Source organism: Rhinolophus sinicus, chromosome 18 (assembly GCF_057876585.1).
Source record: "Rhinolophus sinicus isolate RSI-liver-muscle chromosome 18, RSI-T2T, whole genome shotgun sequence".
Classification (NCBI taxonomy): Eukaryota; Metazoa; Chordata; class Mammalia; order Chiroptera; family Rhinolophidae; genus Rhinolophus; species Rhinolophus sinicus.
In genome coordinates this window covers 92,087,527-92,152,173 of record NC_142518.1, presented here as the reverse complement: position 1 = coordinate 92,152,173, position 64,647 = coordinate 92,087,527, and the positions used below count along the sequence as shown (strand labels likewise).

The 64,647-nt window shown below is 38.3% G+C and overlaps 2 protein-coding genes across 5 annotated transcripts; one reads left to right on the top strand and one right to left on the bottom strand.

Annotated features, from left to right (window-relative positions):
• The first annotated feature begins 16,909 nt into the window (after positions 1–16,909).
• GPR119 (G protein-coupled receptor 119) lies at positions 16,910–17,917 on the top strand. The gene has a single exon (XM_019716996.3). The coding sequence runs from the start codon at positions 16,910–16,912 to the stop codon at positions 17,915–17,917; it is 1,008 nt and encodes a 335-aa protein (XP_019572555.2).
• A 12,746-nt stretch (positions 17,918–30,663) lies between these two features.
• On the bottom strand, positions 30,664–64,398 carry SLC25A14 (solute carrier family 25 member 14). 4 transcript variants are annotated; one of them, XM_019717016.3, is made up of 11 exons: positions 64,245–64,362; positions 63,876–64,085; positions 58,949–59,042; positions 55,702–55,849; positions 51,134–51,228; positions 49,347–49,432; positions 45,899–45,994; positions 40,305–40,429; positions 39,363–39,498; positions 32,075–32,155; positions 30,664–31,114 (listed from the first exon to the last, which is right to left on the bottom strand). In XM_019717016.3, exons 2-11 carry the CDS (start codon positions 63,948–63,950, stop codon positions 31,073–31,075), a joined length of 978 nt encoding a protein of 325 aa, XP_019572575.1. In that variant the 5' UTR covers positions 63,951–64,085; positions 64,245–64,362; the 3' UTR covers positions 30,664–31,072. The 4 variants fall into 4 exon arrangements, with proteins under 4 accessions (XP_019572575.1, XP_019572576.1, XP_019572574.2 ...); XM_019717017.3 differs by having other exon boundaries at positions 63,885–64,085; XM_019717015.3 differs by lacking the exon at positions 63,876–64,085 and having other exon boundaries at positions 64,245–64,398.
• Positions 64,399–64,647: the final 249 nt, after the last annotated feature.

Sequence of the window (64,647 nt, the reverse complement as noted above, 5' to 3'; positions counted from 1 at the left end):
GACCTTTTCAGACATACAGAGGCTGAAGGAATTTTCTAACACACTACCTGCACTACAAGAAACATTGAAAGAGGCTATTCGATCAGCATCAATAGGGATAATTTGTGGCAAAATAATATAAAAGTGGGGAGAGTAAAGCCCTGAACTGCAATATGGGAACGGAAAAAGAAAGCATGCTGAAGAAAATGGAATACTCTAAACATCAAACTGTCTTTTACATAAACATAATGGTAACCACTCAAAAAAAATATAGAACTGAAAAATATAACGTAATAAAAGAAGAAACAGAGGGAAACATCATAGAATACCACCACACAGAAATAATAGACAACAACAAAAAGGCAAAGAAACAGTGGAGACACAGCCTTACCAGAAAACTAAAGATAGAATGACAGGAAATCCTCACATATCAATAATCACCCTAAATGTAAATGGCCTGAACTCACCAAAAAAAGGCAAGAGTAGCAGATTGGATAAAAAAACTAAACCCAACCATATGCTGCCTCCAAGAGACACATCTCAGCTACAAGGACAAACACAGACTCAAAGTGAAAGGGTGGAAAGTGACACTCCAAGCAAATGGTATCCAGAGAAAACAGGTGTAGTCATACTGATATCAGATGAAACAGACTTCAGGATAAAAATGTAACAAGAGACAAAGATGCACATTTCATAATGATAAAGGTGACTATACAACAAGAAGACATAACAATCATCAATATTTATGCCCCCAATCAGGGAGCACCAAAGTATACCAAGAAACTACTAACAGAACTAAAGGGAGAAATTGACCAAAACACAATTATACTAGGAGACCTAAATACATCATTGACAGCTATGGATAGATGATCCAAACAGAAAATAAATAATGAAATAGCAGCCCTAAATGACACAATAGATGAAATGGACATAATTGTCATTTATAGAGCACTCCATCCTAAAACATTAGACTATACATTTTTTTCTAGTGTACATGGAACATTCTCAAGGATAAACCATATGTTGGGACATAAAACTAGCCTCAGCAAATTTAAGAAGATTGAAATCATACCAAGCATATTCTCTGATGACAAGGCTTTGAAATTGGATACCAACTGCAAAAAGAAAGCAGGAAAAAACACAAAAACATGGATATTAAACAATATATTTTAGAGAATGTCCGGGTCAAAGAAGAAATTAGAGGAGAGATCAAAAGATACATAGAAACAAATCACAATGAAAATACATCCTACCAAAATTTTGGAGATGCAGCAAAATCAGTTTTAAGAGGGAAATTTATATCATTACAGGCCTATCTCAAGAAACAAGAAAACTCCCAAATAAATAATCTCACATTATACCTTAAAGAACTAGAAAAAGTAGAACAAATGAAACCTAAGTTCAGGAGCAGAAGAAAGGAAATAATAAAAATCAGAGCAGAACTAAATGAAATAGAGAACAACAAGGCAATGGAAAATATTAATGTGAGAAAGAGCTGGTTCTTTGAAAAGATGAACACAATTGACAAAACCTTGGCTAGACTTACTAAGATAAAAAGAAAGAAGACACTAATAAACAAAATCAGAAATGAAAAAGAGGAAGTTATCACAGATGTCACAGAAGTACAAAGGATCATACAAGAATACTATGAAGGACTATATGCCACCAAATTCAGTAACCTGGAAGAAATCGACTTGTTAGAAACATATAGCCTTCCAAGGTTGAACCATGAAGAACTGGAAAATCTAAACAGACCGATCACCAGTGACGAAATTGAATCAGTCATCGAAAACCTTCCCAAAAGCAAAAGTCTGGGACCAGGTGGCTTCACTAGTGAATTCTACCAAACCTTCAAAGAGGATCTAATACCAATCCTGCTCAAACTCTTCAAAAAATTGAAGAAAAGATAGTACTTCCTAACTCACTTTATTAGGCCAACATTACCCTGATACCAAAACCTGGCAAGGACAACACAAAAAAAGAGAACTACAGACCAATATCTCTGATGAATACAGATGCAAAAATCCTAAACAAAATTCTAGAGAACTGAATGCAAGAATGTATTCAAAAGATTATTCATGTCGACCAAGTGGGGTTCATCCCAGGGGCACAAGGATGGTTCAACATACTCAAATCCATCAATGTGATACATCACATAAACAAAATAAAGGACAAAAATCATATGATTCTATCAATTGATGCAGAAAAAGCATTTGACAAGATACAACGTCCACTGATGATTAAAATACTTAATAAAATAGGTCTAGAAGGAAAATAGCTTAACATAATAAAGGCCATATATGACAAACCCTCAGCTAATCTCATAATTAATGGTGAAAAACTGAAGCCCTTTGCTCTACGTTAGGGAACACGACAGGGCTGTCCCCTATTACATCTGCTTTTCATAATAGTGTTGGAAGTCCTCGCCAGAGCAATCAGACAAGGGAAAGACATATAAGGCATCCAAATTGGGCATGAAGAAGTTAAACTGTCACTCTTTGCAGACGGCATGATGCTGTATATAGAAAACTGTAAAGACTCCACCAAAAAGCTATTGGAAACGATCAATGAATACAGTAAAGCTGCCAGCTACAAAATCAACGTAAAAAAGTCCATTGCCTTCCTATGTACTAATTATGAAATCTCAGAAAAAGAAATAAAAAATACAATTCCTTTTGCAATTGCAGCAAAAAGAATAATACCAAGGAATAAACCTAACCAAGGATGTGAAAGATCTATATGCTGATAACTACAAGACATTTTTAAATGAAATTGTAGAAGACACAAAGAAATGGAAACATATACTGTGCTCATGGATTGGAAGAATGAACATAGTTAAAATGGCCATATTACACAAAGCAATATTCAGATTTAATGCAATCTGCAACAAAATCCCAATGGCATTTTTTAAAGAAATAGAATAAAATATCATCAGATTTGTTTGGAATCACAAAAGACCCCGAGGAGCCAAAGCAATCTTAAGGAAAAAGAACAATGCTGGAGGTATCACGCTCCCTGACTTTAGCTTGTATTAAAGGGCAACAGTAATCAAAACAGCATGGTATTGGCAGAAATACAGACATATAGACCAATGAAATAGAATGAAGAACCCAGAAATAAACCCCCATAAATATGGACAGATAATTTTTCACAAAGAAGCAAAACACATACAATGGAGAAATGACAGCCTCTTCAAAAAATGGTGCTGGGAGAATTGGAAAGCCACGTATAAAAGAATGAAACTGGACTGCTATCTGTCACCATGTACCAAAATTAATTCAAAATGGATCAAAGACTTAAGCATAAGACCTGAAACTATAGACTGCATAGAAGAAAACATAGGTACTAAACTTATGGAACTTGGGTTCAAAGAACATTTTATGAATTTGACTCCAAAGGCAAGGGAAGTAAAAGCTAAAATAAATGAATGGGACTATATCAAACTTAAAAGCTTCTGCACAGCAAAAGAAACCATCGACAACCAAAGAGGCAACCAAGTGAATGGGAGACGATTTTTGCAAACATTGCCTCTGATAAGGGATTAATATTCAAAATATACAAGGAACTCATGCAACTCAACAACAAAAAACAAACAAACAACACAATTGAAAAATTGGCAGAGGACCTGAAGAGACATTTCTCCAAAGAGAACATACAAATCGCAAATAGAGATATGAAAAATTGCTCAACATCACTCATCATCAGAGAAATGCAAATCAAAACCACAATGAGGTATCACCTCACCCCAGTCAGAATGGCTATCATCAAGACAAATAGTAACAAGTGTTGGAGAGGCTGTGGAGAAAAAGGAACCCTTATACACTGTTGGTGGGAATGCAGACTGGTGCAGCCATTATGGAAGGCAGTGTGGAGGTTCCTCAAAGAATTACGAATAGAATTGCCATATGACCCAGCAATCCCTCTCCTGGGTATCTACCAAAAACTCTGAAAACATTTAGAGATAAAGACACGTGTGCCCCAATGTTCATTGCAGCTTTGTTTACGGTGGCCAAGACATGGAAACAACCAAAATGTCCTTCGATAGATGAATGGATAAAGAAGTTGTGGTATATATACACAATGGAATACTATTCGGGGGTAAGAAAAGATGATATAGGAACATTTGTGACAACATGGATGGATCTTGAGAGAGTAATGCTGAGCGAAATAAGTCAGACAGAAAAAGCAGAGAACCATGTGATTTCACTGATATGTGGTATATAAACCAAAAACAACAAAAGAACAAGACAAACAAATATGAAACAAAAACTCATAGACACAGACAATAGTTTAGTGGTTACCAGAGGGTAAGAGGGGTGGGGGGTGGGAGATGAGGGTAAGGGGGATCAAATATATGGTGATGGAAGGAGAACTGACTCTGGGTGGTGAACACACAATGGGATTTATAGATGATGTGATACAGAATTGTACACCTGAAATCTACGTAATTTTACTAACAATTGTCACCCCAATAAATTAAAAAAAAAAAAAGAAATATACCAAGCAACTACTAACAGAACTAAAGGGAGAAATGGACCAAAACACAATTATACTAGGTTACTTAAATACATCATTGACAGCTATAGATAGATCATCCAAACAGAAAATGAATAACGAAATACCAGCCTTAAATGACACATTAAATGAAATGGACATAATTGACATTTACAGAGCACTTCATCCTAGAACATCAGACTACATTTTTTTTTCTAGTGTAAATGGAACATTCTCAAGGATAGACCATATATTGGGACATAAAACTCACCTCAAAAAATTTAAGAAGATTGAAATTATACCAAGCATATTCTCTGATCACAAAGGTTTGGAATTGGATCTCAAGTGCAAAAAGAAAGTAGGAAAAACAACAAATATGTGGAGATTAAACAACATACTTTTAAAGATCCACCGGGTCAAAGAAAAAATTAGAGGAGAGATCAAAAGATACATAGAAACAAATGGGAATAAAACCATATCCTATCAAAATTTTGGGGATGCAGCGAAAACAGTTTTAAGAGGGAAATTTATCTCATTACAGGCCTATCTCAAGAAACAAGAAAAATCCCCAATAAATAACCTCACATTACACCTTAAAGAACTAGAAAAAGCTGAACAAATGAAACCCAAGGTCAGCAGAAGAAAGGAAATAATAAAAATCTGAGCAGAACTAAATGAAAAAGAGAACAAAAGGACAACAGAATAAATTAATGTGACAAAGAGCTCGTTCTTTGAAAACATTAATAAAATTGGCAAAACCTTGGCTAGCCTCACTAAGATAAAAAAAAGGACACTATAAACAAAATCAGAAAGGAAACAGGGATGGATCTTGAGAGAGTAATGCTGAGCGAAATAAGTCAGACAGAAAAAGCAGAGAACCATGGGATTTCACTGATATGTGGTATATAAACCAAAAACAACACAAGAACAAGACAAACAAATGAGAAACAGAAACTCATAGACACAGACAATAGTTTAGTGGTTGCCAGAGGGTAAGAGGGGTGGGGGGTGGGGGGTGGGAAATGAGGGTAAGGGGGATCGAATATATGGTGATGGAAGGAGAACTGACTCTGGGTGATGAACACACAATGGGATTTACAGATGATGTAATACAGAATTGTGCACCTGAAATCTATGTAATTTTACTAACAATTGTCACCCCAATAAATTTAATAAAATAAAATTTAAAAAAAAAGAAAGGAAACAGGGGAAGTTATCACAGATGCCACAGAAATACAAAGGATCATCCAAGAATACTATGAATGACTATATGTCACCAAATTCAATAACCTAGAAGAAATGGACAAGTTCTTAGAAACATACAGCCTTCCTAGGCTGAATCATGAAGAACTGAATAATCTAAATAGACTGATCACCAGTAAGGAAATCGAATCAGTCATCCAAAACCTACCCAAAAGCAAAAGTCCAGGACCGGATGGCTTCACTAGTGAATTCTACCAAACATTCAAAGAGGATCTAAAGCTGTCCTACTCAAGCTCTTCCAAAAATTTGAAGAAGCGACAATACTCCCTAACTCATTTTATGAGGCCAACATTACCCTGACACCAAAACCTAGTAAGGACAGCACAAAAAAAGAAAACTACAGACCAATATCTCTCATGAATACAGATGCAAAAATCATAACCAAAATTCTAGGAAATTGAATGCAACAATGCATTAAAAAGATTATTCATCACGACCAAGTGGGGTTCATCACAGGAGCACAAGGATGGTTCCACATATGCAAATCCACCAATGTGACACATCACATAAACAAAATAAAGGACAAAAATCAAATGTTTATATCAATTAATGCAGAAAAAGCGTTTGACAAGATACAACATCCATTTATGATTCAAACACTTAATAAAACAGGTATAGAAGGAAAATACCTTAACATAATAAAGGCCATATATGACAAGCCCTCTGCTAATCTCATAATTAATGCTGAAAAACTGAAGCCCTTTGCTCTACGTTCAGGAACACGACAGGGCTGTCCCCTATCACCTCTGCTTTTCAACATAGTGTTGTAAGTCATCGCCAGAGCAATCAGGCAAGACAAAGAAACAAAGGCATCCAAATTGGGAATGAAGAAGTTAAATTATCACTCTTTGCAGATGACATGATGCTATATATAGAAAATCCTAAAGACTCCACCAAAAAGCTACTACGAACAATAAACAAATATACTAAAATTGCTGGCTACAAAATCAACGTACAAAAGTCCATTGTATTCCTATATACTAAAAATGAAATCTCAGCAAAAGGAATTTTAAAAAAAGCACAATTCCTTTTGCAATTGCAACGAAAATAAAATAACTAGGAATAAACTTAACCTAGGATGTGAAAGACCTATATGCTAAAAACTACAAGACATTTTTAAAAGAAATTGAAGAAGACACAAAGACATGGAAAGACATTCCACATTCATGGATTGGAAGAATCAACTTAGTTAAAATGGCCATATTACTCAAAGCAATATACAGATTCAATGCAATCCCCATCAAAATACCAATGGCATGTTTTAAAGAAATAGAAGAAAACATCATCTGATTTGTATGGAACCATAAAAGACACAGAGTAGCCAAAGCAATCCTAAGAAAAAAGAACAATGCTGGAGATCTCACACTCCCTGATTTCAGCTTGTACTACAGGGAAACAATAATCAAAACAGAGAGGTATGGCAGACTAATGGAATAGAATTGAGAACCCAGAAATAAACCCACATAAATATGGACAGATAATTTTGGACAAAGAAGCAAAAAACATTCAATGGAGAAAAGACAGCCTCTTTAATAAATTGTGCTAGGAGAATTGGATAGCCACGCGCAAAAGAATGAAACTGGACTGCTATCTGTCACCATGTACCAAAATTAATTCAAAATGGATCAAAGACTTAAGCATAAGACCTGACACAATAAACTGCATAGAAGAAAACATAGGTACTAAACTTATGGACCTTGGGTTCAAAGAGCATTTTATGAATTTGACTCCAAAGGCAATGGAAGTAAAAGCTAAAATAAACAAATGGGACTATATGAAACTTAAAAGCTTCTGCACAGCAAAAGAAACCATCGACAGAATAAAGAGGCCACCAACTGAATGGGAGAAGATTTTTGCAAACAGTGTCTCTGATAAGGGGCTAATATCCAGAATGTACAAGGAACTCATGCAACTCAACAACAAAAAAACAAACAATCCAATTGAAAAATGGGCAGAGGACCTGGAGAGACATTTCTCCAAAGAGGACATACAAATGGCAAATAGACATATGAAAAAAATGCTCAACATCACTAATCATCAGAGAAATGCAAATCAAAACCACAATGAGATATCACCTCACCCCAGTCAGAATGGCTATCATCATCAAGACAAATAGTAACAAGTGTTGGAGAGGCTGTGGAGAAAAAGGAACCCTCATCCACTATTGGTGGGAATGCAGATTGGTGCAGCCACTATGGAAGTCAGTGTAGAGGTTCCTGAAAAAATTACAAATAGAATTACCATATGACCCAGCAATCCCTCTCCTGGGTATCTACCCAAAAAATCTGAAAACATTTATCCATAAAGACACGTGTGCTCCAATGTTCATTGCAGCTTTATTTATGGTGGCCAAGATATGGAAACAACCAAATGTTTGTTAAACTTGGCAAGAGTGGAAGTGAAATCAGGGACATGTGGGTCAAAGTTTATGGGGATAATGCCATGAAGAAAATAGCAGTGTACAATTGGAGTAAACGTTTTTCTGAGGGGAAAGAACACGTCACTGATGAAGAGAGGTTAGGGTGGCCAGTAACGAGCAGAACTGACGAAAACATTGCAAAAATTCATTGAATTGGGCATCCAAATTGTCAGCTGACTGTGAGAAGCATAGCAGACCAAGAAAACATTGATAGAGAAACAGTTAGGAAAATCTTAACTGAAAAATCTTGGCATGAGAAAATTGTGTGCAAAAATGGTCCCGAAGGAGCTTTTACATCAGGACAATGCATCATCTCACATTGCACTGTCTGTGTGGGAATTTTTAGCCAGTAAACAAATAACTGTATTGGAACACCCTCCCTACTCATGTAATCTGGCCCCCAGTTACTTCTTTCTTTCCCCAAAGATAAAGGAAATAACACTAGCACAGATGGAAGAAAATAAAGTGCTAAACAAGAGAGGCAATAGCAAGAATGGAAAAGCAGGACCAGTAACATAAATGGAGAGGTATACGTGAGTACAGATTTATATATTTCCTTGGGCTTGGGGTAAAAATGACCCTAATTTTCCACAATCACTAGGCTTTAGCAACAAGAAGAAAAAAGGAGGGGGGGGCCCTTCTACTTAATCTCAGCTCAAGCACCTTAAGAAAAGGAAACATGTAGTCTCTATGGTTAATATGAGACAGGACAAACTCTTGCTGTCTGTCCCATACAAGGTGCTGTTTCCAACATCTACAGCTTACAAGCTATGTGGCCTTGGGCAAATAAGTCACCCACTCTGTGCACCTTGGTTTCCTCATCTGTGAAATTGAGGTATTAATAGCACCTACTTTATAGAAATGTAAGGATGAAATGAGAATCCATATTATATATTTAGCACAGTACTCAGCACTTAAGGGCCCCATAAATATATCATTGGTGCAAGAAGGCTCGGATGCTCCCAGAAAGCTAAGGCTATTTCTCAAAGTGCCTCCCACTTCAAAAAGAGACTAAAGCCTCAAATACTGATTCTCCTACACTGTCTTGCCCCACCATTTCTCCCACTCCACACACACAGGTAAAAACAATATGAGCAAAACCATATATATATAATATATATTTACATACATAAATTTACACATATAAATTTACATAGTGTATTTAAAATATATATATATATAAATATATATACATAAATATATATACACATACAAATGCATATTAATACATACAAATACATATACAAATACATATATAAATATAAATACACACTGCATTTTTGTGTGGTCTGAAAAAAGCCTTTGCGAAATGGTGTCTGAGTTGGAACAAGGAGGGGGAGTTTTGAGGTTACTTTCTTTTGAAATTCTCCCTGTGAAAATATGTAAAGTCAGAAGTAGTCAAAGTAAATTGTGAAAGTGTCTCTTCTCCCCCCCACCAATCCTACCCCCTCCTCAAAGTTATTCACTTTCTGTTAACAATCTCCTTTCTATGCATTTATATACACATATAGATGTGGTTTGGGGTTTTATTTTCATAAGTGAGCCCAGACTGTACATATTGATGTGTGACTTGATTTATCAATCAACAATATGGCTTGAGGTCTCTCTGTGTCAAGACATATAAACCTTATCCCATTTTTTTCACATGGCTGCATAATATTTTATGGTAATGGATGTACCAGTCTAGTCATTCAGGAGCAGATAGGAAATATCACTGCCGCCTCTGTCCTTGAGCAAGATGCAGCTAAACCATCACAGGCAGGTGGCTGGTCTAGGCACCGCAAGAAATCAGACACAACTTGTCTTGGACATCTTTCTAAAGGTCCTCTGCCAAGGGCCTAGTTCCAAAATTGAGCTGTGTTGAAGCCTAGTACCTCCACTCCCATTCCAGCTGAAACTTCTGGTCCCAGGTCGCATGCCCTCAGGGTGGATGAAGTGCCCTTTTGCATCCTTGGTGACAGCCCAGTATGTCCAGCCTTTAATGTGTTCATTATGGGATAGTTTAACCAGAGAATAAGCCCTCTTGTCCTTTCCTTTCCTTCTTGCCTTGTGGATACTTCACTACAGAGACTCTGAGAGCCCTCAGCCCACTCCAGTGGGGCAGGAATGTAAGGACTAGCAACCACCCTCCCAGAAAGGAACCATGTTCTCTGTGGCCTTGACCTCCTGGCATAGGTACACCCTTAGGGTGCACAGCTGAGACCATGTGGTGGTGTGGGAAAGGGGGTAGAAAAGACCAAAGTTGGACACAGAGGTGGAGGTAGCTAAGCAAGAAGGGAGGGAGCTGAGGAGGGAAAAAGACTATGGGTGCCCGTCAAAAACAGATTATGTAGGGACTGAAAGACAAATCGGGAATAAGTTTTACACCACTGTAGGAATTCCTTCTGAGGCCCTCCTGACAGTTGGGCATTTGGCCTCTGCTTGCATATGAGGTCTGACAATTAAGTTCGCGAACTCGTCCTAGAAAAAGTGCCACATACCTCATTGCTGAATATCACTTACCTTCGAAGTACTCCCCTTGGGAAGCTATGCACTGATGCCAGTGCCTAGTCCACCCTTCAAAGCAATTTTGGAATTCTTTTTCTGGAATGGTCATCAGAGCTGTCGTCATATTACCCTTGATGTCCTGATCAAAATGCCTTCCTTTCAATATTTCCTTTATCTTTGGGGAAAGAAAGAAGTCATTGGGGGCCAGATTACATGAGTAGGGAGGGTGTTCCAATACAGTTATTTATTTACTGGCTAAAAATTCCCTCACAGACAGTGCAATGTGAAATTATGCATTGTCCTGATGTAAAACCTCCTTCAGGACCATTTTTGCACACACCTTTCTCATGCCAAGATTTTCAGTTAAGATTTTCCTAACTGTTTCTCTATCAGTGTTTACTTGGTCTGCTATGCTTCTCACAGTCAGCTGACGATTTGGACGCACAATTCAGTGAATTTTTGCAATGTTTTCGTCAGTTCTGCTCGTTACTGGCCACCCTGACCTCTCTTCATCAGTGACGTGTTCTCTCCCCTCAGAAAAACGTTTACTCCAATTGTACACTGCTATTTTCTTCATGGCATTATCCCCATAAACTTTGACCCACATGTCCCTGATTTCACTTCCACTCTTGCCAAGTTTAACAAGAAATTTAATGTTTGTTCGTTGCTCTAATTCAAGCTCAGACATTCTTGCGATGGCACACAAAAACATGCAACAATGAACGCCACTCAGCAAGACACCTCCACATGTCAACACGAACACAGCTGTGAGACACTGATATACCAAGGTTATGAAACCTTACCAAGCTGTTTGTACATTGCTGACAATGTACGTGCATGATGGCAAGTTCGTGAACATAATTGTCATATCTTGTACTTCCAATGACAGGGAGCTCACTATTTTCCAAGGGTGCCTAGATTAGTTTAAATCAGCTCGTGAGTTCATGAGAGGACAAAACAGAAAGAGGAAAGTGAAAAAGGGAAAGGAAGGAAGGAAGGAAGGAAGGAAGGAAGGAAGGAAGGAAGGAAGGAAGGAGAGAGAGAGAGAGAGAGAGAGAGAGAGAGAGAGAGAGAGAGAAAGAGAGAAAGAAAGAAAGAAAGAAAGAAAGAAAGAAAGAAAGAAAGAAAGAAAGAAAGAAAGAAAGAAAGAAAGAAAGAAAGAAAGAGTCTAGGGCATGCATAAAGGAAGAACAGAGTGAGAAGAGCACCTGTCGGAGGATGGAGGAAGAGACCTGGGCAGGAAAGAATACTGATGTGGTGGGCAGCATAATCCTCCCCCAAAGATGTGCGTGTCTTAATCTCCAGAACCTGTGATTATTTTACTTTACATGGCAAAAAGGACTTTGCAGATGTGATTAGGTTAAGGATGTTGCAATGGAGAAGATATCGTGGATTATCTAGGTAGACTTGATGTAATCACATGGGTCCTTAAAGAGAGAGGCAGGAGGGTCAGAGTCAGAGAAAGAGATATGATTATGGAAGGAGAGGTCACAGTGATGTGCCATGGGCCAAATAATGTGGGTAGCCCCTAAAAGCTGATAAAGGCAAGGAAGTTGTCCTCCCCTAGAGCCTCTCGAAGGAATGCAGCCCTGCCAACACCCTGATTTGAGCCCTGTAAGACCTGGTTCAGACTTCTGACCTCGAGAACTGTAAGATAATAAATTTGTGTTATTTAAGCTACTAAGTTTGTAGTAGTTCGTTCAAACAGGGAAAAAACCAAAAACACAAACAAAAACCTAATACAACCAGGCACCAGAGAGAGAGAGAGAGAGAGAGAGAGAGAGAGAGAGAGAGAGAGAGAGAGAAAAGGAGAACTTCAATGTACATACATACAGATCACCTGAAAATCTTGTTCAAATGCAAGCTCTTCTTCAGTAGGTCTTGGGCAGGGCCTGACATTCTGTATTTCTACCAAGCTCTCATATTAATGCTCCTGATCCGACACACAGACTAGAAGACACACAATAAAAATACCTGTGTAACATTTTACAGTTCATGAAGCCCTTTCACATCCATACCTCATTTTATCATCCCTCCAACCCTGTGAGGTAGGTATTATAGTCCCTATGTTACACATGAGGAAGCCAAAGCTAAGTCAGAGAGGTGAAGTCATTTGTCCAAGCAAAATCACAGACATATTGTCAGGCCAGCACACAGGTGTCCTGACTTCAGTCTCTTTTCCCATTGGACAGTGGTTCTCACCCCTTGCTGAATATTTGAATCATCTGAGGAACTTTTTAAACTCCAGATGCATAGATCACAGCCCATACTAATGACAGCAGAATCTCTTGGTGTGTGACCCAAATGTAAGTATTTTTGGAATCCCCAATTGATGCAAAGCTAAGGTGAAGAATCATTTCACTAGAGCAGTGGTTTTCAAAGTGTGGTCCCCAAACCAGCAGCATCAGCATCACCAGGGAACTTGTTGGAAATGCAGATTCTCTAGCCCACTGCAGACCTAATGTCGTGCGAGAGACCCTGTTCGCTGCGCCATTTGTCGTGCGGGGCGGCCTGTGGGGTCTCTGCTCCCACTCCCCATACAAGAACGCAGGATATGGTGAGGCCAAAAAGGAACACCCATGGAGCCATAGGTAGGGGAGTCATACCGCTATATTCTCTCTGGCGGCACTATACTCTCAATGGAGGCTGGATTCACACTGTCTGCAAACCGCCATCCACACTTGCCAGCCCAGCCACCATCTTCTTGCTAGCCCCCATTCTTTCTCTCTCTTCCCTCTCCCTTAGCGTAGCCACAGCAGTTATATTAGTGGTCAATGGCTCACTGGTTACAGCTGACGGCCAACTAGCCACAGCTGATGGCCATGCAATCACAGTTGGCCATTTACTACCTGAGCCAGCACCTGTCTATGTGAGGCCAAGAGCCTGGAAACTACTTTCTGGGGCTCTGCCCCCACACTCCACCCCTACAGGCTCTCGCCTCATAATCTACGCAACAAGCGTCTTCTGCGAGGGGCCCTGTGCGAGGAGCCTGGGGGTGAATGCAATATCCTGGACACAGCCAGGCTCTCTGGGCACAGCCAGGCTCTCTGGGCACAGCCAGGGTTTCTCAGGGCACCACCAGTGCTTCTGGGCACGGCCAGACTTCCTGGACTTCTTAGGGTACCACCTGTCTTCCCGGACACAGCCAGGGTTTCTCAGGGCACCACCAGTACTTCTGGGCACGGCCAGACTTCCTGGACTTCCTAGGGTACCACTAGTTTCCCCGGGCACAGCTAGGATTTCTCAGGGCACTGCCACTCTCTCTGGGAACAGCCCGACTTCCTGGGCACAGCCAGGATATCTTTAGGGCTCAGCCAGACTTCCTGGACTCAGCCAGGGCTCTCAGGGCACTGCCACTCTCTCTCTGCCTCCCAGGGTACCCTGCTGGAACAACAGCGACTCACAACCAAGGTGCTTACATATTCTCAATGGCGGCCAGTCAAGAGACAAAAGCAAATATCCCCCAGTTCCACTAACAACAGTTCCCAAACAAACAGTCAAGCGGTCCATTAAATTAGGGATGGAAGGCAATTCCCCATAGTCCATAGTCATTCACCAGGGCTGTCCTGGGGGTGAGGGATGACCTTGACCTCACCCTATCTCCCACGGAGGACTCAGCAAGCGTTACCTCCTGGGACTATAAGTCCTGCATCCGGGCTGCCTGAGCAGGAACTTCCCCGGCCCACAGGGCCGCAACGACCTTTGCTTTCTCCGGCCTGTGCTGGTTGGGGAACCGTCCACATCTTTCCACCTCTCCACGGGGCTCCATCTCTCCAGCAGCTGCATGGCTTTTCCTGTGCTGGTGGGAGAACCGTCCACATCTTCCCACCCCTCCATGGCGGTCCAGCTCTCCGGCAGCTGCTCCTCCTGGTCTTCCTCAGACTGAGTGTTCACACACACAAACTGCTCCACCACTCTTTGGAGAGCTTTGGCTGGCACCATACCCTGCTCGCTGCGCCATTTGTCATGCGGGAGACCCTGCTCGCTGCGCCATTTGTCGTGCGGGGCGGCCTGTGGGGTCTCTGCTCCCACTCCCCATACCAGAACGCAGGATATGGTGAGGCCAAAAAGGAACACCCACGGAGCCATAGGTAGGGGAGTCATACCACTATATTCTCTCTGGCGGCACTATACTCTCAATGGAGGCTGGATCCACACTGTCCGCAAACCGCCATCCACGCTTGCCAGCCCAGCCGCCATCTTCTTGCTAGCCCCCATTCTTTCTCTCTCTTCCCTCTCCCTTAGCGTAGCCACAGCAGTTATATTGTGGTCAATGGCTCACTGGTTACAGCTGACGGCCAACTAGCCACAGCTGATGGCCATGCAATCACAGTTGGCCATTTACTACCTGAGCCAGCACCTGTCTATGTGAGGCCGAGAGCCTGGAAACTACTTTCTGGGGCTCTGCCCCCACACCTTATGAATTCAAAATTACTGGGGTGAGGCCCAAGAATCTGGGTGTTAACAAACCCTCTAGGGCAGGGGTGTCCAAACTTTTTTCAACGGTTTTCACCAAGTGCCATGTGCAGTAAAATACACAAACAGCCGGGCCACCCACTCGAAGCGAAGTACGTATTGCCTCACCTGGTTTATTTAAGTAAACTAAATATATTTTTGGAATTTGCTGCGGGCCAATTAACAATGTATTGCGACTGCAGTTGGCCCACGGGCCGCAGTTTTGACACCCCTGCTCTAGGGGATTCTGATGTACTCTCACTTTAGCACAGACTTGAAAAGGGCCATCTTGACTTCATGCGTGGAGTCTAGGACTGGGGAAACAAAAGCATACCTTAGATCCAAGTATCAAATTAGGCCAGGTTCTAAGCAACTGAAATCAGCCTCCTAATAGACGTGCCAAAGAATAAGAACTGTTCTCAGACTGGCAATTGGAATACCAAGTCCCCACACCATAGCCTTTCTGATCATTTGTAGGAGAGGCATCTGCCAAAGGCCCTCTCAGACTGTCAAAACATCCTGGAATATATTTGCCTCCAGCTTTGCACCTTGCTCCACTCCCTTACTTAAAACACTAACCTTTCCCATTTGTGCTCTCAGCTGAAATGAGTAAATAAGCTTCTAACGCTCTTCTCCCCACCCTTCTCTTCTTGGTATCCAAGATGAGAGTAGCAAGCAAAAGGTTAGTTCTAATGTACCTGAGCAAACCTACAATCGGAGTGACTTACACAGCCACCCTCCCTGAGCTCATCTCATCTGCCTCAGCAACACTGCCACCCTTTGGCCTAACCCTATCCCTGGGAAATGTTAAATTCTACAACAAACATTACAGCAGACACTTTCAAGGATGCAGCACACCTCCTTTTCTGTCCGGTCTACAGGTTCAAGAAAGGCAAGGCTGGCAGGCACTACTCATGACCAGAAACATGGACCAACGTGGTGCAAAAAAGGGTCTCAATGAGTATACCCTACAAGCACAGCTTTAGACAGGGATGGGCTCTAAACAGAATGAAGGCTATTAACAATTATTGGCTTTGTTTTTCCTGCCCTTCTGAATCCTCAACTAATTGAGTTCCAAGGGATAAGAAACAGGGGAACAGCATGCCCTATTTAAGAGAATTAGAATCTGAGGTGTTAGGAAGCAAAAGATAAGAAACAGCTTAAATGTGTGGTAACGCCTGAAAGTATGCCGGGCCCTGAAATAGTTTGCCTTCCCTCACTTCCCACTTCAACTGATTATGATCATCTTGCTTAAAAGTAGTCATAATAGCAACTGATAATTAGTTATTAAGCAAATGCTTGATTAAATTGAGATTAGTTAAGCTAGTGCTTGGGCTAAGGAAGAAGTGGAAATTTAATATCAAGCTATGGAGGAAGAAAAAGTGTGATTAGAGTCAATTATATCTTCTGCCAGACAGGAGACCTGCTGAATGCTCCAGTTCCTCCAAGTCCGTGAAGCATCAGTGAAAAGGAGAGCACCTGGCGAGACAGTGTGCACCAGGTACTTGGAAGTTGTCTAGTAACTTGGCTGTTGGAGGGGGAGGGACTAACTCAGGGCTCAGGGGGAGGTCTGCACTGGGATTGCTGCTTTCAGAGAGCTCAGAGGCAAGAGACCGAGGACTGAAAAAGAGGGTGAGTGATTCTTAATAACCAGCAGGATCCCAAAGATGCCAAGCTGCCAGCCTAGACTGCCAGTGATGGCCAGAACTGTGCTGCAGCTCTGAATCCATGGCTCCTTCTCCCCCAGCCACTGAGAATTTGAGCTGGAGAGCCAGTATGGCCTGGTAAGTGGAAATCCTGCCACTTCAAGACATGGAATCATCTTTCCCATTTGGAGTGATACTTGCCATCCTGGCCTCCCTCATTATTGCTGCTAATGTAGTCGTGGCTATGGCTGTGCTGTTGTTAATCCACAAGAATGATGGTGTCAGTCTCTGTTTCACCTTGAATCTGGCTGTGGCTGACACCTTGCTCGGCGTGGCCATTTCCGGCCTAGTCACAGACCAGCTCTCCAGCCCGGCTCGGCCCACACAGAAGACGCTGTGTACTCTTAGGATGGCATTTGTGACTTCCTCTGCAGCTGCCTCTGTCCTCACAGTCATGCTGATTGCCTTTGACAGATACCTTGCCATCAAGCAGCCCCTCCGCTACTTCCAGATCATGAATGGGCTTGTGGCTGGGGCCTGCATTGCCGGACTATGGTTGGTGTCTTATCTCATTGGCTTCCTCCCTCTTGGAGTCCCCATATTCCAGCAGACCACCTACCAGGGGCCCTGCAGCTTCTTCGCTGTGTTTCATCCACACTTCGTGCTGACGCTCTCCTGCGTTGGCTTCTTCCCAGCTCTGCTCCTCTTTGTTTTCTTCTACTGTGACATGCTCAAGATTGCTTCCATGCACAGCCAGCAGATCCGAAAGATGGAACACACAGGAGCCATGGCTGGAGCTTACCGGCCCCCACGGACTCCCAGTGATTTTAAGGCTGTCTGCACTGTGGCTATTCTCATTGGGAGCTTCACTCTGTCCTGGACCCCATTCCTTATCACTGGCATTGTGCAGGTGGCCTGTCAGAAGTGCCACCTCTACCTAGTGCTAGAACGGTACCTATGGCTTCTCGGTGTGGGCAACTCCCTGCTCAACCCACTCATCTATGCCTATTGGCAGAAGGAGGTGCGGCAGCAGCTCTACCAGATGACCTTGGAAGTGAAGAAAGGGCTCTCCTCATTCCTCCTCCTCCTCTTTGCCAGGGATGGTGGCCTAGAGGAGTCAATGGGAACTTCCTGTCACATCGCCACTATCTCCCACCCACAGCTTGATGACTGAGATGGTAAGGGCAAAGAAATTTTAAAGTGCCTTCTCCCTCCCCTCTCTGGGTCCCAACTAGATCAGAAGGAACTAGGGGAATGAGAGCACTTGATTCAGGCAAGTGACCACCTCCCACACTCCCTCATCCAAGATTGAGAGGTAACTGAGGCAGGGTGCTGACTTTCTTCTGTAGTAATCATTTTCCCAATTTGCCAATCTCCATTCCTCCTTGTCCTTCTCTTGCAATGAGTCTGTTTCTCCTGTATAAGTATACTTGAAACAAGAAATATACTACTGTAAAGACGCTTAAAGGTTACACCCTGTTTTTGAATACACTAGAGCAGCACTGTCCAATAGAAATATAATGAAAGCCACATATACAATTTAAAATGTTCCAGTAGCCACATTTTTAAAAGGAAAAAAAAAACGGGAAATTAATGTTAATGTTTCATTTAACCCAATATATTCAAAACATTATTTCAATGTAATCAATATAAAAATTATTACACTATATTTTTCATGTTGTCTTTGAAGTCTGGTGTGTATTTTACTATTACAGAACATCTCAATTCAAACTAGCCACATTTCAAATGTTTAATAGCCACATGTGGCTAGTGGCTACCATATTGGACAGTACAGCACTAGAGAAATGAGGTTCTATTCTTTGTAACTGTTTACTAGAGTGACTGCTTTGGTAAAGTGAGGAGTCCCGCCTGCCCCCATGTAAGTCAGACATTTTAAGTAATAAGTTTGCATAAAATGTAGGAACTTGTATTAGGTTGTAAAGGTTGCATTTTCCCAAACTTCATGGTATTCAAAGCAGTGTTTCTTTGGGAAATGGCCTATCATGTGATTATTTCTGTTACCCTTCCCAATCCCTACATTTCTAACTTAGTGGTCCCCTTCCCTCAGTTGGCTTCTGACTTCATTTGTAGCTACTTGCTGATGACAATGCTGAACCACAAATTCTGAGACACGGGGAGGGAAGGAAGAGGGAAAAGGGGTAGGTATCAAGAAAAGCACTGCCAAGCTCTCCACATTGGACCCACTTTGGTCCTGAGGTTGACCTTCTTCCATTTACTGCCAAACTTTCATTTTCCTAATAAACTCAGTTGCCTAAAAGGATATCTCCAAAATGGCTCAGGAGAGCAGCTGAGGAGCATGTGCCTCTTCCTGCTTTCTTGTTTATAGAAAATCGCTGTTGGCAACTGGCAATTATGCTCAGGATCCCTCTGGAAATCCTCGCAGCAGAAAGTCAAGAACAGAGTGGGGAAGAAACCCAGGAACCACCCTCAGCCTTCCTGAGTTTCCCTGTAATCCTTTCCTCAACCCCCTGGTCTCCACAGTAGATTCCTAGAAAGCTTGTCTCTTAAGGCCCTAAACTAGATTATCTCCCTAGAAAGCTGCTGAATGGACAAGAGACCCAGAAGAAACCTCAACAGTATGGATTAATTTGTCTGGGATTTGGTGTCAAAACAACCTTGGAAGGTGAACCCCTCCATATCTCTAAAATGATGGCCTGAGGATGCATTTGAGTCCAATGTGTAAAGGCTAATTCCAAGAGGCCTGTGAACATTTTCATTCAAATCTCAAACTGTAATGTTCAGAACCTGGATGGAATCTGGTCGTCTTCCTCTCAGAAGGATGGCACACCATCATGTTTTGCATTTGGGTTTTAATTATGCTTCAGTCTTAGATTACTCCCAGCTTGACTTCCCTCAGTTGTTCAGAGGTTAATGATCCTCCCTTTCAATTTCTGTACTCTTGAAAATACCCTTCTCCCTCTACCTTCAACACAAATGGCCCGTTTCTCACGAATCTATTCTAATACACATCAACCCTGCTTTGGGTTGATCTTTTTGCAGTTGCCCTACTTACCACTCTGGCCCAGAGGAGGACCGTTGCTTGCCTTCGCCACAGTAGGCTTTATGTTCATACAACTGAAGAACTTTTTGTCTCTTGAGTGGATGATGGAAGCTAATATGTTTTGAAGTGCTGAACACCCAGCAAGTAGCAGTTACACCAGCAATAAGGAACACTCTTGGATTGGGTTATGTGTTACTGGGAACTAGCTAAAACACAAACAGTAACTGGCTTTTTGGAAAAAAAAATTTGAAAGCAGGTTAAAATAAATGCCCTCATTATTGGTGGTTCAAAGCTTAATTTCCTGGCCTTGATGAAAAGGACTGATCTTGCTAAGGTAACGCAAACAAAGTAGAATGCAAATTTAGTTACAGGAGAAAGGCAGGAGCTGAGGGAAGCTAGGTGATTGTAGTGTTATTAGGTTCAGTCTAAGAAACACTGCTATACCTGGGAGTCAGTATGTGCAGTGGAAAAATCACAGGCTTTGAAGTCCAACAGACCAGAGTTCAAATTATGATTCAGTCATTTAAATTCTCAAAGTTTCCTCATTTGTAAAATTGGGGTAATAATGCCTACCTTATAAGGTTATACTGAGGATTAACTCTGATAATGTATGTGAAACATGTCTAGTAAACTACAGCACATTGTTAGTGCTCAGAAAATGTTCTTTCTCTTCCTTAAAAATCCTGAAGAATAGGGACGGCTGGATGGCTCCGTGGTTAGAGCACGATCTCTGGAACAACAGGGTTGCCAGTTCAATTGCCACATGGGCCAGTGAGCTGCACCCTCCACAACTATATTAAAGACAATGATCTGCCGTTGAGACCCCGGAGGGGCGGCGAGATGGCTCAGTTGGTTGGAGCGCAAGTCCTCAACAACAAGGTTGCCAGTTCAATTCCCACATGGGATGGTGGGCTGTGCCCTCCACAACTGGATTGAAGACAACGAGCTGCTGCTGAGCTTCTGGAGGGGTGGCTGGATGGCTCAGTTGGTTAGAGTGCAAGCTCTTAACAACAAGGTTGCCGGTTCAATTCCCGCATGGGATGGTGGGCTGCGCCCCCTGCAACTAATGATTGAAAACGGTGACTGGACTTGGAGCTGAGCTGCGCCCTCCACAACTAGATTGAAGGACGACTTAGGCTCTGGAGAAACACACTGTTCCCCAATATTCCGCAATAAAATAAAAATCCTGAAGAATAAAACTTCCAGCTGACCAATTTATGGGAGTCCATCATATCTGCAGATGTTGTGACCTCCATGGCAAGGACAATTAGTCTCTGAACTGTGAATTCCTCAACCCCTAAATAAGGTTTTTGAACATGAGTGATGAGAGATGACTCAGGTTGAAAAACACAAACATAAATCTAATACCTTAGCAGGATCAAGGTAGAGCGGATACATATAAGGCTCTATTATCATATACTTGGGTTTACGAGTAACTGCAATTAAAAACACTATGCTTAAAAGAGCAGAGATACAGAATGCTATGCAAAAGCCTAATAGCTTCCCTTGACGCAGGCTCCCTCACAGATAAGGGAATGCACTGGAGAAGAAACATTTAATTTCATTCACATATCCAATGTTGTCTCCAGATGAACCTGCAAAAAAAGCCAGATCCTGTTCAGTAATCTGATCAAAATAGCTGAAAGATATTAAGACCTTGTAGGACAAAATGTAGGTCAATTGGTCCCATTTATAATTTCCAGGAACAGCTTATTGTGAATTTGTTACAAAAACTGTGATATAGCTAAGTTTTATACTGATTCTTCGGGTAGCTAACGTTATGCATAGCAAATCTCAGTTTGAAGATTAATCTCAAGAATGTAAGAATACACAGCACTCTGTCTATGGGCATTTTGAGTGGTCTCACAAGTGTTAGAGGCAGGTTTCCCTAATCTACCTACACTCTCCTGCTTGTCCACATGACCAATAAACCCATCTCTTGGCTAGCTAGAGTTAGCTTTGGGTTATCTTTTCACTATATGGAGAACTGTTCACTGGTTTAAATGGGAAATGAACTCATGGCTTTGATTTCATTCTCATGTAGTCACTGGCCAAACTGAATAGAGACCAGTGAAAGCAGCAGGCATGAGTGATACTTCAAAGACACAGACAGAACAAGAGGAAACATGGTGTTGATAGCTGGGCAACAAGAGCTGCAACAGACCTAAGGCCAGACCACAACTCGCTGCTGTCAGCTACTCACTTATTTTGTGACTCCTTCCTTCAGTACCCTCAATGTCATCCTTCAAACTGCTGACTGATCTGGAACCTTCTCCTTTTAATTAAAAAAACCTACATTTGTTATTTCTGCAGTCATATAAACTCCATGATGGTGCCTACAGGTGTGAACTATCAATCAATCATTCATTCATTAATTCATTCATCTGTATCCATCTGTCTTACCTACCCCACAAACATTTATTCAGTGCTAGGTATTAAAATTGCCCCAGCTTTGCTGGGATTTCTGTTAGAGATATATATTGATGTATACATAATTTTCATTATTCTTTTCTGATTACAAAAGCAATTTTTTTCACTTGAGAAATTTCTGAAAATACATAAAGGTACCCATAAGTGTACCACCCAGAGTCACTGTTATTCTTCATCCATTTTCTTCACTTAACATTCTATTGTGCATTTTTTCTGTCATTAAGTTTTCTTAAAAAAAAATGACTTGTAATGGTTGCATGTTTCAACATGAGTATATAATATTTTAACCATTTCCCTATAGTTGTACATTTACGTTATTTCCAATTTCTCAGTGTTATCATACCACTATAAATACCCTTGTGTATAAATCTTTGGCACGTCTGTTTAAGTCCTTAGTATAAATTCTCGAAAGCAGTATTACTAGGTCAAGGAGCATTAAACATTTATAAGAATTCTGATTCATATTTTTGCTGGCATTTCTTGAAGTGTAATGTTTCCCTAGGATATCTGATAAGAGAGTCAAAAACAAGCCATAAATTAACAGGCCACACTGATATATCTCAAAGAAATAAAAGTACATGGCTTCCCAAAAGGATAAAATACACCGAGAGGGTATATCCAGTTGTTTTTTATTGATATGTCCTACTGCTAAACTTAAGCTGCAAATTTACCAATAAGACACAGAATAGTACAACTACATCATCAATATAGCACTGTGTGATATCCAGATACTGATTTCAATGTGTTTCACTCTTAAATTTTTATGAGGTAGTTGCTTTGTGCAATGCCAAAAAATGCTAAGGCACGAGAATATGAAAACTTCATCACATGGAGCCAGGAGATAGGTCTTGTTTCAGTTGAGCCTTGAAGCCATAGTGTCGCAGCCTTGCTGAAAGGAAAAGATGAGCTCCACCTAATGGATCAACTATGGCCAAGTAAAGTGCATGAGAGCTGAAAATGCTCCTACCCAGCCATATGTTCACTGGATTTATAAGCTGTTGGGACCATAATCAGCCACTGGGCACAAAGAGCCCTCTTATAAGCAGTCTTAGAAACGATTAATGCAGCTGCTAAGGGTCTCAGAGTGTTTTAATGCACAAAGCAGTTCCTGGTTTTTTTTTAAATGCCTTCTATACAACTGGGCAGGCAAGATTCATTTGGCCCAGAGCACTGGAGAGACTAAAACCATGTAAGACCAAAAGCCTGGGGGGTGTCCCTTTTATTTGTTTAGATTTTATTTTATTTGGTGTATGTTGCCCAACAATCCTGTGACTGAATTATATTTCCCATTTACCATAATAAAGCCACATCAGTTCCAGTTCTGTCTCAATTGTGTTGACACTAAGGCACTAAAAAGCTTATAAACATGCTGAGATAACAGTTATTGGTGCAGTAAAATGCCACACTGTCTTACAAAACTGTTCACTGTGCTTTTACCACTCATAGTATTTTTACAGATTTGCCCACTGAGCCATTTAACAAATACTAAAGCACTTCCTATAGAAAAGCAAACTGGTGTCACAGCATCCCAGAGGTGGTTTAAAAAGTGAGAAAACTAAACTGATAGCTGAATGGTTAGAGGTTACTTCAAATGTGAAAACAGACTCTTAATCCAAAATTCCAACTAGTACTTTAAGATTACCAAGTCCCTTAGTAATCTTATACAATGATGTGTTTAATTGTTTTTTTCTTATTTACTAAACAAATGGGGCAGACAAAAATTCATGAAGAGTGTTTATAGTGAGTTACGCAGAGCCCAAAATACAATTGAATTCTGATGCTGTAACACTGAATAAAGAAATACCCTTTAATGAAACCTCAGGAATTAAGATTAATGTGGAGTGGACATCCTAAATGAGAAGATATCAATATATTTATTCTTTGAAAAAAGCAATTTTATTACTCTAACTTACATGTAAAATCTTAACTGGGCTAGGCTAACAAAAAATATTATCCCTTACATGATATGCGTTAGTGAATAGAAAAGAAGTATTTATAATCAGGTTCTTAGTATTAATAGTTTTATCATTCCTTCCATAAATTTGTTTATAAGACTAACAACATACTTCTTTGCACTAGAGGAGAGAGGGCGAGAAGTCTAGCCCCATGTCCACATTATTCAATTTCAAACTAGTGGCATCCATATCAATAATTCCAGGTTCTTCAATAAATAGTATAACACACAACAAAAACAAGCTCCTCTGTGTGTGGTGGGCCAGTGATGAAGGAGGTTGTGGAGAAAAAAAAAGGCCATCAAAAGAAAGAGAAGGGAAGTAGTAGAAAGTGGAGAATAAGAGAAAAATGATACATTTGCAGTCAGATGTCTCCAGGAGAATAACTTAAATCCAGTATTGCAGTTACCTGTCAAAGAGTGACCAACCACAACAACTATTGACCTTCTTTCTCCAAGGGTGCTATAAAGATAAGGAAATTAATGAAATCAATATTCTTTACTGCTCACCTGCCATAAACTTTAAGGGACCCTGGACAAGGCTGAGTCAGTATACCTCTAGCGTAGTGATTACAAGCATGGGCTCATAAGCCAGACTGCCTAGGTTAGAAACCTGGCTCTACCATTTCCCAGGAACAAATTATTTTACCTTTCCGTGCCTCAATTTCTCATCTGGAAAAGAATAGTACCTACCTCACAGGATGCTTGGAAGTGTGTAAACAGAGTTTTATAAACACAATACATTTACAACAGTAGCTGTCACATAAAAGCCATATAAGTGGATTTTTAGTCTTCTCCCTATTATTATTATATTATCTGAGTTGTCTCATGCTCTAGCCTCTCAAGTTAAAAGAAAATAATGAAAACTAAAAATGCTGAAAGCTTTTTCATTGTACAGCCTACAGAATGTGATCATTTTATCCCTTCAAATTGGGGTTTCCAGATCAGAAATGTAAGTTGTTTGATCTACAGTTTGCTGGTAACATGGGGAACTTGCTTATTCAAATGGAAAATAGCCATGTGATCATCTTGAATTAATATGAATCAACCTGTATTTTGTTACCAAGCAGCTTCACTGAAATCCTTCACTAGCCATCCCAATCAAGCTAAACCACATGCTGGGCTTAAAAAAAAAAAAAAAAAACTTGAGATATAATTTACATACCATAAAAATCACCTGTGTAAAGCATATAATTCAGTGTTTCATAGTATATTTACAGAGTTGTGCAACTATGGTCATAATCTAATTTTAGGGCATTTTCATCACAAAATGAAACTTTATACCCATTAGCAATCCCTCCCCATCCTACCCCACAGCCATAGGCAACCACTAATTTACTTTCTGTCTTTATGAATTTTCCTATTTTGGATATTTAATTGAACTGGGATCATATAATATGTGGCCTTTTGTGTCTGACTTCTTACATTTATCATAACATCTTCAATGTTATTCTATGTTGTAGCATGTATCAACACTTCATAAATCTTTATGGCTGCATAATATTCCATTGTATGAATACACCACTATTTGTTTATCCATTCATCAGTTGATGGATATCTGGGTTGTTTCCATCTTTTAGTTATTGTGAATAATGCTGCAAGGGTCATATGGCAATTCTCTGTTTTGCTTTTCAGGAACTGCCCAACTGTCTTCCAGAGGAGCCCATACCATTTTACAGCCTCTCCAGCAATGTACGAGAGTTCCAATTTCTTCACATCCTCTCCAACTCTTGCTATTGTCTGTCTTTTTGATATACTGAGCTTTTTGTATATCAAAAAGGGAAAATAATTATTTCTCTTTTGAATCAGTGGTGCCTGCTCATGTTGTGTTACCCTTTCATTCTAAGCAGGTTTTTAAATTACTAGACTACTTTTTAGAAAAGTTTACAGATAAACTGAGCAAAAGAGTTGCCTTGTTTTGTTTTTGACAAACAAGATTTCAGTCAAAGTCCTTAGTCCCTTTAAAGATCTCTTCCTTGTTCTTATTGACTGAAAGATTTCCCTTCTCAGTCTACCTTCAAAAGACATTGGTGGATCTATTCATATCTGATGTGCCCTTAAAAAGTTATTTTTTCAATCAAAAATTGCACTTCAAATATACAATGGGGAGCTGTTACTTAAGGGAACTCTATGGTGAATATCTTTGTGAAACACTGAATTCTTCATACATGTGAAATAATCCCCTTCGAATGTTATGTGGCATCCTTACAGTAGGCTACTTTACTATGAAAACGGGTTAACCCTTAGTGTTCAATCAAAATATTCTATTCATCATATCAGTTACCGGGGCAGGCGGTGGTGGGAAGAATACTGTATTAATCCATGACAAAGAATAAGATAGGATACTATATGAAAAATAAAAATAGCAAGTCAAGTTCTTTAAACTAATTGCCCATGATTATGGCTACTATAAAGGCAAGCAATTGTTAAAGCTTTGGTAATTTGGCTAGCGAGCTCATCAGCTTCAAATTCTTTTTCTCCATATTTTATATTGAAAATAAGTGACCCTCTCTGCCTCTTTTACTCTTTATCATTCACCAAAATATTAGTCATTTTTAGACAACTTCAGGCTGGGTATTTAGTCATAACCAGTGTCCTCTGTATTTTTCTTCCCCAACTGTTTTATGTTAGACTGCCCCAGGCTCAGTACTTGGACTTCTTCTCTTGTGTACTGACACTCGCTTGGTGATCTCATTCAGTATTATGACTTTAAGCATCATCCATATGCTGATGATTTCCAAATGTACATCCCCAGTTACCTCTCCCCTGAACTCCACACTTCCATGTCTCATTGCTTACTACACATCTCTATTAAAGTCTAATAGACACTTCAAACTTAACATGTACGAAACAAAATTATTGCTTTCCCCCCATCCCACAAAAACCCCTAGACCTTCCAGAGTCCATCTCTATAGCAATACTGCCCTTCTAGTAGCTCAGGCCTTAGAGTAATTGTACCTCAACTCGTTTTCTCTCTTACAACCCACATCTTATCCCTTAGCAATCTTTATTTGCTCTTCTCCAAAATATAGGAATTTCAACCACTTCTCACAGCCTCTACTGCTTCTACCCTCATCCAAGCCACCATCACTTCTTGCTTGAATCATCACATTAGACTCCAGGCACACTCTCACCTCAGGGAGTCTGCATTTGCTTTAAACCTAGATTGGCTTTTTATCTCAACTCCTATGGACTTCAATCAAATTTGGCTTTCTCAGTGCACGACCCTGCCTCATATCCTCATCCCCCTTCCCTGCTTTGTATTTTTCTACAAAGCATCTACTGCCATTCTAACATACTATGTATTTCACTCGTTCATCTTTTATTATGACTCCCTTCTGCAGACAGTAAGCTCCACGAGGCAGAGATAGTTGTTGAATGAATAAATAGTTTAAAAGATTAAGTGAAAAAGGGATCAAATATGTGGTGATGGAAAGAGAACTGACTCTGGGTGGTGAACACACAATGTGATTTTTAGATGATGTAATACAGAATTGTACACCTGAAATCTATGTTACTTTACTAACAACTGTCACCCCAATAAACTTTAATTTAAAAAAATTAAGTGCATCTCTCCACACACCTCTATATTCCCTTAATAACCTATTCTTTATCTACCGTCCCCTCATTATTAGTAATTCAAAATTTAATTTAATTCCATTTAAATCTCACAGTATTTGCTGAACCTTTGCAAAGTTTTAGGCATTTTATCAGATCTTTGGATACAGATTAATTCATTTATTCATTTTGTAAATATTTACTGAGTAATATAACCGTGCTAAGCAGTGAGAACACAGTAGTAAACAAAATCAACAGAATCCCTGTTTTTATGGAGCTTACAGATGGACAATACAGATATTAATCAAATAATCACACAAATATATGTAGTTACAAATACATGCTATAAGAAATTATATTATATTGAAGAGGAAATCAATGGAAGTTTTCTCTGAAGGGATAACATTTAAGCTGAGGTGAATGAAAGCCAATTATATAATTATACACACAAACACACACACACACACCTTTTAAGAAACTATCAGCCTATACCATTGTGAAAACATGACTTCCTTTTTGCTCATCTATTTGGGAATGAGTCAGGTATCTGACTGGTGTTGTAGTTCTAAAAATAAATGCAAACAATGAAATACCACTCCACACCTATAAGAACGGCCAAAATTGAAAACACTGACAACACCAAAAGCTGGCAAGGATACGGAGAAACAAACTCTCATTCATTGCTGGTGGGAATGCAAAATGGTACAGCCACTTTGGAAGACATTTTGGAAGTTTCTTACAAAACATATTCTTACCATACCATCCAGCAATTGTACTCCTTGATATTTACCCAAATGACCTAAAAACTTGTGTCCACAAAAAAAAAAAAAAAAAAAATCCACACCTGAATAGTTATAGCAGCTTTACTTGTAATTGCCAAAACTTGGAAGCACCCAAGACGTTCTTCAATAGGTGAATGGATAAATATACTGTGGTGCATCCAAAAGAAAGATAATGAATTATAAAGCCATGAAAAGACATGGAGGAACTTTAAGTGCATATTACTATCATGTTTCCCTGAAAATAAGACCTAACCGGAAAATTAGCCCTAGTATGATTTTTCAGGTTGACATCCCCTCAACATAAGCCCTAATGCGTCTTTTGGAGCAAACCTTAATATAAGACCCAGTCTTATTTTCGGGGAAACATGGTAAGTGAAAGAAGCCAATCTGAAAAGGCTATATAATACACGATTCCAACTATGACACTCTGGAAAAGGCAAACCATAGAGATAGTAAAAGGATCAATGGATTCCAGTGATTAGGGGAGAGGGAAGAATAGGCAGAGCACAGAGGATTTTCAGGACAGTGAAACTATTGTGTGTGATACTATAATGGTGGGTACATGTCATTATGCATTTGTCAAAACCCACAGAATGTATAACCGCAAGATTGAATCCTAATGTAAATGATGGATTTGGGGTGATAATGATGTGTCAATGTAGATTCACTGATTGTGACAAATGAATCACTCTGGTGAAGAATTCTGCAGGGGGAGAAGCTGTGCACATGGTAGGGAATACATGAGAAATCTCTGTATCTTCTGCACAATTCTGTTGTGAACCTAAAACATCTCTAAAAAATAAAGTCTAATAAAAAAAAAATAAAGTCTATTAAAATTAATTTTAAAAAGGTAGTACTTCAGACTGCCAGTTAAGAAGGCATTGTGGGGTGGTAGAATGAGACAGAGAAGAAATCTGATAATTATGTGTTAGCCTCAAATCTGCCAGTCTGGCTATGTGACTTAGGATAAATTTTCTTAGTTTATCTAAACCGTATTTTGTCTAACTGTCCATAAAAGGGAGTAGATTTCAGTGGGTCTTAACCTTTTTTGGATTGCTTCTTTCCAGGCTACCCTCCACAATAGGGTTGTCTTCCTAAAAAAACAAAAGCTGGTTATACCATCTCCCTACTTTAAACTTCCTTTGCCTGCCCCCTCCCTCCAGGATGAAAGTCAAACTCTTTCTTTGGGCATACAGACACACTTCATAATTTGACTCTTTTGACCACACTATTTCTATTTCCTTTCATTCTAGCCCATGTTTCTTTACAAGCGCTTTTCAAAGTATAATCTAAGGACCCCTTGTATTGAGTGCCTGTGACAAAAGCAAAAAGCCTTTGCCCCAAATAAGGTTAGGTTCTCAGGTGATAGGATGCAAGAACCTATATTTTTACAAGATCTCCAGTGAAAACCACTGCCCTACATATTAGCCATGCTGAACTTTTCCACATTCGTGTCTGGAATGTCTTTCCCTGACTCATCCACATGGTAACATCTGCTTTTAGCACAAATGTCACCTCCACTATGAAGTTTTTTGACAATCCCCTAGGGAATTGGCTGTTCCCTTCTCTGTATTTCTGTAGCACTTTGTTCATTTCTCACATGTACCTTAGTACATACTGTAATTATCTACTTACATCGCTGTTTCTCTTACTATAATGTGAACTTGAAAACAGAGACTGTCTTAACTTATTTTTTATATTCTCAGCATCTGCGACATAAGAGATACATTATAAATGTTTTTTGAACAAATGAATGAATGGATAAAGACGAAGAACTAAACTACTCATTCCACAAATATCTGAGTGCCTACAATGCACCAGGCACTCACTGTTCTAGTACAAGAAAGCAGCCAAAACTTTTGCTTGTAAGACAATTAGAACCCTACCACAGGGTTCTATTTTAAGCCTCTTTTAGCATTTTATCTGTGGAAACTTCCAAATGAGCTATTTGTTTACTCATGCTTAGGAAATAACCACTTGCTTGATGTTTAACAAGTAAGCAGCATTATAACAATGAATGGCAGTGAAAAAGCACCATGCAATTAGTCCGTTCCCATAAATGTGCTTTAAGAGTCCAGAGTCAATTTCATATTCACCTTCTCTTTATCACTTTCTGGAGAATGTAATTTAAAGAGTTGCAAAGGAGAAAATAGTAAATGAAGACAAAGTCAAAGTGATTCTGCCAATAAATACTTTAATGAGAACTGAGGTCTGTAACATACATAGCAGTAACTGCCCTGGCCTATGCCTTCTGCTCTAGCCCAAGTCTGGGACTAATCAACTACATTTAACCCACATTTGAAAAGAAAGCCATTTTGAATGTCACCCATTAGTATCCATCTTCACAGAAGATACCAATCCGGGGCCAGAGTCTCAATGTTAACATTTTCTCTCAGGGAAAAGTTAACACGGTAATAACACAAATACATAAACAATTCTGAACCATCCTATTGTTCTTCCATCAAGAGGCCTTTGGGAGACCAATGATTCATGAAACATTACAACTTTGTCAAAATACATTTGAACAAGGGTAAAGAGAAAAGAGTAGAAAGGTTGACAGGGCGTGGCTCACATATGATTCAGGCCTTAGATTTGAAGCCTCTTAAGCTGCTCGTATGTAATAAAAAACTGAAGAGGAAGTCATGGAAGATCAGTGGGTTAATACTGAAAGCCAAACCCAGTTCTAAAATTGTGTATTGCATTCTCTTATTAATAAACTAACGTACCTAGGCTGTGCTATTCTAAGTTGCACTTGCTTAATTAAAAGTCTTTTTAAAAACAACACCTGGTACATCATCAAACATGCATTGAGTGCCCACTATGTGCCCATTATGATCATTGGCATTTAGCAATATAAAAAAATTAAAATTCCACCATACTTATAGTCTTCAGGGACAAACAAGCCATACACACACACACACACACACCCCAAGAACATTAATGACAACATATAATTCAGTGTCAGAGAAATTGTTAGAAATTAGGTGATCAGTGTCATCCCAAGGAAGGAGAGAGATACTATCTCCGTCAACCTATAGACTCCACAAAGGCAAGGAATTACTTCTCAACCCTGCAATGCTCACCACTATACACACAACACCACACACAGTATCCAACTCATGGCTCTGCACATAGAAGGCACTCAAACACAGCTAAAGGAAGGAGATTCACCCCTGGAAAGAGCTCTATTTGGCCCTGGATTCCTTCATCCTATGAGTATTTTCTATCTTATTATTCCCCGGCTATTTTGGTCCTACAGTTGGGGGATAGGAAATACGGACCACCTCACCATGGACTTTTCTATGGGCATCTCCCAGCAAGGTTTCCAAAAACTTCAGAACCCCTTCCAAATTTGGCTGTGTTTATTTTTTTTTAAGTAAAAAAAAAATTGTTTATCATGTCTTTTCTGCTCCCTTCAGTTTGTATTAGACTCCAACTGAAAGCCATTTCTTAGTTCCATCCTTAATGATCACCATAAGAGTATTTGATTTCTCACTTACCTAAAGGCTTCAATAAGCAAATTTTCCTTCCCATAGTCTAGAATAACCTGGGATCTTAAAGCATTGCTCTCATGATCTAAAAGGATACAATGATGTTCCAGGGTCCAAGTCGAAGCCAGTTTGGCCAAAATCCTTTATACAGTGCAAAAAAGCCCTCATGTTTCCACATCTGAGAGAAAGATACAATAAAAAAAAATAGAGTAAATTCCCCATATTCTTTACATCCGACAATTAGTTTTATTTTAGTACTCATTTTCCATGCCCCTCTCCCAACAACTTATGACTCCATGAATGGTCTTTTTTTTAAGACATAAATTTGAATTAATATGTAATCTAAATGCATACACCCACTCTTTCAACAAATATTAAGCACCTACCATATCGAGGTATTCTTGATGCGGAGGTAATAGTAACTTAATAGTAAACAAGAGAAAGTATCTGCAGTAGCCAGCTTCCAAGATGACCCCCAATGAAAGCCACCTCCAGTTATTCACATCCTTGTGTAGGCCCTCCCACATATATCAGGATTGGTCTGTGTTGCCAACAGAATATGGCAGTAGTGAATATATGTCACCTCCAGTGCTTTGTTACAAAAGACATTTTATGTATATAATAAGGCTTATGCCTTGTTCTCTCTTGGATCATTCACTCTGGAGGAAGCCAGCTTCCATGGCATGAAGAGAGGCCCACATGGTAAGAAACTAAGGCCTCTAGCCAACAGCCAGAGAGGAATGGAGGCTTCCTGCTCATAGCTACGTGAGTAATCTTTGAAGCATCTATCCCAGACCCAGTCAAACCGTCAGATGACTGCAGCCCTAGCTGATATCTAGATTACAACCTCATGAGAGACCCTAAGCTGAAATCTCTCAGCTAAACTGCTTCTGAATTCCTGACCCATAGAAAATGTGAGATTATAAACGCTTGTTTTAAGGCACTGAGTTTTGGAGTAATTTTACACAGCAAGAGATAACTTATACAGTCCCTGCCCTCATGAAGTATGTACTCTAGTGGAGCTGACAAACAAATGCACATAAAAATAAACAAATATATCTCTGTGTATTTGTTTGTCAGCTCCAGTAGAGTACATATACATATAAAATTTTCAGAAATAAGTGCTAATAAGAAAACTAAAGCAAGGGAGGAGACCAGGGAGTTCAGCAAGTCACTATCCTCTGAGTCTGTATCATCATTGTAAATTCTCTGTAATGCCATGGCCTATTACATGTGAATGCTTTGAGGATTATGTGATGGACAATGTGAATTGCTTTGAGCTCAGGTCTCCTGTTTCATATAATGGGGGTTTATACACACCAATTGAGTGGTTACTATAATTAAATGACAAATTATACATACCAAAGGATATAAACTGGTACTGCATGTTGAATTCAGCCTACAGAAACAGTTCCTATGTAATGGACAAATATCTATTAAGTAACTACTGTGTGTTAAGCATTGTGTTAGACTTGAAAAAATGTTATTTGCCTTTCTACTGGTGAAGTGAAACCCAATGCTATACTAAAAAATGGATCTACCTGGATCAAACAATAATATGAATATCCAGACTTATAAATATCCCTGATCCCATCCTGTAGATTAAGAACACTGGATTTCTTGCCAACAAAAACCACAATGAGATACCACTTCACTCCAGTCAGAATTGCTATCATCAATAAATCAACAAACAACAAGTGCTGGCGAGGATGTGGAGAAAAGGGATCCCTTGCGCACTGTTGGTGGGATTGCAGATTGGTACAGCCACTATGGAAATCAGTATGGAGGTATCTCAAAAAACTGGAAATGGAACTAGCTTATGACCCAGCAATTCCACTCTTACCTATCCAGAGAAATCCAAACGGCTAATTCGAAAAAATATATGCACCCTTATGTTTATTGCAGGGCTATTCACAATACCCAACACATGGAAACAACAGAAATGCCCATTGGTAGACGACTGGATAAGAAACTGTGGTACATTTATACAATGGAGTATTACTCGGCCATAAAGAAGAATGAAATCTTACCATTTGCAACAATATGGATGGACCTAGAGAAAATTATGCGAAGTGAAACAAGTCAGACGGAGAAAGACAAATACCATATGATCTCACTTATATGTGCAATGTGTAGAATAGAATAAATGAGCAAACTAATCAGAAACAGTCTCAGAGATATAGAGAAAAAGCTGAAGGTTGCTAGATGGGTGTGGGGTGCAAATGAGGGAGAAGGTGAAGGGATTAGAAAGCACAAATTGGTAACCAAAAGATTGCCACAGGGATACAAAAGACAGTTTGGGGAATATAATCAATAATGTTGTAAAGATTTTGTAGGGTATCTGATGGACACTTGTCTTATTAGGGAGACCACTTCATGGATGGTGTAGATGCCTGACCACTGCAGTGATGCCTGACCAATGAAGCTGAAGCTGAATAACAATGATGTGAACTATAACGAGATATATATATATATATACACATATATATATACATATATGTGTGTGTGTGTGTACATATATATATATATATATATATATATATATATATATATATATATATATATATATATAGTCATGGGATATAAAGGACAGCGTAGGGAATAGAGTCAATGGAATTGTTACAGCTATATATGATATCAGAGGGGTAGTAGATTGGGGGAGGGGGTTTTCACTTTGTGAGGGGTGTAAATGCCTAATTAGTACACTATCTTGAACAACTGAAACTAAAACAAACAAACAACAACAAAAACACTGGATTTCTTTGGATAAATACCCAGAAGTGGAATTGCTGTGTCATATGATGGTGATCATATTGTAAGGTATATAAATGTTGAATCACTATATTGTATACCTGAAATTAATAAAATGTTGTATACAACTGTACTTAAATTTTAAAAAAATACTCAATATAATTATCCTGATTGATCATTTTTTTTTGGAGCAAACATAATAAGGAGTAACATAATAAGGGCAGTATTTATGGAAACTGTGGTAATATGCTTCCACCAATGGATCATCAGCAAATGCTGAAGGTCTCAGACCAAAACTGACGTTGGAAAATTGTGAAAATCAGCCAAAATAAAGCCCAGATGCAGTAACACAGAATCACAGACTGCTAATATTACAAGGGACCTTAGAGATACAATCCAACCTCATCACCTCTCACCTGGACTACCACACTAAGCCTGCTAACTGGTCTACAATCTCCACCTGGAAACCAAAACAATCTTTTAAAATTATAAATCAGATAGAGTCACTTTCCCTTTTAAAGCTCTCCAATGACTTCCCAGGGAATTTCATTCTAATTGCAAGTATTCTGTGATGACCCACAGGATCTCACGATTTAGTCCCTGCCTCTCTCTCCAGTTTCATTTCCTACTACTTTCTCCTTCATTCCCCACATCTAGCCACACTAGCCTTCTTTTTAACCCTTGAACATGTCCAGCTCATTCCCAACTGTGGGCCTTTATACCTGTTCTTTCATTACAAAATACTTTTGCCTCAGATCTTCACGTGGTCACCTTCTTCTCATCATTCACATTTCTGCTCAAATGTTACCTCCTCGCAACCTTCTCCTGACCATCCTAGCTGAAGTAGTCTCCCACCACCATCACGAAATCACTACCTCATTATGCTCTGTTAGTTTCTTCATAGCAGTTACTTCTATCTGAAATTATACTGTTTGTTATTTGTATGTTTATTGTCTGCCTCCCTGAACTAGAATGTAATCTCCAGGGAAGCAGGGACTATGTTTTTCTTGTTCACGATTATATCCCTACCACCTAACACTGTCTGCCACAGTAAAGTTTCCAATAAATATGTGAACAAACGTTTGTTGAATAAATGAACACGCTAATATAGTGAGGGTCTCTAACCACCCATGAGTCATCGGAATCCTTATAAAGCTCCAAAACAGTGACCAACTTCTTCAGAACATTAGAACTGGGAGGCATTCTTTTTAGCTTGAGGCAGTTAGGTAAAAACAAACAAGAATTTCTATAGATAAACAGAGACAACAGGCTACTTCATGAAGTTATGCACTCATTCAATAAATAATTTGCTGGGCCGGCCCAGCGGCTCAGGTGGTTGGAGCGCCGTGCTCCTAACACGGAGACTGCCAGGTGGATTCCCACATGGGCCAGTGAGCTGCGCCCTCTACAGCTAAGATTGTGAACAACAGCTCTCCATGGAGCGGCTGACCGACTGCCTCAGCCAAAGGGAGCACAAGGCTCATAATACCAGCACCGGCCAGGGAGCTGTGTCCTACACAACTAGACTGAGAAACAAGGGCTTGAACCAGAGTGGGGGGGAAGCAGAGGAAGAGGGAAAATAATAATTTGCTAAGGATAAAGTGATAAACAAGATGCATATGGCCCTGCCTTCAAGGAACTTACAGTCTACTGGGGCGGGCAGACAGACATTAAAACTAATTATAATAAAATGTAACAAATGTGAATAAATGTGATAGAGCCAAGAGCCATACAATGGAATATTATCCAGCAATAAAAGGGAACAAAGTACTGATACATGCTATAACATGGATGAACCTTAAGACATTATGGTAAATGAGAGGAGCCAGTCAAAAAGGTCACATATTGTATGATCCCATTTATATGAGATACCCAGAATAGGCAAATCTATAGCGATAGAAAGTAGATTAGTGGTTTCTTAGGGCTGGGGGGTGGGAGGTGATAGCTAAAGGACATGGGTTTTCTTTCTGAGGTAATGAAAATGTTGTAAAATTGACTGTGGCAATGATGGTTGCAGATATCTGTGAATATACCAAAAGCCACTTTGAACAGGTGATTTTTATAATATGTGAATTAGTCCTCGATAAAGATTTTTTAATATAATAAATGCTATGATAGAGCAAGTGCATGAAACTATGTACACATAACCTAGTTCAACAATCAGGCAAGGCCTTTATGAAATAGAAATGGGATCTGAAGAATGACTGGGGCTAGCCAAGTGAAAGGCATATTTAGGGTGGGGGGGTATCTAACAAAGTATATGGCATGGGTGAAAACTTGGGAAAGAAAGTCTAGCACTAGAAATTGTTCAGTATGTCTGGAATGTAGAATAAAGGTAGCAAAGATAAGGATGTGGAGGTAAAAAAGGGTCAAATCATATATGCCTCGGGTCTATGAGAAGCCATTCAATAGTTTTAAGATAGAAGTTACAGGATGACATTTGCACTTGTTTGTTTCCATGTCAGAGATGAATGCATAATTCCATTCACCAAAGTGTTTTGGGACTCTTAGAGACGAAATATTAAAGTATGATGCCATTACATATAATGACAATATAGAGTGAAATCATTTTAAAGAACTCTAATAGCAAATAAGTGAATGAGTAAATATAAGTACTTAAAGGTTACTAGGTTACTGCCAACATGAAAATACATTTCTGCGAATACAACACAGAATAGTAGTTACAAGTACAAACTTTGGAATCACACGGACCCTGTTTTAAACCCCAGATTTGCCACTTATTAGATGTGTAATCTTGGATACTCAGCTACTCTGAACTTAAATTCCCTCATTTACAAAATGAGAAATATCTATTCCATAGGGTTGCTGTGAGTGAACAGATTTGTTACCATGTATGGTACATAACAGGCATCAATAAACACTAGTTATTACCATATTATTGTACCTTCTAGTTCCTCTTAACCTTCTTGAAAGAGTATTTTACACTTGTCTATTTATCCTCACTTCCTATGTGTTTATCTGTTTCTTCCTACTAAAATTACAGTGTCATGAAAGCTGGGACTTTTTTGTTCACAAACCTAGAACAGTGCATGGCACAAAACAAACATAAACATTATAAGTAACTTGCAAAAAAAAAAAAAAGACACAAACATTTTTGTATTGAATGAATGATAAACACTCCTCAGTGTACAGCAATCTGGCTTTTGCAAACACCGATCCAGCAAACCTCCTCTAGAATATATTAAATCCAACAGATACTTTGCAGATACTTATACTGGATCTCTCTATTCCATTTGACATTAAATAACTACTCATCCCTTCTTGAAACTCATTACTCCCTTGGCTTCCATGCCACTAATCTCTTTTAAGTTTCCTCACATCTTTTGAACTGTCATCTTCTGGTGTCTTTCCAGGGCTCCTTATCTGCCAAGTCTTTAAAAACTGGTATTTCCCCAGAGTTCTTTCCTTGGCCCTACTCTTCTCTCTATACCAGTGATTGTCAAGTGGAAGGGTAAGCTGTGAGAAATAGCAAGGGGGGCTTTTGCCAATCTCTACTCCTCAGAGTCTGAGAATCACTGCCTCTGTGAATCGCTATAAGGGAAGGAGTTTTATAACACTCCAGTGTGCTAGGAAGGCAAAAAAAAGTTGTCACCTACTCTCCTTGGTCTCCCCCTCCACAGTCCATGACACCTGTACACCACAGATTGCCAAGGCTCTGAATTCTCTACACCCATGAACTCTCCCCTAAGTTAAGACTAAGATATCCAAATATACCCACTGGGTGTTCCTCATACACCTCAAACCAAGTGTCTAAAACTATGATGTCTCCCATAAAATCTGTTTCTCTCCCCATGATGCCTCTGTCAATGAATGTCACCACATGGTCACCACTTAAATGACATGTAAGTCTCATTAGGACAGTTCTTGATACATAGTAAAGCACTCAACATATATGAGTTAGTATTACTCTAGATGCCACCATCTGCAGGGACCCTATCCCAAACTTCCAAATTGGACTAAAATTTCCTCCCATAGATCTCTGAGTTTATAACTTACCAAGCTGTGTTGATTATCTGTTTATACACCCCCAGTACCCTATATTTTCTCTGTACCTACTAAAATGTGCCTGATATATAATAAATACATATTAAACTAAATTGAACCACAGAGGAACCATATGGCACTATCATATTTTAGCCTCAACTTTCGGTTTTTTGGTAGAAGTATTATCACCAGTGATTATACAATACATTTATGATATTCAGCTTTTTACATGTATAACATAGCAGAAATTTTCAAAGTATGAACAATAGCACAATGCTGAAATGAAATTGAGTACCAGATTTTCTACAATAGGGTCTCCATCTTTTTTGAAGCAGGCAAATGTGGGACATGTTAAAACCTTTAATCAATAATTCTACACGGTGCTATTGATAAATGTTTACTGCAGTCTCAAGCATTCAAATTGGAGTAATAATGTTTAGGACCACTGTGCATCAGGTGATTGCCAAGGGAACAGCTTTTCTACCTGGGAATTACTCTGAGAGGCTGCTAAAATACACATGATTCTTCCAACTTTAGAATGATATATAGTGACTAAGAATAAGGCTTGAAAGAAGGTCTGAAGCATCAGAGAAAATTAAAAATGTAATCCAAGCTCACAGTGAGCGTACCTTTAAAATACCATCCAAAGTACCCTTGTAGAGGTCCACATGTCCCACGATTGCCCTCTGGTTCATCATGCGAGTTCGAACTACATCAACTGGATTGGAAGCCAGAGCCCCAGCCAAGCCACACGTAAAGCTGGAACTAAAGATGAAAACTTTAAGACAATAGATTGTCCCACTCTCACCCCTGCCCACTAAACAGAAATGAGACCAGACTTAAACGTACAGTGAGTCACTCATCAGATAAAACCTGGCACTTGCCTTTCATTACAATCTAAAGAGAAAGTAAATATAGGTTGGTACAAAAGTAATTGCCATTTAAAAGGTTAAAAATAATTGTAAAAACCACAATTACTTTTGCACCAACCTAATATTTTCTAAAGAGGCATCATTCAAAAGTTGCCCCCCTCACTTTTCAATCTGAAACTCAGACAGCCTTTTTTTTAAAGGGGACAGTTTATAACTATAGCAAGATCCCTAAGGAGGAAATGTCATGCATCATGTATTAGTTATGTAAATTTTTCAAACCACAGCATCATATGCCAAATGTATTTGAGTAGTAAAATATCATAAAAGTTGCAAGATGAAGAAAATGTAGGATGAGACTGACAACAGTAATCAGCCCAAAACAGTGATGTCATACCGCAAGCCCTACAAAATACCACCTTTTTTTCTGAATCTCATTGAGAAAAGTTTGCTTTCTTATCCAAAATTAACCAAAGCAAATAACAGATGAGCTTATTAGATATAGAGGCTGTGTGTGAGCAATTGCAAACCCTACAGACTTCTGATAGGTTGCTGTACTAGACACTGCCCCCAAGTACCAAAGTGCCCACAGAATCTGGAATATAGACTAAAGGTATCAATTCTACATAAAGATTTCAGTGAAAGATCTTTTTGTGCTCAAAATACTGGAAATACAGCATGAGCACAACTTATCATACTTACACAAAGTGAGTTAAAATTGTGTCTCCCATCACCCCTGACAATATTAAGTGCTTCTTCGTAATATCATAGACTGGTAGCTCTACTCCCACAACGATAGCAGCCCGCTGAGCAGTTGGGACAACACCCTACAAAACATGAATGACATCAAGACACAGATAGTCACATACGTCTAAAAGTGAACAAAATATGTTGGGAGTTAAAAAGTGACAGAAACATCCAAGTCTGAAGTACAGAAGTGACTCTTTCAAATCAATGCCTAATACTGGGACATTCATAAATTACCAATTCACTTACTGTACTGAAAATAAAATCACTGACATGACACCCAAAATGCAAGCGACGAAAGAAAATGGATAAACTGAACTTATAACAATTAAACATTTTTGTGATTCAAATGACACCATCAAGAAAGTGAGGGGCCGGCCCAGTGGCTCAGGAGGTTAGAGCTCTATGCTCCTAACTCTGAAGGCTGCCTGTTCGATTCCCACATGGGCCAGTGGGCTCTCAACCACAAGGTTGCCAGTTCGATTCCTCGAGTCCCGCAAGGGATGGTGGGCAACGCCCCCTGCAACTAGTAACGGCAACTGGACCTGGAGCTGAGCTGCGCCCTCCACAACTAAGACTGAAAGGACAACAACTTGAAGCTGAATGGCACCCTCCACAACTAAGATTGAAAGGACAACAACTTGACTTGGAAAAAAGGCCTGGAAGTACACACTGTTCCCCAATAAAATCCTGTTCCCCTACCCCAAAAAATCTTATAAAAAAAAAAAAGAAAGAAAGTGAAAACACAACCTCCCATTTCTCTTGCAAATGAGAGAAAATATTTGCAAATCATATACCTGATACAACTAGTATCCAGAATAAAGGACTCTTATGACACAACAATAAAAAGACAAACCCAATTTAAAAAAATGGGCAAAGATCTAGACATATATTTCCTCAAAAAAGATACACAAATGGCAATTAAGTGCATGAAAAGATGTTCAACATCATCAGTCATTGTGGAAGGCAAATCCAAACCACAAAGACATACCACTACACACCCACTAGGATGGCTATAATAAACAAAAAGCAAACAAACAAATAAAAAAACAAGTGCTGGTGAGGATGTGGAGAAACTGAACTCTTATACACTCCTGGTGAGACTGTAATATGGGGCAGCCACTGTGGAAAACACTGGCAATTCCTCAAAAAGTTAAACATTGAATTACTATATGACCCAGCAATTTCACACCTAGATATATACCCAAGAGAACTGAAAACACATATTGATGCAAAAACCTGTACATGAATGTTCATAACAACATTATTCATAACAGCCAAAAAGTGCAATCGACCCAAATGCCTATTAATTAATGAAGGGATAAACAAAATGTGGTATATACATACAATGGAATTATTATTCAGCCATAAAAAGAAATGAAGTACTGATAAATGCTAAAACATAGATGAAACTTGAAAACAGTATGCTACATGAAAGAAACCAGTCACAAAAGGACAAATATCATATGAGTCCACTTATATGAAATGCCAGAATTGGCAAATCTGTAGAAACAGAAAGTAGATTAGTGATTGTCTAGGGCTAGGAAAGCTGAGAGACTTGGGAAGTGACTGCTGATAGGTATGAGGTTTCTTTTTGTGGTAATGAAAATGTTCTAAACTTAGACAGCAGTGATAGTTGCACGAGTCTGTGAATATACTAAAAACTATTAAATTGTACACTTTAAAATGGTGGATTTTATTGTATGTGAATTTAAAGATGTTATAAAAATACAATAAAACCATGAAGCGAAAGTCAGTGGGGAGAGAAGAGCTTCCAAGTTTAATTCACAGAATTTTAGGATGTGTAGAAAGACCACACTAGGATGACAGCAAAGGCATGATGCAGTTAGCGAGAAAGCAAAGGCAAAAATGGGTACTTCCTTACAAGTCCTCCCATGGTAACACTACCAGCATTTCACTCACTAGCACAATACTCCTTTCACAGCTCACATTACAATGCAGGGCTGCTAGAGCATTAAAAGTCACGTTTTTGAAGAATACTAATGATACAAGAAAACACTTATGATGTAACATAAGGAAGGCAAGACATAAAATTACATATAATATTAGATTGGTGCAAAAGTAATTGTGGTTTAAAAGGTTAAAAACCGCAAACACTGCAATTACTTTCGCACAAACCTAACATTATTCTAACTTCAGGGAAAGGGTATAAACACACACACCAAAGTTTTGTAAAGGACTAGAGGGAAATACACCAAAATATATTTTTTTCATCTGGGATTAGGATAACAGATCAGTTAATTTACATTTTTAAGCCTTTCTATGTTTAAAAAATTCACAATGAACATTTTATAACTGTGTTTAAATGTCATTTAAAGTTGAAAATAATATACTGTGGGAATAACTGCCTTTTGGGATATCTGCCATATTAAAGTGTTTAATAATCTCTAAAATCCCTAACTCAGTTTATAAAGTGGAAGTGATATAGCTGTGCTGTCATCAGATGTTTGATTATGCTGATTGGGCTGTCTGGCCCAACAGTGCCTTCCTCTCAGATCCTTCTACCTGCTGGACTCTGTTAGGAGACGACCTTTACAGAAGACTACTTTAGTAAACAATAAGGCCTCAAGCTGGAGCCCACGGGCCAAATTCAGACCACAGACATGTTCTGTGTGGCCAGTGTTTCTAGAAGGCTGAATTAGCTGTCAACATATAAGAAACCAGGACACTTCCCATAAGAACACAGATTTCCAGATTCTCTTGAAAGTCCAGAAAATTTGGCCAACACTGAACTCACATAGTGCCTGGCAGCAATGAGCAGGGCAGTGCTGTTCAGTTACCACACTCCCCACCACTCAACTATCTCCAAATCTGGCAATAGTGCCAGTTGTGCTTTATTATTGTACTCATGCTATTATTTCTCACTATAGAGTTAGGAAGAAAGTGAAATGTTTCCAGTACCCATGTTACAATCAAAACAGGAAAATAAGATATACAAAAAGAGGACCATGCGTTTGGAGAAAAATGCAAACATATTTCCTTGTTGAAAGGAAGAAATAATTCTGTATTTTAATATGCAAATAACACATTTGTGTCAGAAGAATACATAATACAATGTATTTCACTTCTTTATCTTACATGCATGGATGATGTGAGTAGCCTGGATCATAAAAGCAGCTATGTTTATTTCTCCAAAAAATTAAGCATATAATTACCACACAACCCATCAATCCCACTTTGGGGTATATACACAAAAGAACTGAAATCAGAGTCTTTGCATACCCATGTTCATAGCAACATTATTCACAAGAGCCAAGACAGAGAAACAACCTAAATGTCTGTTAACAGATGAACAGATAAACAAATATGGTATATACACACAATAGAATATTATTCAACCTTAAAAAGGAAGTGAAGTCTGACACTTGCGACAACATGAATGAACACTGAGGGCATCATGCTAAGTGAAATAAGCTAGTCACAAAAGACAAATACTATATGATTCCACTTATATGAGGTACCCAGAATAGTCAAATTCATAGAGACAGAAAGTAGAAGGGTGGTTGCCAGGGGCTGTGGGGGGAGGCTGGGAGAGAAATGGGAAGCTGTTGTTCAATGGGCACGAATTTCCAGTTATGCAAGATGAAAGAATTCTGGAGACTGGTTGTACAACAATGTAAATATACTTAACACTTCTGAACTGTACACTTAAAAATGGTTAAGATGGTGAATTTCATGTTATGTGTAGATTACTACAACTATGTTTAATTAAAAGTAAAGTTGCTGTGTTCCCCTGACAAAATCTCCAATTCTATTTATTGCTCTCTGTCTTTCCTTTAGCATTAGTTTGTGAACAAGTTATAGTTAGTTCCATTTTTTTTATATTAAATTTATTGAGGTGACAATTGTTAGTAAAATTACATAGATTTCAGGTGTACAATTCTGTATTACATCATCTACAAATCCCATTGTGTGTTCATCACCCAGAGTCAGTTCTCCTTCCATCACCATATATTTTTTAAGAAGGGTGCAGCTCACTGTGGCCCATGCGGGGATCGAACCAGCAACCTTAGTGTTATTAGCACCATGCTCTAACCAACTGAGCTGACCGGCCACCCACCCCTCCATTTTCTAGTTTTAAGTTAAACTAATCAAGAAAGTACACCCTACTGTTAGAAAAGCAAACCTTAAGGATCATTAATGGATGCTAATACCATGGGATGAAATCTTATTAGGTAATAGGATACATATATGATGCTAGAATATCACCCTACAGATTACTTGCTAATTGCAAAGGGGGAAACAACTTATCTTTTACATTGGTGAGATCTAGTGGATATCATCTTACCAAGTAATCAAATTTGGCATCACTAACTGTGGGATAACCTAACATTATGTGCCTCGTGCTGTGATGCAGTATGAAATACAATGTCACCTATCAAGTTCTCTTACCAAAAATGTACAACGTGAATCTTATCAAGCCAAGAGACCTAACTTCAAGTTTACCGGAAACACAGGGGAAATGTGAGGAAACATTCTATAAGAAAGCTGGCCTGGTCTCATCAATAAAGGAAACTTGAATATGGGCTGGATGTTAGGTATTAGGGACTTATTTTCTTAGGTGTGATAATGGTATTGTTATTACGTAGGAGAATGTCCTTATTCTTAGAAGATGCATAATGAAGTGTTTGGGGAATACCATAATATATACAACTTCCCTTCAAATAGTTTAGAAAACAACAACAACAACAACATAAACCTGTGTGTGTGTATATATGTATATGTGAGTACACACACATAAATAGATAAAGCAAACATGGCCAAACTTTAACAGTTATTTAATCCATGTGTGTAGGTATTTATTGCACTATTCAACTTTTCTGTATGTTTGAAAATTTTCTTAAGAATTTGGGGAAAATTATATAGGAAGAAAAACAGTAAAGCTCTCTTTTTTAAGAGTCTATTAATAGATTTCCCATTCTACTCTCTCTGCATATTTTATTAGTAGTTTTACTTAGTTTTACAAACTTAAATGATTAAAATAGCATAAAATGTAGAAAACAACAAAAAGCATAGATAGAAGACTGAAAGATAATATGACCAAATGTTAACAGTGATTATCTCTAGTTAGTAGAACTTACTGGATTTTTTCTCTTTTATGTATTTCCTCAGAATATTATAGTGTATCTTTTACCTTTCAGAAGGTTAAAAAAGTTGTTTTAGGTAAGAACTTTAGAACATAAGCACTACAGAGACTTTCATAAATAGACGCTGCTGTTAGTACAAAACTGGCACAAAAAATATATATTGAAGAACTAAATTCACTGTGAATTTGAACAAACCAAAATGGCTATCTCAAATAATGTAACGACTTCTCTCATACATACAATCCTCAAACATTAAGTAGAAATAAAGATAAGTTTTGGTCCTTTCAGAGGTGATAAGAGCTTCTTGCCTTATTTTTTGGGTTACCAAGAATCTTACACAGTATAAAATGACAATTCACAATTTTATGGCTTTATATAAAAGGTATTCTTTGCATATTCTAGGAACTGAGTACAGAACAATACCAGGAAAAGAATACTCACCCTCCACAGACCCTTGGTACCTTCTTGTCGGTATATATCAATGAAGCTGCCAATCATGCTACCTTGGAACAAACTTCCTTGAGCCTGCATTCGAATCTAAAATAAGTAGAGACAAACATTTTGTTTTGACAGAGAGAACCAAAATGAGATGTTTCACTCACTTAAAATTAAGAAAACCTTATTTGGGAATTATCAGAAAAATTGGCCTGTTATAATGATGAAATTAATGACTTAAACTATTATATATATAGAAAGAATGTAATTTGTGACAAAGTATATCTTATAAAGATGATTTTTATCAGCCTCACATTTCCCATACAAAGTCCATCATTTCTGGAGTTGGAACAAAATTTGGGGAAAAGAGAGAACAAGTACTCAGTGAAGGTAGAAAATAATTCATTTAAAATATGATAAGTTTAGTGAAAAATTAAAAGCAACCTACATGTCCAAAAACAACAAAGGATTTGTTGCATAAATTATGGTACATCCATCCACTTAATGGAATACTACACAAGCATAAAATTTTGTTGTAGAATAATATTTATTGACATTGAAAAATGTCAACAATTGCTGAACAGAAAAAGCAGGTTTTAAAGCAGTGTGCATGGTATATCATTTTTACTAAAAGCATGTAAATGTAAAAATAACCATATGCACAACAAAGAGACTGGATGAACATACACACCCAAATGTTGGCCATGGTTTAAGTCTGAGTGATGAGGCTACCCTGAACATTTTTCTCTTTCATGTTTTTTTTTTCCTTCCTTCCCCTTTTTTCTACATTACACATGCATTCCCTATGCAATTATAAAAAGCAAAAAATGTTTTAAAATATAATTTTAGGCTTACCTAACCTTAAATTGACTTTTATTTGTAAAATGAATGATACTGTATTCTGCAAAGTGACCTTTGAGAGGCACAAAAAAAGAGATATAAGACTAAAATGCCATGTGCAAGATTTGGTACAATTTCCCACTGACTCTGCACACATAGTAGAATCACAGTAGTCAGTCACTAAATACTAGTGGCCCAAATGTAGGCCTGATTTTCATGAAGCACAACTTTTCAATAAATATCATGTAACAGCAACATGTTTTTATGTGGAGAGTCAACTGCTACTAATATAAGTTTTGAAATAAAAACCTAACCCAAATTAAATCAGAATAGAAACTACCACAAAGACAAATTGAAACCACAAATACCCTATGGTAAGTAGAAGACTTCTTTAAGGAGGTGATTCCTGAGCAGGGCTGGGACTAGGGTGAAGCAAGTGTGGTACTTTCCTCAGGCACAAAACGTAGGAAAGGGATGCAAAAAAACTCAGTAATCCAATTAAATAATATCTTAATGTAATATTTTAAAAATTCAAAATTAATGCACAAAAATCCAAATTAAAACACTATGAACCAAATATCAAAACTGTAACTAAAGGGGTGGCCGGCTAGTTCAGTTGGTTAGAGCATGGTGCTAATAACACCAAGGTTGCCGGTTCGATCCCCACATGGGCCACTGTGAGCTGCGCCCTCCTTAAAAAAAAAAAAAAAAGTAACTAAAGAATGGCTCCAACAGGAAAGGATTAGAGTGAAGTGAGTAAGATGAATTATACAAAATATTGATATTTTGTTCATCATTGATTTTTGTATTCATTTTTTTGAAAATATTGCATAAAATGTTAGTCTTCTTGATTACTGAGTTTTTTGGTGCCCCCCCCCTTACGTTTTACACCCAAGCGGCGTACCTCACTTATCTCATCTTAGGCCTGGCCCTGTTCCTGAGCACTCCTGAACGATAATTTCATAAGCAAAGCAGGGAAAGGCAGTGAGGCTGAAAGAGAACTACATGCATAAAGGCGAGGAAGCAAAACACAGTAGGTCAGAGAAAGAGATGTCCAAGGATAAGTAAAAGGATTGAACAGTCCAACTGTAATTATAAATCCTATATTGACTGGTATTGTCACAGTCTAAAATTGTGACTAACCCGCACTCCCAGCACCACTCAGCCCTACTAGATGTGGGAAAGGAAAAGGTAGATTGTAGCGTTGGTCAATGCTTTTAACTGTACCAGGTAAGTCAGAGAGACAGGAAATTGAAGCCAATCATTTAGGTGATTAAGTCTGTGACCCAGATGGATAACAAAGGAAGCTTTAGGGAATTAAGTATCATTGTTCTTGAAAAGCAAATTCTAACAAGTATAATTATATTGCAAGTATTTTAGAATTTTAGGATACAGTCAATTCTCTTCATAAATACTTGTTCTGTAAATCAAAAGTGATATAAAAATCCTATAGCTAAATTATTCTCAATTCAACCCAGAAAGATAATTTCATCTTTTCTCCATCAATGACCACTGGTTTCTTTCACATATAATGTTTTTCAAGTCACTCTCTTTGTTCTCAAAACTCTCTGAATTGCAATAGATCTTTCACTTACCTAGCTGCCTGTGGCTTCAAATAATTAATGCATATGTCCTCTTACTTTTTTTCACATTCTAAAACAATTATTAAAAACTTGGGATTCTCTCACACATTGTATCATACATTTAGTGCTTTTAATCAATCATAATTTAATTAATCATAAGTTTAAGTTAATAAGTAAAAAATGTTTACCATTTAATGAGATAAAATAAGATGAAGATTGATATTATTAAAGTAAATGTTTCATTATTTGTTTTGATAAAATCTGAAAGAAATCCAATTATATTTCAAAAACTCATCACTAGTAACCTATCCTGTTCTGCTTCTGAATTCAGAATATCCCAACACAAGCCAAAATATACCATTTTTAAAGTCAAACCTCACTCTTAATAGAAATATGTATAAGATAGGTAAAGACAGAGGCATTATAGGCTTAAGGTACCTCAAATAGTTATTAAAGGAAGCTTCTCTAAAAATTGTATTTCAGTTTATCCCTTTGTTTGGTATCCCAGGTTACACCACAGGTCAATATACCATACTAAGCTTTAGAATGGGTGGGGCAAATGCCTTTCTTTCGTAAAGTGGGGGAAGGATTACCATAAACACAAGTTCACTCTCAGATCACTTTTATAAAATAGTACAAATGAAAGTAGGGGATCTGGAAATTGATTCCTCTAAAATCACATAACCCTTAGAAAGAACCTATAGAAGTTTACATACTCTAGTTCGAAGAGCAATGGATTAATGCATATCAGAACAAAATGACTACTATTTATTAAGCATCTACTACTTACCAAACACAATGATAGGCAGGCAGACATATATTATCTATAATCCTTAACAAATTATGCAATAAGTACTAAATTATCTTCATTTCACCAACGAGGAAACAGAGGCTTAAAACACTTATGTGACTTGCCCAAAGTTTTACAGCTGGCAAGTGACAGAGTGGGGATCTAAACCCAAATCTGACTCAAAGTTCATGCTCTTTTCACATCACAGTGCATACATCCAACACTACCAGGCCTCTCTTACCTTTAGTACATCAGTGGGATTGGCTATAGTGGAAGATATCACTCCTGACACTACCCCACAGATCATATTAATTAGAAGAGTTTCATCTGTAAAAAGGAGCAAAAAAAGAAGGGAAGGTCTGCTTGCATTAGCTGCCAGTTTCTGAGAAAAGGGTTATCAGAGGAAGGGAACCCTAGTCAGAGAAAAGAATGTATAAATGAACTACAAAGCTTATGAAAATAAACAAATATTTCTAGATCCCAAATCAGTACTGAAACATGTAAAAATTGTAAAAAATAATTCATTATTTTTTTTTATTTCTAAAGGACACTGGAACATGTCCTACTATTCTGTTTTTTTTGCATTTGTCATTTTCATTTTATTACAGCTGACATCATACATCTCACGTCCAACTGAAACATTTTCATTCGTTTTTCTTTTTTAATAAAATTAATGTAATTTTTAAAATTTACTGATTTATTTAATTTTTCAGTTACAACTGACATTCAGTATTATTTAATATTAGTTTCAGGTGCACAGCATAGTGGTTAGACATTTATATAATTTATGCAGTGATCCCCCCAATTAATCTAGTACAGCCCTGGCCCTATATACATAGTTGTTGCAACATTATTGACTATATTTTCTATGCTGTACTTTACATACCCATGACTATTTTGTAAGTGCCAATTTGTATTTCTTTTTAAAACATTTTTATTAAATTTATTGGGTTAACAATGGTTAGTAAAATTATATAGGTTTCAAGTGTACATTTCTATATAACTACCAATACCACACATAAGTTCAGAATGCGGTATTTCCCCTTCAATCATTTCAACCATCTAAAGAAAATTATTTTTTAAGTCTTTTTTTTCTGGAGAATCATCAACTCTAAAATTTCAGTAACTGAATGTTAAAAGATAAACTCTTTGTCTAATACCAAAAATTATCTAAATATTAATTTTGACTGACCTTGATATCTACTAGCCTCTATTTATTTACAGAAGGTTCCTGTAGACAAATGTGAAAAACTAGTCATTTGAAACCAAATCCTCTCAGCTAACTAAAACAAAACAAAACAAAAACCCACAAGGGCATATTGTTTTAAAGTGAAAGTTCAATCTTCACCACACTTCCTCACCATGAAGAGCCCATGAATAGAAACTCGATAAATCCAAATGAAGAATCTGTGAAAGGAAACTACTTTAGGAAGAGAATTACTCAAAGAGGCTCCAGAAAAAAGTTGATTTAGGACAATAAAGCAATTCAAAGGACATTACAAACCAAAAGGCTCTCCAACAGTCCCCAACCATGCAACAGACCCAGGCCTGTGGTAAAATAACCATTTAGACAGCATCAGCCTGGAAATGTTGAAAGAGCAAATAGAGAGACACATGATAACACTGAATGGGGGTAAAGTGGCCATACGTACATCAGAATCTAGAATATAATAGCCTAAAATCACTCCACCTAACAAAACTTATGAAAATCAGCAGATAGAGAAGTCCTTATAGTTGAAGTCATTTTGATGAGAACAGCATTAATTTTCTGGACAAGTTTGTTATCTGCGTGATGACCACACACTTTGTTTTTCTTTGATAGGAAAAGGGACAAACTAGAAGAGCAGGTCACTCTAATACATATATCACTTCTACAAAGATTAATCCCAAGTCCTTACAAGCTCACTTTGCCCTTGCAATGACCATTACCCATTCTCAGGCATCCTGTGATAGACACTTCTTACTAAGCATGATTTCAATATTCCCTTTGAGTATTACCCCAAAAGAAAATAAGGAGTCTATACTGACCTTCTAAACGGTCTACAAATAACCTCTTCAAGCTTTGGTAAATGCCAATTTTAATGGTGCCATATGATGCCTGTCTTAGCAAGGCAGGAGCAATCCTGCCAAAAAAGAAATAAAAATGTCAGTTAAATTCAACATGCACTTGCAAATTATAATAACATATCTAGACAGTCTACTCATTTCCATTACCTACCTCATTCCACCCAACAGCAGCAGAATACACATTTTTTCAAGTACCAATTGAACATTCACTGAGATAGCATATTTGGGTCACAAAACTAACCTCAACAAATTTTTAAAAATTTAAATCTGTATGTTGCTTTGGGTAATATGGCCATTTTAACTATGTTGACTCTTCCAATCCATTAACACAGAATGTCTCTCCATTTATTTGTGTCTTCTTCAATTTCTTTTAAAAATGTCTTACAGTTTTCAGGGTATAGGTCCTTCACATCCTTGGTTAAGTTTATTCCTAGGTATTTTACTCTTTTTGTTGCAATTGCAACAAAAAAAATTGTTGGAATGTTTTTTTCTTTTTCTGAGATTTCATTGTTAGTATATATAGGTATACAATGGGTTTTTGTAGGTTGATTTTGTAGCAGGCAACTTTACTGTATTTATTTATTATTGTTTCTAATAGCTTTTTGGTGGACTACGGGAGAGACTGTGGAGAAAAAGGAACCCTCATACACTGTTGGTGGGAATGCAGATTGGTGTAGCCACTATGGAAGGCAGTGTGGAGGTTCCTCAATAAATTAAAAATAGAATTACCATGTGACCCAGCAATCCCTCTCCTGGGTATCTACCCAAAAAATCTGAAAACAATTATTCGTAAAGATTTATGTGCTCTGATGTTCACTGCAGCTTTATTTACAGTAGCCAAGACATGGAAACAACCAAAGTGTCCTTCAATAGATTATTGGACAAAAAAGATGTGGTATATATACACAATGGAATACTACTCTGCCATAATAAAAGGTGAAATACTGCCATTTGCAACAACATGGATGGATCTTGAGATTAGTATGCTAAGCGAAATAAGTCAGACAGAAAAAGTCGAGAACCATATGACTTAACTGATATGTGGGATATAAAACTGAAAACAACAAAGGAACAAGACAAACAAAGAAACAAAAACTCATAGACAGACAACAGTTCAGTGGTTACCAGAGGATAAGGGGGTGGTGGTAGATGAGGATAAATGGGGTCAAATTTACAGTGATGGAAGGAGAACTAACTCTGGGTTGCAAACACACAATGTGATATATAGATGATATATTACAGAATTGTACACTTGAAACCTATGTAATTTTACTAACCATTGTCACCCTAATGAATGTTAATTAAAATAATTAATTAATGAATTAAATCATATAGAGTATATTCTATGATCATAATGGAATTAAACTAGAAATCAATAAGGAAAATCCTCAAACACTTGGAAATTAAACAAAACACATCCAAACAACCCATGGATCACAGAAGTATCAAAGGAAACTTTAAAAATACATAGAACTGAAGTGAAATGAAAATTCAACCCATTAAAATCTGTGGGATGCAGCCAAAGCAGTGCTGTAAGGAAAATTTATAGCACAGAAATGCTTATATTACAAAAGAGGAGCAGTCTCAAATCAGTAATCTAAGTTTCTACCTCAAGAAACTAGAAAAAGAGCAAAATAAACCTAAAGTAAGCAGAAGAAAGGAAATAATAAAAGCATAAATTAATAAAATTGAAACAGGAAAATAGAGAAAAATTGATGAAATAAAAAGTCAGTTATTTTTGGAAAAAAGTCAATAAACTTGATAAAGCTCTAGCAAGGCTAACACTAATAGAGAAGACATAAGTCACCAATATCAGGAATGAAATAAAGAATAACACTACAAATTCAGCAGCCATTAAAAGGATAATAGGGGAATAATATAAGCAACTTTATGCTTATAAATTCAACAAATTGGAAAAAATGGACTAATTCCTTGAAATGCACAAACTACCAAAACTCAAGATGAAACAGATAATCTAAATAGTCTCATAACCATTAAAACTTTTAATTCATAATTTAACAATTTCCAAAAAAGAAATATCCAGGCCCAAATAATTTCACTGGGGATTTGTATCAAACATGTAAAGAATTAACACCAATATTACACAATCTCTTCCAGAAAACAGAAGGGGGAATGCTCCCCAACTAATTTTTTGAGACTAGTATTGCCCTGACATCAAAAACTGTACAAAAGAGGGAAAAGTATAGGTCAATATCACTCATGAACTTAGATGCAAAAATCCTTAACAAAATATTAGCAAATTGAATCCAGCAATGAAAAATATGCATAAACCCACCATTACACACATCAAAGAGATTTTTTTTTATTGAAGTTTATTGGGGGTGACAATTGTTAATAAAGTTACATTGATTTCAGGTGTACAATTCTGTAATATATCATCTATGTATCACACTGTGTGTTCACTACCCAGAGTCAGTTCTACTTCCATCACCATATATTTGACACTTTTTACCCTCATGTACCACCCCCTTATCCCCCCAACCCTCTGGTAGCCATTAAACTATTGTCTGTGTCTATGAGTTTTTGCTTCTTCATTTGTTTGTCTTGTTCCATTGTTGTTTTCAATTTTATATACTACATATCAGTGAAAGCATATGGTTCTCAACTTTCTATCTGACTTATTTCGCTTAGCATTATAATCTCAAGACCCATCCATGTTGTCACAAATGGTTCTGTTTCATCTTTTCTTATGGCAGAAACATAGGTGCTAAACTTATGGAAATTGGGTTCAAAGAGGATATTATGAATTTGACCCCAAAGGCAAGGGAAGTAAAAACTGAAATAAATGAATGGGACTATATCAAACTTAAGAAGCTTCTGCAGAACAAAAGAAATCACTGACAAAACAAAGCAGCAACCAACCAAATGGGAGAAGATTTTGGCAAACAACACCTCCGATAAGGGGCTAATATCCAAAATATATAGGAACTCATACAACTCAACAACAAAAAGACAAACAATCCAATTAAAAATGGGCAGAAGACCTGAACAGACTTTTCTCCAAAGAGGACATACAAATGGCCAATAGACATATGAAAAGATGCTCAATATCACTAATCATGTGTGAAATGCAAATAAAAACCACAATGAGGTATCACCTCATACAAGTTAGAATGGCTATCATCAACAAGACAAATAATAACAAGTGTTGGAGAGGCTGTGGAGAAAAAGGAACCCTCATACACTGTTCGTGGGAATGCAGACTGGTGCACCCGTTATGGAAGGCAGTGTGGAGGTTCCTCAAAAAAATTAAGAGTAGAATTACCATATGACCCAGCAATCCCTCTCTTCGGTATCTACCCAAAAAATCTGAAAACATTTATCGGTAAAGATATATGTGCTCCGATGTTCACTGCAGCCTAACTTACAGCGGCAAGACATGGAAACAACCAAAGTGTCCTTCAATAGATGACTGGACAAAGTGATTACTTTAAAACTCAACCTTACTTCCTAACAGCTGCAGACACATCTTTCATTCTTTCAAGAAGGAGGTACTAGAGCCAAGATTTCACCCTACTTAAGTTTTGCTTATAAACTAGAGACATTCTCACTCATACATCCCTTGAGATTCTACCAAATTGCAGAACTATACTTTAGTAGTTATAAATAGAAAGACAGCAGAAGCTCAGCTACCATGTTTCCCTGAAAATAAGACCTAACCGGAAAATAAGCCCTAGCATGATTTTTCAGGATGACATCCCCTGAACATAAGCCCTACTGCGTCTTTTAGAGCAAAACTTAATATAAGACCCAGTCTTATTTTCAGGGAAACACGGTAGTTATGATCAGAAATGATGACTAAATATGCATATTTCTGACTTTATTGTTTGCTATCAGAAAAAAATAATCTTGTGATTATCCATGCTGATGAAAGAACAATTATGTATTATTTGATTTTTCCCCAAGAAAATTATCTTTGAAATTATGTCTAACATAGGATAATAATAAAATTGATATCCATTCTCTGAGCAATAAGCTGGTACCCCAGACACAGGAGTAGCCTAGGAAATTGGCAGTAGACAAACTGGACAATAAACCACAAACTTATGGGTAATCAAAAGTTGACAAAAAAACCACAAACAAACAAATGGATCTTCCTCTCTCTCATTCTGCATTTTATGTTTAAATACACAGAAGAGTATTTCTTTAAAGAGGAAAATTTTAAAAGCAGTCAGTACTTGGCAACTCAGAAAAATGTCACAGAAATATATACAGTGAACTGGTGCTGCTATTCAGTGACTATCAATGACTCTCAGAAAAATAGGAGAAAGCCAATGCTGCAATGAGATATCCATTTTAAAATGTATCACTTATAGTGCAACACACTTATAAATGAATACAAAATCCAAAGCTCAAGGCTTACAAGCAAGTAAAATATAAACCGGTACATCAGTATCAAATTACAAGTTGAAATAAATATGAAGGGCACAATCTATCAGACAGGTGAAATACACGGCTTCTTTAAAAAGTGTTTCTATTCATGATATAAGGAAAGAATCCAGTCTTACCCTGAATATAGACCCAATACACCTTCTTCTTTATAGATCCTGAACAAGGCATGAAACATTCCTCGGTATTTTATCTCTTTGAAGCGGACATCAATGCTTTGGCCTTGAACCTGAAGTCGTGTTTTGGTTAGGTCCACAGGGAAAGTTCCTATGAAGGAAAAACTCATTTATAAGTTTTTCCAAGAAATCAGTGAAATGTTGGGTGAATTTATGCTAATTTTTAATTTATGATAATTATACTAATCTTTAATTTATGATAATTTTTAAAACATAAGACAAACTTCTTTTTATAACTACAGACAGAAGATCTCTACTAGAATACCACTATCAGAGAACAAGAATTATATGTGGTAAAGTGAAATGTACTACCGTATTTTACCTTGTATAATGTGCACTTCTTTTGCCCAAATATGTGAAGGAAAAACAAGGATGCACATTATACACGGGTAGTACTAATTCTGTATTTATACAAATGTTTTCAATTCTTTTATTTATGTTTATGAGTTAAAAGTGTAACTCTAAAAATCAATAACGATATCCGTATGCAAAATAATACCCTGCAGTATAATAATCGGTTTTATTGAACTTAAGACGAACTTGCAACAACGAAGAATTCTTGGCCTTCTATGATGTGTAAATACTGTAAATTTGTTACCGGCACATAAAATTTCTTATAACTTGTTTCTGTTCTTGTGTTTTGTAATTATCTGTTACATAAAATTTATTGTACCATGTTAAAAAATAAATGCTAAAATTCCTTTATAATACAAAAAACACACCTAAATGTAAATAAATAAAAATTTGAATTGGCCGGCCCAGTGGCTCAGGTGGTTGGAGCTCCATGCTCCTAACTTCGAAGGCTGCCGGTTAGATTCCCACACGAGCCAGTGGGCTCTCAACCACAAGGTTGCTGGTTCAATTCCTCGAGTCCCGCAAGGGATGGTGGGCAGCGCCCCCTGCAACTAAGATTGAACATGGCACCTTGAGCTGAGCTGCCTCCCGGATGGCTCCGTGGATTGGAGTGCGGGCTCTCAACCACAAGGTTGCCGGTTCAATTCCTTGAGTCCCGCAAGGGATGGTGGGCAGCGCCCCCTGCAACTAAGATTGAACACGGCACCTTGAGCTGAGCTACCGCTGAGCTCCTGGATGGCTCAGTTGGTTGGAGCACATCCTCTCAACCACAAGGTTGCTGGTTTGACTCCCGCAAGGGATGGTGGGCTGTGCCCCCTGCAACTAGCAACGGCAAGTGAGTCTGAAGCTGAGCTGCTCCCTCCACAACTAAGACTGAAAGGACAACAACTTGAAGCTGAACAGCACCCTCCACAACTAAGATTGAAAGGACAACAACTTGATTTGAAAAAAAAGTTCTGGAAGTACACACTGTTCCCCAATAAAGTCCTGTTCCCCTTCCCCAATAAAATCTAAAAAAAATTGAATTAAACAATTAAAATGAAAGATCTTTTTCCCTGGAAGTGTGGGCCAAAAACGTTGGGTGTGCATTATACACGGGAGCACATTATACACAGCAAAATATGGTATTCTATATATAGGCAGCAGGATTTGGTCCACAATATAACTGAAACTGTGATATAATACAAAAATTTAAGATGGTCCTAATATACAAAGTAATGTAAGTGCAAAATAATTTAAATGTTTAAATTTCATCTGTTACATACAATCTGGCATTTATTTCTGCCTCTTCCTTCTGCCTCCCCTTCCACCTCGCCTCCCCATTTCTCCCTCATAAAATCTCCCCAAATTTTCAAAGAAAATAGGAAAGCATGGAATTGCTGCTCCATATACTCTCATATACTATTACAAAGCTTTTTGTTGTTGTTTTTTTCCTTTACCTGTTTACAAGAAACAAACAGTTCCCTAATATTATCAAAGATAATGGTAAAGTCCTACATGGCCTACTCATCCTAGTTGCTTAGGTAACTCAGGACTAATAGCAGAATAGTGCTTGGGGGGAAATTTCTTTAACCAACCTTAGCTTTCTTTTGTTATGTCAACACAGAGAAGTGGTAATTACATTGACAAAATATATTTCAAGGAATTTTTCAAGGTCTAAAACTAACAAGGTGATTATGTAGCTCTGGTCACTGATGACCCTGATATCACAACACTAGTACATACGAGGTCCGACAATTAAGTTTCCGAATTCATTCTAGAAAAAGTGCTACATACCTCATTGCTGAATATTACTATGGTCACCATCTAAGTACTCCCCTTGGGAAGCTATGCACTAATGCCAGCGCCTAGTCCACCCTTCAAAGCAATTCTTGAACTCTTTTCTGGAATGGCCATCAGAGCTGTCATCGTATTACCCTTGATGTCTTGAATGTCATCCAAATGTCTTCCTTTTAATATTTCCTTTATCTTTGGATAAAGAAAGAAGTCATTGGGAGCCAGATCAGGTGAGTACGGAGGGTGTTCCAATACAGTTATTTGTTTACTAGCTAAGAACTCGCTCACAGACAGTGCTGTGTGAGTTGCTGCATTGTCGTGATGCAAGAGCCATGAATTGTTGGCGAAAAGTTCAGGTCATCTAACTTTTCCACACAGCCTTTACAGCACTTCCAAATAGTAAACTTGGTTAACTATATGTCCAGTTGGTACAAATTCATAATGAATCATCCCTCTGATATCAAAAAAGGTTAGCAACATCATTGCAGCAAGTTTGCGAACTTAATTGTAAGACCTCATATGCCTAAAAAGTCAACAAAGATTAGTGGATTCTAGTCACTTACTTAGTTTAGGAAAGAGAACATTTGGAAGATGAAAAAAATACATAATCTAAAAATATTTCAAAATTAAAATAGAGAAGAATCTTTTGATCTTGTGAGTCAACTTTCTTCTAAAATGGGACAGATATTGGACACGTATTATAAACTAATAAAGTTACAAACAACTTAGCATAAAGGAAAGACCATTAGTACAGGAATATAGCAGAAACCCCTATTTTATCCAACTCCCTCTATACTTTCACGTATATTAAGCCTAGCAAATTAACAAATCATTAAACTATCAAAAAAAAAAACATCCTAAGTTTGACTTTTCTTAACTTCACTTTCCATACCACTAGTTCTTTCTCAGAAAATATTACTTGATGGCTTTGAGACAATAGTTTTTAAAACAAATAGGGCATTTCTTTTTACTTTTTCTCTAGTTTCCACCAAAAATAACTGTCACCATAAGCTACCATGAATACCATCAGAAGCAGATTTGTCAGTTTTCACATTCTTACCAAACTCAGCAACGATAGAGGCAAGGCCGCCATATACAAAGGGTTTCCAATTCAGACCAGACATCTCATGGCTTACAGTGGCACTTTTCTGGTGCTAAAAATAAACATCAATCAGAACAAGGCACAAGAGTAAGGAGCACTTGTTAGTGTCTGATCACATAATTTATGTCAACAAAATTGGCAAATAAAACAGACACAGAGGAAAAGCCCTATCAAGTGGAATGACACAAAATGGGGGATCCTGTTTTATGCAATGGAGGATTATGTGTTCTTTACTGCCATTCTGTAGGGGTAAGCATGTGATTCACTCAAAGATCAACTTGAGCCCTTCATTCTCTCTAGTTTCTTTAATGTTATCCCCATTCCCACCCAAAGAAGAGGTATCAATCCATCCAGCACACCCAATTTAGACACTCAACTCGACAATTACAAGTGAAGGAACCTGGAATTCAAATTATATAGGCTGAGGCATCTCATAAAAGCAGTTCATGGTATTCAGTCAGCTTGACTCAGGTGCAAAGCACAAGCTAACACCACTACACTCTCATATTCTTAGCCCTCTCATCTCTCTACTAAACTTTAAGGTTTTAGTTCGTCTAGCTACTTCAAGCATACACAACTTCCCCCAGTAGGCCCAGGCTGAGCTAAGCACCTTTTCACTTTCCTTCTGGTTCCCAGAGGAATGAGCAATATGAATGATGTCTCTCTTCTCTGTGACATTTAACAACCATACATCCAGTGCATTTCCTTTTCCCTGGCTTTTTAAAACACATATATGCAAACACTGTTTTTCTTTGAAGTTCAGGTTCTTTAACACTGTATTCTACCCTCCACCTTCCTTTCCTCCTTTCTCATACCACTCCCATTAGACCTGTCATCTTCAATCTTTACAGCTTTTTTTCCCTGCCACTCTCAGCTATTTCCCTTTTGGATTTTTTCCCCCACAGCTCTTCCCTTGAGATCAATGGTTTTCAAATTTTAATGTGCAACAGAATCATCTAGAAGGTGGGTTAAAACATAGATTGCTGGGCCTCACCCTCAGAGTTTCTGATTGGTAATCTGGATCTGGCCTGAGAATTTGCAAGTTTCCAAATAATGCTGATGCTTCTATACTTTAAGAACTACTGCTCTAAGCATCACCTACTAAATGCTGGTCCAGCTAGAAGTAATCTCTTTTCTTAGGATAAATGCTCACGTTTCTTTTAAGTATTCCTTTTTCAGAGCTTCACAGAATGTATATTATTGATTTTCAAAAGTAACTTCAAGTAGTTTATGGTCAGGAATGAAGACTCTGAAGTCAGACCACCTAGGTTCAAATCCTGACACCAGTTATACATTCTGTAACCTTGGGAAAGTTACTTAACTACTCTATGCCTGGGTTTTCTGAACTGTAAAATAGGAATAATAAAAAATACTATATTACAGGGTTGTTCTGAAAATTAAATAATACATGTAAAACTCCTAGAAAAGTACTTGGCACCTAGGTAAACAATTATTAGCTATTATCATTACATTTTGAAAGGTACTCAAACATACATTTTAACAGACTGCCCACCTCCCCCATTGCACAATCTGGGGTTAGCACCACTGAGTCACAGTCTCTTTTTAGGGGAGACAAGGTTCTGCTTTGTTTCCACTTAAGGAATTCTCTGTAACTAAGCACAGACTAACAGTTTTCCAGAGAGGATAGCAAACTACAGACAAATGTTTTAGTCAGAGGTCACAGAAATAATTACAGAAATTTCCTTTCAAGCATAATGTGATCATCCAGTTCATCTGACATACAGAATCTTGAATAGATAACTCTTTTGGAGGAAAGCTGTTGAAAGGAATTCTAAATAGCAAAGTAGGGATAGGCACTTCACATAGCTGCACCTTAAAATAAGAGTCTTGAGTTCTAAATATTATCAATATTTTTAGCTATGCACACATTTTAATATTGTAATTGATAGCAAAACATGACACATAAAGTGAGAGGGTAGGCATGGAAAAGCAAGGACCATGGTACATATCCTCTCTGAATTTGTGGGGGGAAATGCCCTTTCCATTGACCAATGTAGAGATTCCCCAAAACAATCAAACATTTCAAATGGCTGTTGTGCTTCTCTCCAAAGCTTTCTCTTACAACTTCTTTCAACTCTTCTCATTACAGAGAAAGCCTCTAGCAGAATTTTACTACCTGCTACTCAGCCTTTTAATAGGAAGATGTGCTCAATGTTCAGGGAGCAATAATAAATCAGGTAAAGGCGGAGGGTAGAGCCATAGCAGGAAGCAGAAAGACCAGTCACTGAATCTTAAATCAGATAGCCCAGTGGTTCCTTGATGAAGTTTTCAAAATTCTGAGGTGAAATTAACAAAATAAGGGCACCTAGTCCCTTTTTTCACCCAAATATATTTAACTTAAAGGACTATATGTTCTTCCAACTCCTGGAACATTTTTCTTATCACCTTTCTTGTATGAAATGATAATAGTAGTAGTTTATTTTGTTTAGTGTCTCTACTTGGCAAAATAAGACTGGCTACCCTAATTTGTGCCTCCTCTCCACACTCTTATTTAAATTTTATTGGTCCATGAAATCCAAAAGTCTGGAAACCACTGGCCAAATTCAACACTGTTACCACTGCCACCTCCCCACACACATCTATCTGATAGTGAAATCCCTTTCCCTCCAATGCTAAGAAAGAATCTTGTTATGAAGAAGTCCTGAGTAGGTCTGATTAGGTCTGATTTTAGACATTCCTTCCTCCTACTGAGCCAAAAATATGACTTCCTGAGGTTTTCACCCAGTTTTTGGAGATAATATTGAACAAATTTACTCTTTTTCCCTAGAAGAGTCTTTCAAATATTTAAAGACATATCTTACATCTTATCTCTCTCAGGATAAATAACCACAATCACTTTCATCATTCTTATATTTCAATTATTAACAGTTGAAAATTGCGGTCACTTTTGTGGGGGCTACATAACACTACTGAATCATTAAAATGTCAGCTAAAACCTCCAAGTCTTTTACATAAAGGCTGTACACATGCACGCATATTATGTCATACCTATTCTACAGTTGTGCAATGTTTTCTGAACCTTCATTTATCCCTTCTACATCTTAATCTCAGGCGTACAAATGACTACAATGAGGTTTATCTTCTAGTTGTCCCCATGTTATTTTCTCTCTTAACTAGGTATGATCCCTGAAGGCAGACACCACGTCTCACAGTCCTTTTTATAACACCTAGAATAGCTTCCACAGGATTGGGTACACGTCCATTAAATACGTGATTGGCTCCAGTGTGATGTCCTTTATTTATGTATGCAGCCTGTATGTAAAAGATTACAGGAGAAATGAATGTTAAGTTGCTGGACCTGACCAATACTATATGCTCTGTACACAACACTTTGCTGATCCTCAGAGATTCTTGGTCTACTAATTCTCTTTCCTCACTTTTGTTGCAGAGAATTACTTGTGTAAAATAACCCAAGCACTCTAAAAATGATTTTGAATTGTGGGTGCTATCCCCAGATATGAATAAAAGTTAAGAAGTCATACCTGAGTTAAAATAGAAATATAGTACCTTAAATATTTTTATTGTATAAAAAAGCCAATGTAAAATGTCTTCAAACTGCAGACATGTATTCTGAAGTCTAAGGAAAATTTGATAGCCTAAAGACTTAGAAGAGTGTCTTAGAATACAAGTTACATAGCCCTACACTATTCCAAATATCTGACCAGAAAAACCTAGGTGTCTTTCTTGCTTTTTCCTTTAAGAGTAGGTATTAGAGATTCTCAGATTCAGGAGATAATGATGGAGACTCAAGCAAATATTTATGGAAGGTATATTAAATGCCCAAACCCATAATGTGCTATGGTCTAAAAATCACGTTTAAAAATAATAATAATAAAACAGAACAAATGTTCTAACACCATGACAATATTTATCATTCAACTTATCTTTCCTGGATAATCAAGGAGACTAAGGTGGGGATAAAAGTTCTACAAAATACAGTACTTGCCTCTCAAGAGCTTATAATCTGGTGGAAGAAATCAGAGTAGTTCATTAGAGAAAAATTAAGTGCTAAACTATATAATACATACTATAAGGAGAAGCATGGAAAATGAGAAAATCAGCATGGGCTTGAATAATTTGGAAAGGTTCATGAAGGTGAGAGAATTTAAAATGGGCCTTGACAGAGGGCAAGTAGAATCTGGATAGGTATAGGTAAAGGGAAAAGGCAGGAGGAGGAAAACAGGATGAATAGAGACACAAATATGGGGAAAAGCACAGCATGTGGAGGCAGGCATCAGTATGGTTTGTTCTGAGAAGAGTGCAACCTAACTGGAACAGAAAATTCCCTTATCCGATTGAAACAATATCAGTCAAGAAATATAAGGACTGTTCACGCTGAAAGGCTTGAAACCAAAGTATGTATGGTGGGGTGTAAGGGATTACCGTAAGTTTCTGAACAGGGAACTGACTTGAGGATATCCATATTTTAGTTAGCCTACCAGGGCTGCAGCAAACAGTGATTACAAATGAAAGAGGAAGGGAAACTAGCTTAGGCTAGTGTGAAGTTAAGCAGACAGATGTTTGTTGGCAGTGAGGTTAGAGATACACTCCTAAAATGGAGACACAAAGGAACTTGATGATGTAGGGAATGAAGGCGAAGGAAGAGTTCATAATAACTCTAAGCATCCCTAGCCTGGAAAAAAACAAGAAAACACTGACAGAAAACTACAAATATCCTAGCTGTTACTTTGTCTGAGAAACTACCTCGTGTTGATAAAGGCTGTCATCTCAATTAGTTAGCTGAACTGCATTTTAATAGATGCCTTTAATGCTGTGACCTCAAGGAGTGGCAGGGGCTAGAAATTCAAGGGGAGCATCTTTCAACAGCATCCCTCACACTAATACAATGGAGGTGTTTGCTTACTCCGCTTACAATCACGGCCGCCGTTGCAAACTTCACCCTTAGAAAAATTAGGATTATTCCGGGAAAGATACCCATTCACCCTCTGGGTAGCAGGATCTTGCCAGTTCCTCAGCTGTCAGAACGAGTTCGTGGAGAGAAAGGAGGCGCCTGAAGGAGGCGGCCTCCCAGGGGAATCGAGGAAGCAGGGTTCAATCGAAGAAGTAAAACCACCTATGCCAGAAGAGTGAAAGACAAGGAAGGGACTCGGCTGAGGGGAGAGAGAAAGACCAAAGGACCGTTAAGCCCCTCCCAGGCCGGGAACCGGGCCAGCCCGGCCCCGCGCGGCCCAACCCCGCTCCCCAGACTGGAAGTTAAGGAGCACCCCCTCACCTGCTCGGGCCCATCGGACGACTGGGAAGCCAAGGCTCCCACAATCGGAAAAGCCACCGCATCGCCAACCCGGAAGCATTGAAACCAACGGAAGTAACCACGTTGTTGCCTCAGCAACGGTGGCGCAGGCATTGCAACTCCGCCTCCTCCAAGCCTTAAAAAGAAGGCGCGAAATAGAAGGCGGAAACGATACGGGTCTTAACAGAGGAGTCGGGCAGGCGGCACGCTTAAAGGCCCAAAGAACCAACCTTACTTTCAGAAGGGAGGTGTCAGGAGAGGAAGGAAAAGTATGAGAACTTGGCAGCTTCTGCAGTTAACATCCTTTGCCAGGGGGAGCAAAGATGTCTCCTCGTCACTGCGTTACTACTCACCTCGCGCGAACTAGGCCAGGAAAGGAGGGGCG

Bases quoted from the DNA above. Each gene is read 5' to 3' on its own strand.
- GPR119 (XM_019716996.3), top strand. From the start codon at position 16,910: ATGGAATCATCTTTCCCATTTGGAGTGATACTTGCCATCCTGGCCTCC.
- SLC25A14 (XM_019717015.3), bottom strand. From the start codon at position 64,376: ATGCCTGCGCCACCGTTGCTGAGGCAACAACGTGGTTACTTCCGTTGG. The intron at 49,433-51,133 runs GTCAGTATAGAC...TCCTTTTTACAG, and splicing joins ATTTGTAGACCGTTTAGAAG to ATGAAACTCTTCTAATTAAT. The intron at 32,156-39,362 runs GTACGCTCACTG...TCTTTCTCTCAG, and splicing joins CTTTGGATGGTATTTTAAAG to ATGTGGAAACATGAGGGCTT.